Source organism: Armigeres subalbatus, unplaced genomic scaffold (genome assembly GCF_024139115.2).
Source record: "Armigeres subalbatus isolate Guangzhou_Male unplaced genomic scaffold, GZ_Asu_2 Contig1343, whole genome shotgun sequence".
Classification (NCBI taxonomy): Eukaryota; Metazoa; Arthropoda; class Insecta; order Diptera; family Culicidae; genus Armigeres; species Armigeres subalbatus.
The window spans coordinates 256,212-317,872 of record NW_026942114.1 but is presented as its reverse complement, the minus strand read 5'-3'; the positions used below and the strand labels follow the sequence as shown (position 1 = coordinate 317,872).

At 39.3% G+C, this 61,661-nt stretch overlaps 1 protein-coding gene across 1 annotated transcript; it reads left to right on the top strand.

Annotated features, from left to right (window-relative positions):
- Positions 1-1,769: 1,769 nt before the first annotated feature.
- LOC134202673 (uncharacterized) lies at positions 1,770-26,507 on the top strand. Its single transcript, XM_062677695.1, has 2 exons — positions 1,770-4,476; positions 26,383-26,507. The coding sequence occupies exons 1-2, from the start codon at positions 1,770-1,772 to the stop codon at positions 26,505-26,507; spliced, it is 2,832 nt and encodes a 943-aa protein (XP_062533679.1).
- Positions 26,508-61,661: the final 35,154 nt, after the last annotated feature.

The window sequence follows — 61,661 nt, the reverse complement described above, 5'->3', positions numbered from 1 at the left end:
AATTCTGCACAAGTTTTACATTTCGTCAGATAACCTTTGTTGTGCGTTTTAAACGTTTTAAATAAGAGTTTCCATTATTTGCTATGTTTATTATTGACAGACTGACAGGGAAACGACAATGAAAAAGGGAAAAGGGAAATCTATATGTTCAGTCCGCATGGCGGACTGAAAGATGAAATTCTTAACCACTAACAGCACGCGCCTTCAAATCATCGTTGGATGCGATCGACGCTTAGAACGACGATGGGAACATAAACAACAACAGCAGCACCGACACGACGTCTATCCACCTAGCGAAGCAGCACCCGTCGCCGACGACGCGAGAGAGTGAGTGTCAGCATATCATCGACGCGACGCCGCGGTGAGTACCACTGAAAGCGAGAGATGTGTCACCGTGCAGTGGCGCGCAAGGGCAATCGTCATCATCAATCATCATTGTCATCATCGATAACGTACGCGGTATGCCTGGAATACTCCACGTGCTGCGTGATGTTTCTGGAATGCGCGTCAAAGGGATATAAATATGCGCGCTCGTCGCGCAATTGTCAGTATAATTATGAAATGAAGCCTGGCGAAAGGCAAGTGAAGTATAAGTATTGAATTTGAATTTGACCTGGCTAAAGGTAGTGATAAGTAGTATAAGTATAATAATGAAATGAAGCCTGGCGAAAGGCAAGTGAAGTATTAGTATGAATTTGAATTTGGTAGTGATAAGTAGTGATAGTGAAGTATAATTATAAGTTTGAAGTTTAGCCTGACAAAACGCAAGTGAGTTTAAGTATTATAAGACCCGGCAAACGGACTAATGAAGTGTAATTAGTAAAAGAGAAAATGCCAATAAAACAAGTGTAAAGTGAATTCTATCCGTGGTTTCCGTGGAAGTCCGCCCATATAGCACCGTGGTGCTCTAGGATGAGCACTTCCCTTCCGTAAAGTGTTTAGTGTTTTGAGTGTTATTGAGGTGCTGCCAGTCGAGCGAGACTGGTCCAGTCCACCACCATCGAGGTGAAGTCACAGGGACTTCACAGCCTGAGGGCCATCCAGGGAAGGAGTCATCTAGCACTCCTGCTCCCACCCGGCTCCGTCACTGCGGGACGCGAGCAACAATCCCTATCCACAGATCTGCTTCCACACCATCCATGAATCACCTATACAGTCCACTTTTGAAAGATCCAACATTTTTTTGGTCCTTCGAACCGGATGAGGATTTAATGCTCCGAGAGCTGCATCCGCAGCAGAGGGTCGTCAATCGACTGATTAAGACAATCCGTTCCCACTGCTATTACCGATAGCAGTCAGCAACCCCGTCTCGCCCAGACGGTTGCTGTCGTTTTGAGAGTTGCACCCGCAACTAAGTGTGTTAACAATCAGCCGTTTGAGACGATTTCCATTCCACTGCTATTCCCGGTAGCAGTCAGCAATCCCGTTACATTCGGACTATTGCTGTTGTTCCTGTCTCGGTAGCATAAAATCCAGATACTTGGTGGAAGTAAATCTATAGTAAACCGGTCATCAGTCCAGTACTGTCCGGTATCCAGTAGTGTGCGGAATGCGAGCGAGCATTACCGATCCGATTGAGTGATTCGTCAACCGACGAACGAATACATCGAGTTGTGGCCAGCGGACACGGACAGAGAAGCGGAACCCGGAGAAGTGAATCGTGTGAATTGAAACAAAGTGAAACAAGTGAACCTAAGTTGAAAATCGAACATTAACCAAAGTAAACAATCTATCGAACTCAAGTGATAGTGATTGATAAATATTTCAAAATGCCTCCCAAAAGAACACCAGTGAAGAAAAATCCTGAGGCAACTAAAAGTGATAGTGCTGCTGACCAGGACTTTGAGCTGTTGGTCTACAATCGTGGATTGACGAAGCGTAATGTGATTCGGATTCAAACCATCCTGGAAAAGGCAAACGAGGACAACGCTGAGCTTACTACCGCTCAAGTGAAAGTGTATCAACGAAGTGTCGAGAATTCCAACGCAGAGTTTACCAAACTTCATCAGGAAATCGTCGCCCAGGTTCTTCCTGTCGAACGTGAGGAGCAAGACGATATCTATTTCGGATTCGTTGAGCTGTACGAAGAAGTATCCATGCTGCTTGAGAGCTGGTTAGAGAAAATCGATACACCACCAGCTCTTGAGCCACAGCCTGTCGGAATCCAGCAACCGCTGATCCTCCAACCATCCCTACCACGTGCCATACCGACATTCGACGGGAAGTATGAGCATTGGGAAAAATTCAAAGTTATGTTCAGAGACGTGGTAGACAGGAGTAATGAGCCCGACCGTATAAAGCTCTATCATCTGGAAAAAGCTTTAGTTGGCGACGCCGCCGGTCTGATTGACGCCAAAACAATCACAGATGGCAATTATGTGCGTGCTTGGCAATTACTCGACGAACGTTTTTCCGACAAACGACGGATGATCGACAGGCACCTAGCAAGCATGCTAAGCGTGAGAAGACTCACCAATGAATCCTACAGTGAACTGCGAGCATTGGTGGAAACTTTCGATGGTCACGTGGAGAACCTCAAATTTCTGGGTCAGGACTTCGCCGAGATATCAGAGTACATAGTGGTATTTCTGATTGCTCAAGCCTTGGACGATGAAACCAAGAAGCTATGGGAATCAACCGTCAAGAAAGGAGAGTTACCTGAATATGCAGACACCATACATTTCTTGAAGGAGCGTGTTTCTGTCCTGGAAAGATGTCAAACAGCTAATGACAGCCAGTACAAGCGACGACAGCAAATCAAGACACACCCATCAAAGCATCTCCCAGTGAAGATCAATACCGCTCTATCGTCACCCTCGGCATTACAACATTGTAGCTATTGTACCGAGAGCCATTACACGTTCAAGTGCCCGGCATTCAACGACTTATCAGTCAGCCAAAGAATCGCCATCGTAAAGGAGAAGCGTATCTGCTACAACTGTCTCCGGCGAGGGCATCGGGTCAAAGATTGTTCATCGAAGAAGTCCTGTATCAAGTGCCATCGAAGACACCACTCTTTGCTGCACATGGAAGAGTCAATACAGCCAACGAAGATTAGCAACGAAGCGAAAGAAGCAACGCAGCAACCTGGTCCAGTTGTTCCAGCAGAAGCAGAAGTTCCAGTTCCATTGTGCAAGCCCTCGACTAGCGGCGCTTTTACGAATGCAGTTCATTCATCAGTTCCAGTGCGACAAACGAGTCAAGTGTTCCTGCTCACCGCTGTAGTCGACGTTTTAAATCAGCATTCGAAGCCTCATCAATGCAGAGCCCTGCTGGATAGTGGTTCTCAGGTCAGTTTCATCACGCAAACATTGGCCAACGCAATAGGCATTCCAACAAGAGAGGTGAGTGTTCCCATAACAGGTATTGGTAGTGCTAAATCTACAATCAAGCAAATTTGTAAGGTCCAAATCCGATCCAGATGCAATGACTTTAAGATATCCCTGTCCTGCCTTGTGTCACCTAAAATCACCGGTCTTCTCCCTTCCTTCACAATTGACATTGAGTCTTGGAATATCCCTCTTGGTATTCAACTTGCGGACTCAAGCTTCCATAAAGCAAATCAGATTGATATGCTTATTGGAATGGATCATTTCTATGACATTATTAAACCAGGCTACATGAAGCTATCGGATGATCTTCCCGGACTTCATGATTCCCAATTAGGCTGGCTAGTAGGAGGTAACTATCTTCAGAGTCAGAGTTCAGGTTTAGTTTTGAGATCATTGACTGCTTGTGCAGAGCCCGTCCACTACCCCTCAGCGTTGTTTTGGGAAATTGAGAGTGTGAACACGGAGCTAGTGCCAACAACCAAGGAGAAAGTGCGTGAGGACCGATTTTTTGCAACTCATCGTCGTGACGAAACCGATCATTACGTGTTTCAATTTCCATTGAACGACCGCATAGCGCAATTGTCAGATTCACGTCATATGACATTGCGTCGTTTGTATCTTCTAAGAGCCAAATTAGTACGAAACCTTGATCTGAAAACTCAATACGAAGCGTTAATTGAAAATTATGAATCGAGAGAGGTCAAGGCATCCAAAGATCCACCCGATCTAAAGAAATGGTATCTTCTTCATCATGCCAATCTTCGCCCATCGTCAGATAACCCTATTACAGTTTCTCGAGAGCAAACTGTCACTGAGTTGGTTAAGAAGGACATGTGGTGGAATAGACCCAGTGCTCTACGTAGTACAGTTTATGAAGTCGATGTTGTCGACCTTCCGGGTGACAACGAGATACCAGAGTTGAAGCCAACTGTATCTGTTTACACAGTAACGAGAGTTGACGAGTTTCCAATATTTTATAAGTTTGAATCTTTCCGGAAAACGCAGCGAAGTGTAACTTACACATTGCATTTCCTGTACAACTCTCGAGAGAAAATAGAAAAACGAGTTCTTTCATCCTATCTAACCGTTCCTGAACCTAGAGAATCAAGACTGCTTTTGAATGAGTTGGTAAAAGTGAAGACAGGTGACAAAAATCGTCGACTTAGAAATTTGAATCTCTTTCTCTACATCGATTTGCAACGAGTTGCAAAACAAATTCAACACTCTCAGCTCCCCAAAAAACAAAAGGCCAGCACATCCAACCTGATATAAATCGATGTTACTCGAAACTTGATTGCCGCAGTCCGTAGCGAGATCTATAGAATTCTCAGCCATTTGCGAGAGTATTCTTGGAGCAGATAGTCCAGAGAATATTTAACGGAACTTCATGTTAGCGGTCAATGGACTCAAAAGCAAATAAGTGTAAGACCTGGTTTAGTTGTCATGTTGAAGGAAGATAATATTCCACCTCAAAACTGGAGACTAGGCCACGTAGACAAGGTATATCCAGGAGCGGATGGTTTAGTTAGAGTTGTGGATGTGAAAACCAAGTCGGCAGTATACAAGCGATCCATTTACAAGTTAGCACTACTACCAATACTTGACAACCTCTCATCGTCTGAACCAAACGTTGCGGCTACCACTCTTGCGGGGGGAGAATGTTCAGTCCGCATGGCGGACTGAAAGATGAAATTCTTAACCACTAACAGCACGCGCCTTCAAATCATCGTTGGATGCGATCGACGCTTAGAACGACGATGGGAACATAAACAACAACAGCAGCACCGACACGACGTCTATCCACCTAGCGAAGCAGCACCCGTCGCCGACGACGCGAGAGAGTGAGTGTCAGCATATCATCGACGCGACGCCGCGGTGAGTACCACTGAAAGCGAGAGATGTGTCACCGTGCAGTGGCGCGCAAGGGCAATCGTCATCATCAATCATCATTGTCATCATCGATAACGTACGCGGTATGCCTGGAATACTCCACGTGCTGCGTGATGTTTCTGGAATGCGCGTCAAAGGGATATAAATATGCGCGCTCGTCGCGCAATTGTCAGTATTATTATGAAATGAAGCCAGGCAAAAGGCAAGTGAAGTATGAATTTGAATTTGACCTAGCTAAAGGTAGTGATAAGTAGTGATAGTATAATTAATTGAAGCCTGGCGAAAGGCAAGTGAAGTATTAGTATGAATTTGAATTTGGTAGTGATAAGTAGTGATAGTGAAGTATAATTATAAGTTTGAAGTTTAGCCTGACAAAAGGCAAGTGAGTTTAAGTATTATAAGACCCGGCAAACGGTCTAATGAAGTGTAATTAGTGAAAGAGAAAATGCAAATAAAACAAGTGTAAAGTGAATTCTATCCGTGGTTTCGTTTCGAAGTCCTGAAGTCCGCCCACATAGTACCGTGCTGCTCTAGGATGAGCACTTCCCTTCCGTAAAGTGCTTAGTGTTTTGAGTGTTATTGAGGTGCTGCCAGTCGAGCGAGACTGGTCCAGTCATCCACCATCGAGGTGAAGTCACAGGGACTTCACAGCCTGAGGGCCATCCAGGGAAGGAGTCATCTAGCACTCCTGCTCCCACCCGGCTCCGTCACTGCGGGACGCGAGCAACAATCCCTATCCACAGATCTGCTTCCACACCATCCATGAACCACCTATACAGTCCATTTTTGAAAGATCCAACACTATACAAAAACAGAAATTTTGAGATTCTGCTAGCTATCACAATACTGAAACAAATAGTGTTCAAGTGGTCAACATAGACTAGTCCTTCTAAGTATTGGTCCTAGTAGAAGCAAAACTTATGTTCGGGTCCAGTTTTGACAATTTAAGCTACCAGGTAGCTCCAGCTGGATACCCAAAAAAATAAAAATTTTCTCATGGACAATACACTAGTCGTTTGATAACTGCAACATGTTTTCGTTTCAGTTAGCACAGGCCGTTTGATAACTGCGACGCATTCCAGACGTCAAATAATTGTCAGACGACGTCAGATGCAATAGAAGTGCACCTGATTGTGCAGTGCAATGCAGCTATCATCGACTTTGAATCGTTTTGAAATTCAGCTGTCCGATAACTGCAAAACTATCGAATTGCAGTTAAATGCATTATAAATAAATGAATTTCCTGCAGAATTAAAAAAAAAATGCAAACTATTTTCCGTTGAAATCCAAAGATTTTTTTAATTGAAATTTACATTTTGAACAATCCCTCGCACACAATTCTAAAGAAGTTTTCCTTTAACGCTCCGGAGAATTCGTCGTGAATATTCCAGAGAATTTTCCCTTAAAAACTTCTTAGAGTCTTCTTAAGAATTTATTGTTTTATCGTTGGCAATGCCAAACTAACCGTCTTAATTATGCTAGACCGAGAAAGCCAATATTAAAACACACATTCTACCTGCCGCGCGCTCCTACACAATTATGAAGAATTGTCTGTGTAAATTTCGAAGAATGGTCAACAGAAACTCAACAGGAACTTTCCGCGAATTTCCGAAGATTTTCCTGTAGAAGTTAAAAACAGTTTCTCGTGGAAATTCTGAAGCTTCTCATGTAAATTGCGACGAACTTTTTGTTGAAATTTCCAACAATTTTATTTAGGAATTCCAAATTCAGGAAAAACTCATAGAATTTTATAGAGAAGTTCATAAGATTTATGCCAAATTCAAAAGATTCTTTCTTTGAAAATAAAGCCTTGAAAGTATCCCGAAAAAATGCATTTTTTTTAAAGGAGCTTTTGAAAAAATTGCCACGCTGATTCACGCCACCGGCTAAAAAGGCTTTCAGCGTGACGCCAAAATTCTGACAAACGCCACCGCCGATGAATATCTGACCGGCGCACACCTCTAGTCCTACGTGTTTGTCATTGTGGACAAAGAGAACCAACAGTATTTTTAGATAATTTGCTACCTTATTATTCAACCCTTACATTATCGTTCTAATTAAGAAGAAGAATTAATTTGTCATCGTTTTAAAAAAATAACGTGCATGTTTATATACTACAAGGGACGGTTTATATACTACAAGGGAGAAAGAATTGATTGGAATTAAGATTTTCTTCAAAGCACCTTTAGATTTATCTGAGCGTTGTTATTCTAAGTTTTTCTCCCTCCAAAAGTTGGCTAGACATTTATTTAGAAGTTCCGTTGAGCTATCGATTTTCTGAACTAGAACATAAACATCTCCCAGGAATCATTTCTGAAAATCTAGCGACGTGATCTAAAATAATTATATTTGCATATGCATAATGTTTTTTTTATGTTTTTATTAAATTTGATTTTATTTTTCAAGCAGTTGTTTAGTTTTACAAGAAATTTACATTTCAAATGTTTTGCATCATGTGCTTATATTTGGAGTATTTTTTTATAACTTGTTTTTTTTTTTTTGCAAATTTTCAAACTGTCCTCAGCGAGTTCGGTTTAGTTAATAAAAAAAATTCCTAATCAATACTTTTTTATTTCTTTGAACGTATGTGCCGAAGATTTTCTATAACATTTACTCAAAATACTTTAATTGCTAATATTACTGTTAGTTTCTATGCCTTTCAATTTCCACTTCACAAAATGAGGCATATAAAGATACATTATTCACTAATAATGTTATCAGATGCACTCTAACTACTTCGACATTAAGGGAAATTAATTGACACTTTAACAAGTCTTTGGGTTCAACAAATGTCATTAAAAACTATGCAAACCGAAAGCTCTAGTCCAGCCTGCGCCTATTCCACACTGCCGGAGATCATCAAAACATAAAATCTCCCCTCTACTCTCTCCAAAAAGTGACAAAAAGACAAGAGTAAGTGAAATTGTCGGCCGGGTGTCAAACTGAAAATAAAAACTACTCTCCACTGACTGCCAGGAGCGCACCCAACTGAAGGTATTTTGTGCGGCCAGTTCACTCACCGCACCTTCAATTGCCGAGTGCACGTACCTATCCATTTCTCACACGGAATGCGGTGCTATTTGGAGAAAGGGGGTATTTGTACTTGCCTGCACGTTCGAATCCCAGTACCAGCGACGTCTCCGGTCGTCGTGGCCGTCGACGTCTTCAAGTGAGGTATGATTTGGTATGTTGCACTCAGCCAAAGTTTGTCCAGCGCAGTCCTTCCCAGCGGCATAAACAGCATAGCAGTTTAGCAGCCAGTGCAATGCCAGGTTTCTGTGTTTGGCGGTGCTCGTTAAGAAGTGGATTAAATGTCCCACATGGGTCGTTAAAACGATGCCGCTTTCTGTGCCCCCCTCCCCCCGGACCGGTCCGGCGCGGCGCGGCTGGTCCATTGCTTTCTATGGCCCCGGCGAGCGAGCCACAGTCAGTGTGCAGCACGTTTGAGTCATTTCTTTAGAAGAGAGGTGTTTAGGAGCTTTGTGGTTTTGTGGAATTGTTGCGCTGGTATGCCGAGGCACTTGCATTTGTTGTTATGGCTCTTATTAACTGCTTTGGGTTGTAACTTTTTAGTCACATTTCGAACACGTAAACATAATTAAGTTCCAAAAGTTTTCTGTAATAAGTAACAAGTGGGGCAACAAGCTAAAAACTCCTATGCTGAGAACAGTTTACGTAATGGAACTTGTTCGAATTGAAACACTTCAAATTGAATGCGCAGCGGGCACAAATGTGAGGTCACTCATGCGTCAGTTAAACAAGCGGGATATACTTTCACTTTGCCCCTATTAGATTGAGATCTGGTTAAAGCGACTGACTGTCGCAGCAATTGAGCCTACGCTAGACTCCTTCGCAATCAAATCCGGCTTACGAAAACGAAAAGCTCCAATAATAACCACTCAGTCGACCGATACTTCCCTGGACCCGTATCGAAAAAACTGTCGTCGACGGCAATAGTGCAGTGCGCGCGAAATCCACTTTCAGAAAATCGTTCCAACCAAACGAATCGACCCGTTCCTGCCTGTTTCGCAATGAACGAGCTTGTTTCTGACCTGCATCAAGACGCTGTTGCCGTCACCGCCATCGCCTCCGCCAGCAGCGTGTTGATCTCTGAGGGCAGCAACGAGCAACGCCTCCATGTGCAATCCAATCCGAGCTCTCACTCTGACCCAGATCAGTTCGCTCGGTTTGGATCGTTGTAACAATTTATCCCCGTCACTCTCTCGGCCTGGCTCCTCCTCCGGCCTAGTGGATGGACATTACACCAGTTGGCATCATCAGCAATTCGATTGATCGGGTTCGGTGCCTGGCTCGGCGTGGGGGCATTGAAAGAGAGACAGAGCGTTCCAGAAATTGAATCCATAAGTCAACCACTCACCACCGCACTCCATTGCCGGACCGGCTGTGGTCTTCTGAAAGTTTAATTGAAAGCCATATTTTCCCTTCTAATGCATTTTATCGAGGACGAGCGCGAGGGGGTAAAAGTTTTTCTTTCCGGACTTGATTCAAAGCTTTTCTGAGAGTGTTTCTTGCTGACTGAGCTGAGTAATGAAACGTTTCCCTTGTTGTAGCACTTCTGGTTTCCTTCACTGCTCTTTGAACATTTGGCAAAGTACTACATATCTAGGCCGGTAGTCTTTCGTGGGCTAGCATGGAAGGGCTGGACTTCAGGAGTTAGTAAGTACATAGCTCAAAAAACAAAAAAAACTTTCTGCTTGTGTAAACATATTGCCCACATCCTGCGCTTATCAGCAATATACTTATGCAATGTGGCGTAACGCTTTTGAATGTTAGGGAAGTAATTGGATTTTCTCTAGATCTTGAGCTTGTTTGAAAAAGATGTTTACTCGTCGGTTCTTGTAGCGTAAAAGGTTTAATTAAGAGCACTTACTCTAGATAAATACATTAGAAGATTTTGTTCCTAGACCGACGAGGGAATTATATAGCTCACAGACGATAATTCGTTTAATAACTCTTCAGTTTTGAACAGGGCAAATATTATAATCGGGGGCCAAGTATGATGATTTGCGGAGACGTTGCAATCCGAGTGCTTTGTAATTGTTTTTGAACATCCTAATTTAATACAATGATTTGAATTCGCTTTTCAGAGTCTCTTATTCCACCTTATGTTTTTGAGAGCACTGACATCAAAAAGTTATCAGACACGAATTGAAATAATAGAAAACTGGATTCAAAGAATCCGAGAATAAAGTATCAGTTGATCAATTTGGAGTTGCAGGATATGGAATTAAAACGCAGCAATTTCCAGAGGAAAATCATTCGAATTTCCAGAGGAAATTCATTTGAGTTTCCAGAGGAAATTCATTCGAATTTCCAGAGGAAATTCATTCGAATTTCCAGAGGAAATTCATTCGAATTTCCAGAGGAAATTCATTCGAATTTCCAGAGGAAATTCATTCAATTTCAGAGGAAATTCATTCAATTTCCAGAGGAAATTCATTCGAATTCAGAGGAAATTCATTCCAATTTCAGAGGAAATTCATTCAATTTCCAGAGGAAATTCATTCCAATTTCAGAGAAATTCATTCAATTTCCAGAGGAAATTCATTCGAATTTCCAGAGGAAATTCATTCGAATTCAGAGGAAATTCATTCGAATTTCCAAGAGGAAATTCATTCGAATTTCCAGAGGAAATTCATTCGAATTTCCAGAGGAAATTCATTCGAACTTCCAGAGGAAATTCATTCGAATTTCAGAGGAAATTCATTCAATTTCCAGAGGAAATTCATTCAAATTTCCAGAGGAAATTCATTCGAATTTCAGAGGAAATTCATTCAATTTCCAGAGGAAATTCATTCAATTTCAGAGGAAATTCATTCAATTTCAGAGGAAATTCATTCAATTTCAGAGGAAATTCATTCAATTTCAGAGGAAATTCATTCAATTTCCAGAGGAAATTCATTCGATTTCAGAGGAAATTCATTCGATTTCAGAGGAAATTCATTCCAATTCAGAGGAAATTCATTCAATTTCAGAGGAAATTCATTCCAATTTCAGAGGAAATTCATTCGAATTCAGAGGAAATTCATTCCAATTTCAGAGGAAATTCATTCGAATTCCAGAGGAAATTCATTCAATTTCAGAGGAAATTCATTCGAATTTCAGAGGAAATTCATTCAATTTCAGAGGAAATTCATTCAATTCAGAGGAAATTCATTCAATTCAGAGAAATTCATTCCAATTCAGAGGAAATTCATTCCAATTCAGAGGAAATTCATTCCAATTCAGAGGAAATTCATTCAATTTCAGAGGAAATTCATTCAATTTCAGAGGAAATTCATTCAATTCAGAGGAAATTCATTCCAATTCAGAGGAAATTCATTCAATTCAGAGAAATTCATTCCAATTTCAGAGGAAATTCATTCAATTTCCAGAGGAAATTCATTCAATTTCAGAGGAAATTCATTCAATTTCAGAGGAAATTCATTCAATTCAGAGGAAATTCATTCCAATTTCAGAGGAAATTCATTCAATTTCCAGAGGAAATTCATTCGAATTCAGAGGAAATTCATTCAATTCAGAGGAAATTCATCTCAATTCAGAGGAAATTCATTCAATTTCAGAGAAATTCATTCAATTTCAGAGGAAATTCATTCAATTTCAGAGGAAATTCATTCCAATTTCAGAGAAATTCATTCAATTTCCAGAGGAAATTCATTCGAATTTCAGAGAAATTCATTCAATTTCAGAGGAAATTCATTCAATTTCAGAGGAAATTCATTCCAATTCAGAGGAAATTCATTCAATTTCAGAGGAAATTCATTCGAATTCAGAGGAAATTCATTCAATTTCAGAGGAAATTCATTCAATTTCCAGAGGAAATTCATTCAATTTCAGAGGAAATTCATTCAATTTCAGAGGAAATTCATTCGAATTTCCAGAGGAAATTCATTCAATTCAGAGGAAATTCATTCGAATTTCAGAGGAAATTCATTCGAATTTCCAGAGGAAATTCATTCAGAGGAATTTTCCAGAGGAAATTCATTCGAATTTCCAGAGGAAATTCATTCGAATTTCCAGAGGAAATTCATTCAATTTCCAGAGGAAATTCATTCAATTTCAGAGAAATTCATTCAATTTCCAGAGGAAATTCATTCAATTTCAGAGGAAATTCATTCGAATTTCAGAGGAAATTCATTCAATTTCCAGAGGAAATTCATTCCAATTTCAGAGGAAATTCATTCAATTTCCAGAGGAAATTCATTCGAATTTCCAGAGGAAATTCATTCCAATTTCAGAGGAAATTCATTCGAATTTCCAGAGAAATTCATTCAATTTCCAGAGGAAATTCATTCAATTTCCAGAGAAATTCATTCAATTTCCAGAAATTCATTCAATTTCCAGAGGAAATTCATCTCAATTTCAGAGGAAATTCATTCAATTTCCAGAGGAAATTCATTCAATTTCAGAGAAATTCATTCGAATTTCAGAGGAAATTCATTCGAATTCAGAGGAAATTCATTCGAATTTCAGAGGAAATTCATTCGAATTTCCAGAGGAAATTCATTCAATTTCCAGAGGAAATTCATTCAATTTCAGAGGAAATTCATTCAATTTCCAGAGGAAATTCATTCAATTTCAGAGGAAATTCATTCGAATTTCCAGAGAAATTCATTCAATTTCCAGAGGAAATTCATTCAATTTCCAGAGGAAATTCATTCGAATTTCCAGAGGAAATTCATTCGAATTTCCAGAGGAAATTCATTCAATTCAGAGGAAATTCATTCAATTTCAGAGGAAATTCATTCGAATTTCCAGAGGAAATTCATTCAATTCCAGAGGAAATTCATTCAATTTCCAGAGGAAATTCATTCGAATTCCAGAGGAAATTCATTCAATTCCAGAGGAAATTCATTCGAATTCAGAGGAAATTCATTCAATTTCAGAGGAAATTCATTCGAATTTCAGAGGAAATTCATTCAATTCAGAGGAAATTCATTCAATTTCCAGAGGAAATTCATTCGAATTTCCAGAGAAATTCATTTCAATTTCAGAGGAAATTCATTCAATTTCAGAGGAAATTCATTCAATTCAGAGGAAATTCATTCAATTCAGAGGAAATTCATTCAATTCAGAGGAAATTCATTCAATTTCCAGAGGAAATTCATTCAATTTCCAGAGGAAATTCATTCCAATTTCAGAGGAAATTCATTCAATTTCCAGAGGAAATTCATTCGAATTTCCAGAGGAAATTCATTCAATTTCAGAGGAAATTCATTCAATTCAGAGAAATTCATTCGATTTCAGAGGAAATTCATTCGAATTCCAGAGGAAATTCATTCAATTCCAGAGGAAATTCATTCGAATTTCCAGAGGAAATTCATTCAATTTCCAGAGGAAATTCATTCGAATTTCCAGAGGAAATTCATTCAATTTCCAGAGGAAATTCATTCGAATTTCCAGAGGAAATTCATTCAATTTCCAGAGGAAATTCATTCAATTTCAGAGGAAATTCATTCAATTTCCAGAGGAAATTCATTCAATTTCAGAGGAAATTCATTCAATTTCCAGAGGAAATTCATTCGAATTTCAGAGGAAATTCATTCATTCGATTTCAGAGGAAATTCATTCAATTTCCAGAGGAAATTCATTCAATTTCCAGAGGAAATTCATTCGAATTTCCAGAGGAAATTCATTCGAATTTCCAGAGGAAATTATTCAATTTCAGAGGAAAATTCATTTCGAATTTTCCAGAGGAAATTCATTCGAATTTCCAGAGGAAATTCATTCAATTTCCAGAGATTCAATTCCAGAGAAATTCATTCAATTTCAGAGGAAATTCATTCAATTCCAGAGGAAATTCATTCAATTTCAGAGGAAATTCATTCCAATTTCAGGAAATTCATTCAATTTCAGAGGAAATTCATTCGAATTTCCAGAGGAAATTCATTTCAATTTCCAGAGAAATTCATTCGATTTCCAGAGGAAATTCATTCGATTTCCAGAGAAATTCATTCAATTTCAGAGGAAATTCATTCGAATTCAGAGGAAATTCATTTCCAATTCAGAGGAAATTCATTCCAATTCAGAGGAAATTCATTCGAATTTCCAGAGGAAATTCATTCAATTTCCAGAGGAAATTCATCTCAATTTCCAGAGGAAATTCATTCAATTTCCAGAGGAAATTCATTCCAATTTCAGAGGAAATTCATTTCAATTTCAGAGGAAATTCATTCAATTTCCAGAGGAAATTCATTCAATTTCAGAGGAAATTCATTCAATTTCAGAGGAAATTCATTCGAATTTCAGAGGAAATTCATTTCAATTTCCAGAGGAAATTCATTCGAATTCCAGAGGAAATTCATTCAATTCAGAGAAATTCATTCCAATTCAGAGGAAATTCATTCAATTCAGAGGAAATTCATTCAAATTTCAGAGGAAATTCATTCCAATTTCAGAGGAAATTCATTCGAATTTCAGAGGAAATTCATTCAATTTCCAGAGGAAATTCATTCGAATTTCAGAGGAAATTCATTCAATTTCAGAGGAAATTCATTCGATTTCCAGAGGAAATTCATTCGAATTTCAGAGGAAATTCATTCAATTTCAGAGGAAATTCATTCAATTTCAGAGGAAATTCATTCCAATTTCAGAGGAAATTCATTCAATTTCAGAGGAAATTCATTCGAATTCAGAGGAAATTCATTCCAATTTCCAGAGAAATTCATTCCAATTCAGAGGAAATTCATTCGAATTCAGAGGAAATTCATTCGAATTTCCAGAGGAAATTCATTCGATTTCAGAGGAAATTCATTCAATTTCAGAGGAAATTCATTCCAATTCAGAGGAAATTCATTCGAATTCAGAGGAAATTCATTTCGAATTCAGAGGAAATTCATCTGAATTCAGAGGAAATTCATTCCAATTCCAGAGGAAATTCATTCCAATTTCAGAGGAAATTCATTCAATTCAGAGGAAATTCATTCAATTCAGAAATTCATTCAATTCAGAGGAAATTCATTTCCAATTCAGAGGAAATTCATTCCAATTTCAGAGGAAATTCATTCAATTTCAGGGAAATTCATTCGAATTCAGAGGAAATTCATTCCAATTTCAGAGGAAATTCATTTCCAATTTCAGGAAATTCATTCAATTCAGAAATTCATTCCAATTTCAGAGGAAATTCATTCGAATTCAGGGAAATTCATTCCAATTTCAGAAATTCATTCAATTTCAGAAATTCATTCAATTTCAGAGGAAATTCATTCAATTCAGGGAAATTCATTCAATTTCAGGAAATTCATTTCAATTCAGGAAATTCATTCGAATTCAGGGAAATTCATTCCAATTTCAGGGAAATTCATTTCCAATTTCAGGAAATTCATCTCAATTTCAGGGAAATTCATTCGAATTCCAGGAAATTCATTCAATTTCCAGGAAATTCATTTCAATTTCAGGGAAATTCATTCCAATTCAGGAAATTCATTCAATTCAGAAATTCATTCCAATTCAGAAATTCATTCAATTTCAGAAATTCATTCAATTCAGGGAAATTCATTCCAATTTCAGGGAAATTCATTCAATTTCAGGGAAATTCATTCAATTTCAGGGAAATTCATTCGAATTCAGGAAATTCATTCAATTTCAGGAAATTCATCTCAATTTCAGAAATTCATTCAATTTCAGGAAATTCATTCCAATTCAGGGAAATTCATTTCCAATTTCAGGAAATTCATTCGAATTTCAGGAAATTCATTCAATTTCAGGAAATTCATTCAATTTCAGGGAAATTCATTCATTCTTCAATTTCAGGAAATTCATTCAATTCAGGAAATTCATTCAATTTCAGGAAATTCATTTCCAATTTCAGGAAATTCATTCAATTTCAGGGAAATTCATTCAATTTCAGGGGAAATTCATTTCCAATTCAGGAAATTCATTCGAATTCAGGGAAATTCATTCAATTCAGAAATTCATTCAATTCAGGAAATTCATTCAATTCAGGAAATTCATTTCAATTCAGGAAATTCATTCGAATTTCAGGAAATTCATTTCGAATTTCAGGAAATTCATTTCGAATTCAGGGAAATTCATTTCAATTTCCAGGGAAATTCATTCAATTTCAGGGGAAATTCATTCGAATTTCAGGAAATTCATTCGAATTTCCAGGAAATTCATCTGAATTTCAGAAATTCATTCGAATTTCAGGAAATTCATTCGAATATCCAGGGAAATTCATTCGAACTTCCAGAGGAAATTTATTCGAATGTCCAGAGGAAATTCATTCGAATTTCCAGAAAAATTCATTCGAATATCCAGGGGAAATTCATTCGAATATCCAGGGGAAATTCATTCGAATATCCAGGGGAAATTCATTCGAATATCCAGGGGAAATTCATTCGAATATCCAGGGGAAATTCATTCGAATATCCAGGGGAAATTCATTCGAATATCCAGGGGAAATTCATTCGAATTTCCAGGGGAAATTCATTCGAATAGCTTCGAAAAGCTCAGTACAGCGCCTTGACGTACACACGGTGTACAGAATCTGTTTCTATATGCCGTACTCAGACAAATATGAAAGATGTGCTGCGAAAATCTTGTTGCGAGTTCTGTAGCTTATGTAAATGTAGCTTATGCATTCCAACTATCGTTCCAAATTTTTGTACTACCACAAGGAGTTTAGCTTTCAAGTCAAGTTTGCCGAGAATTTTGACAATTTACTAACTTCTAAAAAAACGCACTTTACAACCGCGCTCAAAATTACACTCCGCGAATTCGTTTTCCAACATTTTGAAGCCAATTCGGTCATCCAATCCCAATCATCGGCAGTAAAGAGAGATAAAAAAAGAAAATCCCATCCAGTGCAGATTTGTGCAAGTTTCGAAGTGAAAACTTTTCCAATTTCGTGCTCCGCATTGTTTATTGAATCAAACATCACCTGCCCATCCGCGTATCAGCTCGGCGGTGTCTGACCATCAAGCTTTGAACATTTTTCCCCAAAACCAAAACTCGCAAAAAGCTACTCACTCACTGCAGATAAGCCGCAGCCAGCTACCGATATTTGTAACAAATAAACTTCCAACCACCATCGGCACTAGTCGCTGCTCCGCTTCTCATCCATCGGGAGCGTGACCATCGCCGTCGAGCAATCGGAATCACGTCACAAATGGCGTACCTTCCTAAAACATAGTTGAAGTGCTGGTGTAGACAGTGGTGAAGGGAGGTGAGCGATTGATGATGTTCACGATGATGATGATGATGGTGATGGTGACTCTGTCCCGCGTTATGATTTCAACATGAATGGGCTTCTGCTGCTGTAGAGCTCGGATTGCATTATACAGAGCATATTTTTTTTATTCTATTTCGATTGGCGGCGCACTTTCCGGAGGTCGTGTGTGGCCACCCGACCGATATCACAGATCATCGCATTTGGCTCACAACCACGGTGCATACTGGGGCTGAATCGGGTTCTCTTTGGGCTTTATGTTATCCAGTTTTCGAAAAGATGGCGTTTTCATCACCTCATGGTGGTCCGAATTTTGCTGATCATGCACAAACGGTAGCATGGATTAATCAAACCACACAATATTTTACTGGAGTTTGTAATGCCAACCAAATTAATAGAAGTTCATATGGCAAATCGAGCGAGTATCTCACTGATTAGTTCCAGATTTTGTCCAACAAACTTAGGTTCTCGCCCCATCATGCGACGCCGACATCGGTGATGACCGAAGTAGCGATTGGGCGAACGGGTGCAAATTTTATTAGCTGCAATCAAATCTGCTGACCTTAGGCTAGTTATGCTGCTGTGGCAATCTTGCTGGCCGATTTCTGTAGACTGTGATGGTGACGAACGGTTGCGCGACTGTATTGCGAGCAAATTGAATCTAATGGTCACGTGCGTTGCTGGAAACGTTGTTGTCGCCGCGTCGGTTCGGTGGAGGCGGACTCCACGGTGCGGTCGGTGGTTCATGAGTACGTGCACTCGACTCACCCTCTCTGAATTCGTGACGGTGCAATTTTTTTTTCTACTTGTTCAAATTCTACTGGTAACAAGAACTGAAGGTTGAGCAATCGGGAGCACGCGGAGATTTATTGCTGTAGAATAGATTGTGCGCTGATTTCGTGAGCAACCAACAAAGTCCTAAAACGGACAAGGCTTTCTGGTATTCACGTTGCGGCAGCGATACCAGCCAGTCAGCAGCATTCAACGGTCGAGTTGAATCGAAAGTTGTTCGGTTATCGAACCGAAATGAATCTGTTTAATTTTTCCCCACCGGCAGCGTTGGCATCGCAAACCTGCCTGCCAGCAGCCGGATCCGATAAGGTTCGAATACTTACACCATACAAATCCAGAAAATGTCACCAACTTTCCGTCAATGCGAGATGAAGCCACTTTCCATTCACTGAACTGGGGACGGTTGACTATCTAACTGTGGCTCTGTGACTGTCTTTCTCGTTGCAGCTGGCAGAGCGGACAAGCTTCACGATATCGACCGGATCCAACTAGACGACGGTGATCTGTGCCACATTCCACCAATTCGAAGCTGGGAAGTTGATCTGCTGCACTGGGGGGGAGATGCACAAGCTAGTCATGAGCCTAGACAGCCAGTTGGTGCAACTTTGCGCCACATCATTAAACTATTTTCTTTCACTTATCTTAGTGTTTCGGCGGCGTTTTGTACTGCATTTTGATTTCTGGGAGTTTTTTTTTGTGGAATCGAATTAGACGACAAATTACAAATTACGGCTACTATTTAAGGAACTAATTCCGATGTTTTGGTTTAGAAAAGAGCATCAATTTAGATTTTCGTTTCAAAGCCCGTTAGATTTCACAACATCATAAAGAACTAAAAACGAGGGGAAATTTTGCTTTCGGATCCTAAAATAAGACAACAAACTTAACATTGATAAGCTTTTGAAGGATTACAAAAAAATGTCTTTCATTCACTTCCTCTATATAAAAATGTTTTTTTTTTGTATCAATATTTTTTGGACACGATTTTTTTTTATTTGAACACTTATAAGAGATGAGATCTATGCGCTCAGAGCTGGAATCTATCCTTCTCGAAAACTCAACTCTAAGGATCGAAAACGACCTCGGCAACAGGCAATGGAAGAGCAGAGTTGTTATCCCCTGAGCCACGATTCGCCCAAATCGATTATTTTCCCTCTACCATTCAACCGTCTCTGAGTCACTATCTGGCGTTTCTACATCTGTCGCAGTCACCAGCGACGCAACGTTATACGAATTAGCCGTATCAGTTTCGCCGGAAAACCATGTTCGAGCATAATTTGCCATAATTCGTTCCGTTTCACTGAATCGTACGCCACCTTGAAATCAATAAACAGATGATGTGTCTGCAAGTTGTACTCCCAGATCTTATTAAGGATTTGTCTCAGGGTAAGCATCTGATCCGTCGTTGATTGGCCCTCACGAAAACCCGCTCGGTATTTGCCGACGAAGGACTCTTCAAGCGGTCTCAATCTGTTGAACAGTATACTGGACATAATTTTGTACGTCAAATTAATGAGGTCTGTGCCATTTCTTAAAGAGAGGGTAAATGAGGCCGTCCAACCAGGCAGACATTTTCTCATCTTCCCATATTTTCGAAATAATATAGTGTAGAACTTCATAAAGCTGCTCACTGCCATGTTTGAAAAGTTCTGCCGAGAACTGGTCCTTCCCCGCAGACTTTGTTTTTCAGCTCTTTAATAGCTTTTTTAACCTCATCTAGTATAGGTGACTCCACAGCTTGTCCATCGTCGCTGATATTTATTCGGTTCACCGATGCACCGTCACTTCCACTATTTAACCAAGTATCGAAGTGTTGCTTCCACCTGGCAGCCATTTCGGTTTAATCTGTCAGGAAATTTCCGTAATTTGGCCGCAGGGGTCATTCGGCAGAAAAGGTCATTTGGCCGAAAGGTTCGTTTGGCCGAAAGAGTCGTTTGGCTGAAAGGGTCGTTTGGCCGAAAGGGTCGTTTGGCAGGAAGGGTCATTTGGCCGAAAAGAGTCATTTGGCCGAAAGGATCATTTGGTCGGAAGGGTCATTTGGCAGAAAAGGTCATTTGGCTGAAAGGGTCATTTGGCCGAATGAGTTGTATGGCGGAAGGGTTGTTTGGCCGATAGTGTCGTTTGGCCGAAAGGGTCGTTTGGCCGAAAGGGTAATTCGGTCGAAAGGACCATTCAGCCGAAAGGGTCGTTTGGCCGAAAGAGTCATTTGGCTGAAAGGATCATTTGGTCGGAAGGGTCATTTGGCAATAAAGTAAGCATATGCGGTATTTCGAAAAATTTCGTTTCAGGTGGGTCCAAACGAAATTCCACGGAATTTCGCGGAATTTGAGCATGGCGAAATCCGATTTCTTGATTTCGTTTCGTTTCGTAATATTAAAAATATAAAAATTTCGCTAGAAAAAACTAGCTTTTAACGAAATTTAACGGAATTCAGCGGAATTTCGAAACAAATTCAAACTTAAACCATACTGCCTCGTACGGTCGTGTACTATAAAATTTTTTTGGCTGCGCCGCTGAACTAAATCATAAAGCTGTTTTCAAAACTTAATGTTATACAAATTTTTCTATTAACGCTTACTACATAATCCCATTCTGAGTCGACAAATACGTATTTAGTTATCTTCTATAAAACGTCTTCCACGGCAAACCCGTGGCGCGGATTCCTAGGGCCCTTGTGAAGTCTTTTTAGAGCGCCTCTTTCTTATCAAAGGCCGATTTCTTCACTTCCGCTTAGGCCTCCGAGCCTTTTGGTACAACTGTTTGTATGAGAAAAGAAAAACTATTTCTTCATACCTGGCAAACTTCTGCCGTAAAAACTTTGCGACTACATTTTTGAAATACATATCTTTGTGCATTTTAGAGAGGTGCAGAGGATTCTTCTAGTGAGCAAATGTATGCTATTAACAATATCTGCGTATACGCCTGGCAGATGTAAATGAGTATCGCACTAGATAAAAAATAAAATCTATGCATTCATTTCCTGGTTTTGAGTTAGCTCAATACCATAAAATCAAGCTGATAAGACAATATGAAGTATGCTTCAGCATAATTACTTAATTCTAAGTGAAATAAGGTTTTTAACAGAATTTGAATCCGAGCACAAAAAAAAAATCCCACAGTTTCTATATTTTTATATACTTAGTGATATGAAACTGAACTGATATAAAATTGATCGGATTCGGGAGCACACACTTCAAGATTAATTCCTTTGAAAGCGGCATTAATGCGGGAGAATAACCTTATAGCCAACGGGAACGCGGCAATTTATCATAGACTGCTTTTTCTGTTACTATAACTCTATTGGTCGCGAAGCAGTTATTTTACTTTAATAAAATGGAATCAGAATTGCGCTCATAATGTAAAATCAATTCAATAAAATTTCCGCGAAAAAAAAATTTCGTTTCGTTTCGTAAAATTTCGAATTATATGAATCTCGATTTGGTATCATTCCGAAGTCTCGAAAGTAAATTTATATTTCGTTTCGATTCGTTTCGAATCAACATAGACGTTTTAAATTTCGTTCCGTTTCGTTTCGTTAGGAAAAAGTGTAGAAAAGGTCCTTCGGACGAAAGGGTCATTTGGCCGAAAAGGTCATTTGGCCGAAAGAGTCATTTGGCCGAGAGGGTCATTTGACCGAAAGGGTAATTTGGCCGAAATAGTAATTTGGTCGGAAGGGTCATTTGGCCGCAGGGGTCATTTGGCAGAAAAGGTCATTTGGCCGAAAGAGTTATTTGGCCGAAAGGGTCGTTTGGCCGAAAGGGTCATTTGGCCGAAAGAGTTATTTGGCCGAAAGGGTCGTTTGGCCGAAAGAGTCGTTTGGCCGAAAGGGTAATTCGGCCGAGAGGGTCATTCAGCTGAAAGGGTCATTTGGCCGAAAGAGTCATTTGGCCGAAAGAGTAATTTGGTCGAAAGAGTAATTTGGCCGGACGGGTCATTTGGCCGCAGGGGTCATTTGGCAGAAAAGGTCATTTGACCGAAAGGGTCATTTGGCTGAAAGAGTTATTTGGCCGAAAGGGTCGTTTGGCCGAAAGGGTAATTTGGCCGAAAGAGTCATTTTGCCGGAAGGATCATTTGGCTGAAAGACTCATTTGGCTGAAAGGATCAATTGATCGGAAGGGTCATTTGTCAGAAAAGGTCATTTGGATGAAAGGGTCATTTGGCCGAAAGAGTCATTTGGCCGAAAGGGTCCCTCGGCCGAGAGGGTAATTTGGCCAAGAAGGTCATTTAGCCGAAAGGGTCATTTGGCCGAAAGAGTCATTTGGCCGAGAGGGTCATTTGACCGAAAGGGTAATTTGGCCGAAAGAGTAATTTGGCCACAGGGGTCATTTGGCAGAAAAGTTCATTTGGCCGAAAGGGTTATTTGGCCGAAAGGGTCGTTTGGCCGAAAGGGTAATTTGGCCGAAAGAGTCATTTTGCCGGAAGGATCATTTGGCCGAAAGGGTCATTCAGCCGAAAGGGTCATTTGGCCGAAAGAGTCATTTGGCTGAAAGGATCATTTGGTCGGAAGGGTCATTTGGCAGAAAAGGTCATTTGGACGAAAGGGTCATTTGGCCGAAAAGGTAATTTGGCCGAAAGAGTCATTTGGCCGAAAGGGTAATTTGGCCGAAAGGGTAATTTGGCCGGAAGGGTCATTTGGCCGCAGGGGTCATTTGGCAGAAAAGATCATTTGGCCGAAAGGGTCATTTGGCCGAAAGAGTTATTTGGCCTAAAGGGTCGTTTGGCCGAAAAGGTCATTTGGCCGAAAGAGTCATTTGGCCATGAGGGTCATTTGACAGAAAGGGTAATTTGGTCAAAAGAGTAATTTGGCCGGACGGGTCATTTGGCCGCAGGGGTCATTTGGCCGAAAGAGTTATTTGGCCGAAAGGGTCGTTTGGCCGAAATGGTAATTTGGCCGAAAGAGTCATTTTGCGGGAAGGATCATTTGGCCGAAAGTTTCATTTGGCCGAAATGGTCAATCTGGGTTATTTCCATACGTATTTTTGGACGAGGATTTAGAATACATAAAATTCTCATTTTGGCCAAAAATGTCACATATGCAGTTTTCAAACAAATGGTTCAAATGTTGATATCAACGAATAACGTGGTGTATTGAAGATGTTGAGATGCGTACGGAAAGTAGGCTGACCAGATCATTTCGGTGAAAAAACGGGACAAACGCGCTTGCAAACGGGTCATGTCAAAAACCTTGGGATAAAATTCATGAGTTGTGGAAATTTCAAAATGTTTGAGCCTAATTTTCATTTTCCTTATAAGAAATTAGAAATATTTTAGAGTGAAACATTCATCACCCTAACTTTCTATTGTATTAAGTTAGTTGTGGAAAAATACTTAACTACAAATATTTCACTCTTCAATGGGAAGCAGACAATAACACGAAGGAATAAAAAATTACGCATCTTTCAATATAAAAAAATGAGGAATTTTGAAATTTTATTTTAATCTACTCTTAGACATGCATTATGGTATTGTTATTGACCAATATCAAAATATGTCCAAACGTAGCCTCACACTTCGGGAATCTTGTCAATTGATTTTGTTCCCATGTGCTCCCAAAAAAGCGGGACTCATGCAATTTCGTCTCAGAAAGGAAAAAAAATCCTGGCCAATTTATAGCCTGGTTTATAGCTCGGACTCTCGGAGATTTCCGCCGGATTGTATTTTAAATCGGGCCGAATTTCTAATTTTTCATAACGGAATCCCATAAATATCGTCCACACATATGGGAGCGAAATTTGCAGACAAGTTCCTGATGTGTGAACTAGCCTTGAAGCACGTGGGGACCTTAGATCTAGCCTTTAAGCCGACCAAATTTTCCCTTGGTTTGAAACTGCCTTAAACTCGATTTTGTTCAGTTGATTTATTATAAATTATTTTCTTCATGCCGTCGTTTTTCACAGCGGATGATTTAATCAGAATTATTCAGAAAGACTTTGAATGATTCGAAAAAAATCAAATGATTGAACAACGAAGATTCAAAACAGAATAATGTAAAATAAACTAAATTCAAAAATAAGAATGTCTGTCCCAGCGCTTCATTTTACTGACGTTGAGGCGTGACCTGATTTTAAGGAAATACCTGTTAACCAAGTTACTAATTCCGTTAAATCCACTGATGACATTGGCTAAATTTTAATGCCTCCGGAATAAGCAGAAAAAAATCATTGATTGTGTTAAAAATCTCCCGGAAAAGCACCTGCTGTCATTAACTGTTAAAAACCTTAAGAAAAATCGATCTATGAAAAATACAAAACGGCACAGATAGCATTCTTTTAATAGTAACACTAATAACATAACATCTAACATTTTTTTTTAAGAGTTTTGTAGTTTTGTCCACTTTTTTTGTTAAAAGATGAGCCAGCCGAGAGCTGTATATCTCTCTAATAAAGACGAAAAAAAACTTTCTATGTATGATCAATGTAGAATCAATGAAAAAACGGGACAAATTGAGGATTTTTCAGATTACGACGGGACATCACAAAAAGGTCTGAAAAACGGGACTGTCCCGTTAAATACGGTACATATGGTCAGCCTAACGGAAAGCCAAAATTGAGTAAAAGGGGTACCGGGCTTAAGTTTTATTCATTCAACTGAAGGTTTAATTCACTCATTTTTGACTTCAAACAATAAACTCAAGGTTGGCTTCCCGTACTGAATTGACTTCGTTGAATTGTTTCCCTTTTTTGTTTTTGACAACAGAAGAAAGGGTGAATGATAGAAAAGCGGAAAAAATATTCAAAAGTAAATTTAAGAATACTCAACGCTGGATACTTTTTTCTTCCGTGTACGTAATGACTTACAATAGCATTTATGGGTACCGAAGACCGTTCACGTCTTACAAAACACGCACCACAAAAAACCGCCAGGTTCATATTGATTGTTGGTACAAGGTCAAACTCCGTGGCGTTCTTCTTCTTCTTCTTATTGGCATTACATCCCCACACTGGGACAGAGCCGCCTCGCAGCTTAGTGTTCATTAAGCATTACCACAGTTATTAACTGCGAGGTTTCTGAGCCAGGTTACCATTTTTGCATTCGTATATCATGAGGCTAACACGATGATACTTTTAGGCCCAGGGAAGTCGAGACAATTTCCAATCCGAAAATTGCCTAGACCGGCACCGGGAATCGAATCCAGCCACCCTCAGCATGGTCTTGCTTTGTAGCCGCGCGTCTTACCGCACGGCTAAGGAGGGCCCCGTGGTGTTACCCTACTCGATTTTTCAAAGCTTTAGAGCACATCCCGTTAACGCCTTCCGATTTCTCCAAGATCGTCCTCGACGCAGCCGCTGGTTCAGCGATGCATCAGACCAGTTTTCGGCCAGAACGTCAAGCTCTTCGTTGATGGACGAACGAAACGCGTTGGACAAATTTGCTTTGTTGGACAATAATAATGCGGATAAAATTTATTTATTTATACGAAGAAAAAAATTGTGTTCAGGAATGTATGATTTTTTTTCGTTTGTTTGAACAACTACATATGTCCACGCACTTTAAAGAACAATTATAGAGTACTGCTTACAGTTTTTGCACTGGAAGTTGAGTTTTGCCAAAAACTATTGATCTACATCGACGAAATCGCAAGATTCGGTGCCAATTTGTTCAAAAACAGTTTTTTCTTGTTTTCTCGGAATTGTGTAAAATGGATATACAGTTTCTCAAACAAATGATTCTAATTATATCGTCACATTTTATAATTTTGTTTCTCCCTCTCAGCCTGTTTTTTTCAGACCTGTAGATGACGAGGGGATCCGATCCGATCCACATAACAATCTGGCAAATCACTTTCATCTAGCTAGTAATGAGATTCAAAGGCAGTTGTTAACGAAAAGAACCAGTGCCCTGAAATTTTCTCAAATAATCCATAACTTTTGGGTCCCTTTTTCAATGGATCAGGTTTTCCATCTACTCTTGATTGCACGCTAGTACTCCATTTACCCGATATTCCAAAATTAATTATCATTCCGGAACTATTGTTGTTGATATAGACACACATCTGTTCGAAATCTGAATTCTAAGTGGAGATTAAAGTCAAAATCCAAACATTATATTAGCTTGTTGGTCAGTAAATCTCAAACTGAAGCTTCTTCAACTTTACCATTCTGCTCAACACCGAAAATCATGATCACCTCCGTTTGCAACCGACTCTTTTCTTGCTTATTTCACGTTGTCTTAACCCAGATTCACCTCGACCGTACTTAACATTACTGCTGCACGTGTCGGCCTATTTGGAATGGATCTCCGCTAATACAACATCTTGCAACAACAACCCCAATTCAACACCAACCCAACTCGGCAGTCAGTAACTGAGTAACTGACTGAGACTAACCGCACAAGCCTACCTACCCATCTCGTCTTACAGCAACAATAACATCGACAACAGACGAAGGGACCCCTTTTCGAGTGCATGGTTTTTCGGAGTACGGAAGATGCCTCCAACTTATATCATACACGTTCATCGTCTGCACCGCAACCACCGCCACCATCGTCATCGTCATCATCATCATCATCATCAACGTCGGCAACGTCATTCTCCGGTGATATCTGAAGCGATTGCTGAATCGAATGTGCGTTGCATAAATTTATGAGGTACCTTAGATTTTACGAGCATGCACGTTGTTGATGCTGCGGCGTTGCCGTACTTTTTCGGGGGGCATTCGTCGGGCATCGTACAAACTTCCTCCTTCTCGCTGAACCAACCGACGTATACATAAATCAGTTTGATTTTATGACGACAAAATGCATCCCGGCGAAGAAGACGTGTGTTCCTGATTCTGGAACATTTTAGATTCGGGAACAGTTTTGGAAGTGAAGTTGAGTCAAGCCCACATGTGCCGCAACCTACAATCGGGCGGCGGCAGCGGCGGCGGTGTGTATCGATTTACAAGGAATTCTACCGAAAATTTGTTTGTGTCAACTGGAGGGGAAGCGGCTTCATTTGAGACACGTGAGCTTTTATGTTTACATGCGAAACGTGTCAAAATAGCGGTAGATTACGGCTAGTTGTGGAATGTTTTGGTTTACGCTTTTTACGATTGCCGGGTGAGAGCTGTTATGTTTGATAATCGACGTTGAATGGCTAAGAAAAGTGTGTTGAAGAATATTACTTGTTTGATGCATGCCATTTTTCTTACTAACTGAAGTGTCAACATAATAATTTTTTAGTCATCTTTTACAGTATGCCTATTGTCTATATTAGACTATTTGAGTGATCCATCAAACTGTTATAGAATAATTGATTGAAATTTTTTTACATTACATTTTTTATTCTGTACCTTTCGAAGCTCATTGGCGATACAACTACAAAGCAGACTACATAGCATGAAGATGACTGGGATTAAAGTCTGGTCCAATCTGGAAAATTATATAGGGCCATATTTTCTTGACATCTTTCCAACTTTGAAATAAGTAATTCATTTAGGAAAATAAAAACAACTTATAATCAATACTGTTTTGACACACATTGAACCTACGCCTGTGCTCGACAGTGAAAACAACTTTTACCGAACCAACAGCAGCGCAACTGAATCGATTCACTTTTTGCTCCAATCCAGAGCTGTTTTGTTTGCTTATTTTTCTCGATTTGTTTCAACAAGTAATCCCACTCTAACCAGCAACGCTGGTTCGTTGATGTCCACCATACAGAAACCTTCTGAATAAGCTACTATCACCTTCTTACCGATAGACTCAATCAAGCCCTGGTTGTTGGCGAGCTCTGTGTGTCGTCTTTCGACGACTATTGGTGGTGCGCTGCAAAGCATGTTTTTCTTTTCCACGCGACAACAAACAGAAGAAAAAAATGGCAAAGGAGGCAAAACTGCCAGCAATAAAGAAATCTTCGTCTCCTCGCCGTTTTCATCACCATACCATGTCGTTGTCGTCGTCGTTCATCCCCATTGACGGGAAAAGAAGTCATAAATAAATGAAAGGAAAGCTCGCCTTCCTTCGTTAGATGCCGAGAAGGGGGTCCACCACAAAGTGAACCTCTAATGATGGTGCACCGCGAAAGAAGTGATCCTGTTAGTTCGATACCATTGCAGTAAGGTTCGTATTTTTTTTCTCGATTTCACTACAGCATTAATGTGCACTCTTTCATCTTTGAGGTGACTTCGACTTCTGAAGAAGATAGGCTTATGTATCTATAGCATGCATTGTTAAGAGATACGGTTTAGGAACAAACTACTCACAAAGTGAGTGAACATCAAAACTTCGATTCTCCATAATATGGAAGATTTCTTACTTTAAGATGAAGAAGGTGAATATCAATAAATTTAATAATAATAATTTCTCTAAATATTGAACTGAAATTCAGCTTTCTGAACTTAAAATTAATTGGGTTTCTGAAACAGTAATATCACGATTTTAGGATGATAAAATAGGGGATGTGACAAAATCGGATTTTTTTAATTTTCGATTTTTCAATTCATTTTACTAATGGCCAAACCACACCAAGTGTCAACAAAAAAATCTCATTTTTCTGCCAAAACTTCCGTCTGGCGGATTTAATTTATCACAAATCGTATCGGTAATCCCTCAACCCCACAACTGAGGAAATCCTACAACAGATGTTTGGTAGAGTTTGGAAAGCCTTTTAAAGGCAAGTTCAATACTTTATGCATGTATTCAAGTTTTCATCGGGTGCATCGCAGTTTTGTTCAAAGCCGTATAATAAACTTCAATAATGCTCTTACAGCGATATACTTCGAATACTTCATAAACTTATTACCCCATCAAATATTTCTTGGTAGATCGACAGATTTAGTAGAAAACTAATCGGCCGTATGTTACCCCGACGCTTATGGGAGATTTAAACCAATGAAGGCCGATTTTCCACCCAACAATTTAGCACCGATTTCAACGTCATAAAAATCCACCTATTTTATCGATTAGGATCGCTGATTTACACACAGCACAATCTACAAAATCTAGTGGACAGTTGATGGACAATTAGGGGGTCTCGTAGTACACGTAGCTACACGTAGCCTTATAAACGTATGATTTTAGGTTCGATTCCCAGCCTCCAAGCCCACGTCAGTCGCCAAATGCGCAGCCCATACGGTGGTGTTTTGGAGAACAAGCCTTACTGTTACGACTGCCTGATGCCGACTGACAACGTGTTCTTCTCAGAGGCATTTTTCCAACATAACCGGATAAATGGCAACCAATCAATGCAACGACCATTGGATTCACACTACATGGACAAATAGACACAATGGACTCAAGAGAGTAAAGGAAGCCTAAAAATAGATTCTGTGAGGATTCTTTAAGGCTGAATACCACAGTGGATCTCGGTACTGTAGCGGTTAAGTAACACAGAGTGCCTACTAAATAAAAAAAGGAATTAAAAAAAAATTATGCCTTTTTTGAACTTTCATAAGCGTCTTTGTAACAAACGGCTGATTAATTTTCGACGAAATAAGCTGATCTGTTATGATCGAACTTGCTAATAACTATTCATATACTAGTCGACCCGGCAGACGTTGTCCTGCATAGTAGGCGAAAATGCGCGTTGTGAACTGCCTATGCGGAATTTTCATACGAATCTTTATTTCAGTTTTTCACGATTTACTCAGCCCTACCCGTGATTTTCGCATGAGGAAATATCATATAAACCCATCGGAAACGATAACAAACATATTTGCTGAATAAATGAATAAAATCCATCCATCCGTTTTCGAGTTATGCGGATACGAACACAGACCATTTCATTTTTATTATATAGATAGATTTATTCATTAGCATGCCAGTCTAGTGTACAATAATGCATCTAATTTTTTTTTAAAAGTTGTTCATTGGATAGATATACACTTTATAATTATTTCCGACCTCAGCCAAATTTACTCCTAGAAGACAACATTCGGAAATCGATCAATCGATCATCGATTCAGATGAAGTTCCGTCAATATTTTCCGAAATCCAGCGAAAATGACTAAGACCTTGGTTTCGAGCATCGAAACGTTCCCATGCACAATGCAGAGAGCTGGAGGTATTTGCGGTCAAGGTCAGCATGGCTACAAGGGCAACATGGCTAAAGTTCTTTCTTGGTTGCTGTAGTGAAAGCAACGGATTATGAATGAAGCGTGGTCTTGGAATCGACGATTGGGTTAGTGGGTGAGTAAGAGTGAGCGAGTAAGAGTTAATGAGTGAGTGAGAGTGAGTAAAAGTGAGTAAATGAGTAATAGAGAATGCATAAGTGAGTAAAAGTAAGTGAGTGAGTAAGACAGCATGGTCAAGTTTACCAACCCTCACCTTAGGGTTTGAATTGAATCACTTGATCAGTTGTGGGTTGAATTTGCACGGGTGCAGGATGAAATTGAGGAAATCTAAGGTACCGTTGATATGGAAGGCGACGAAACAGACGATGTAGTTGAGCCAGTCTTGTCTGCTCAGCGCATTCAGCGCTAAACTTATATTACGAACTCAAGGCTTCTCTTGCGACCAAAATTACTGCCGAGCCTCTTCCCAATGTGGTGGAGAATTGCCCTCCGGTACAGGAGAGTGGTCTAACCGGTAGTACCGAAACCGGTAATACCGGTATTACCAGCAAATTTTTGGTCCTAAAAATACCGGTATTAGAGACGGAAAATACCGGTATTTTCGGTATTCTTAATTTTGCTGTCAGTATGATAAATCTCGAATAGTTTTCACCTACATATATCAGCTAAACTGCATGTAATTGCATATCTGTCCCATATAAATAGGAAATCCAGCATAGATGTGACAAATATTCGGTTACAAGCATTAAAGCATCGTGCAAAAAAAAACAACAACAAGCGCGCATTTAGCATGAGTAATTTTGCCCATCATTGACGACGTTCATGATACAAAAATCGATCATCATCGTCATTAATCATACGTGTTGCTGCATTCTCTTAGCAATCTGTTCAACTGCGAATGACTTCTTTCTCATTGTTGACTTCGTCGAAAATTTTCCCACAATAGCTGAAATGCCGGCTTTGGCAGGATTTGTTCTATTATTGGCAGGGGAGTTTTTGTTGACCAAATTTTATGAAATTGCCACAATATTCTTTGATGTGCAAATAATGGCCAAATTTGAGCATAATTAGTTATAGAAAACCCCCCTGACAGTAATAGAACAAAACCTGTCAAAGCCGCCATTTCCCCTATATGAAATTGTGAATACGGTACGTGCCGTAGTAGTTATTTTCCGTAGATCATTTGTGAAAAACAATTAATTGCAAAAATATGTCCGGTCTGAATTTGAGAAAAAATTAAATTAGTGGCTGATGCCAAGGCACGTTGGAATAGGATGTTATCTATGCTCAAACGGATCTATGAGTTGCAGCTTTAATCCAAATTCAACTTCAGTGATGATTGTTTGGCGGTTGGTGAAATAACTCAAGCCCTCGAACCTGTTCAAGCTGCTGTGGAACTACTCTGCTGTGAGTTCTGCACTTTATATGAAGTCGACGTGGCGCTCCAATTTGTGTTGAAAAATTATCATATAATCAAAAGAAATTTCCGCCACTTATTCCATGCTTTGAAGGAATAAATCCAAGAGCGTCGATTAGAATACGCCGATCTTTTTGCTTTTTTTAATAATTCTGCCGTGAAGCAATTGATCAGAAATGATTTTGTATTTTCTTCAAGACATCCAGTGCTTCTTTGATTAACATCCAGAGCTACTTTGATCTTAAAGCGTCTAATCATTTCTGATGCGATCGTTGAAACTGAGACATCGGTACGAAGAAGATGCCTACATGCACTCTAACTTTCACCTACTCAGTGACTGAGTAAAATTGTATTGCCATCTCTTTTCTTCCCACGGAAATTTTACTCAGTTTCCGTCAAAAGCAGGATTACTCATAGTTTTGAGCTGTCCTGCTTTTGACGGAAATTGAGTAAAATTTCCGTGGGATAGAAAGAGAGAGCAATACAAGTTTACTCAGTCACTGAGTAGGTGAAAGTTAGCGTGTGGATAATTTTTCTGGTTCATCGGTTAAAGAACAACTTGTGAAGAGACTGTAGCAGAGCGAAACACTTGCGTTGCTGGTGGCAAATACGTTGACGCCAGTTATCTTGAATGCAATCTATAAGGAATTTGTAAGCTTCGTGGCCGTGCGGTTAGCAACGTCAATCGTCTAGACGCATGTGCTGTGAAGTGTGGGTTCGATTCCCGCCGGTAAGGAGAAAACGTTTCGTAAAGCGAAAAGTTCCCTACAGGTCTATTGGTTGTGTAAATGTCCCGTCCGTTGTCTCATGCTAGATGTTAAGCGTTCAGTCTGTGCGACCTCTGGTCGAAGACGGTGATTCTGACTTTAATAAGGAATTCTCCTACTATGCAACTGAAGGGATTAATGGCAAGTACTTGACACTGATTTTCGACGGTCTTGGAACCATTCGTCCAACTTCGGTACAACCAGAGAGGGAATTTTCGGTAGTTAGGAACAAACAGAATTGATTTGGGAGATGAGTCGCTCAGTACGTTATGTCTACTTAAGTTTCGCTTTACCTAGCTCAACAAGCAATGATTTTAACATTTGAAGATTGTCAACAAATGTTGTTTTTCATCCAAAAGTCCAAATCAAAAGTATCTCTTTCAATACCTGAAATTTTCACAAAAAACGGTTTTCTACCGGTATCACCAGTATTGACTCCACCAAATACCGAATACCGGTATTTGTTAAAAATGGCCAATACCGACCATCCTAGGTACAGCCAATGCGCTATGTGCGGTTACCAGAAAACAACATTCCAGAGTTTTGTAGAAATCCGTCAAACTGGATTGTTTTCCTGGACATTTTTCGATCTATGATTGACGCAAGCAACCAACTCTCGTAAGTGCAAAAAATACATTATTTAAAGGCGGCTCACGAGGGCGAAGTCGCGCGCATTATCGCCAGTTTGGAGGTCAATACTGACAATTATCCAAATATGTAACTTCCATGCGGTTTGTGATCGTTACGACAATCCGTCGCCGGTTAGTTCGACCGTTCCGCGATCGACCGGTTCTACTATAAAAATCGCTTTGTTTTTGACGCTACCTTTAAGGGTAGTTCCCAGTTGTCGCTAAAAAACGTGCTTCTTTTCGGGCCCGTAGTCACTCATTTCCACACTAGCTGGCGTAATCAACATCATCAAGGTCGATTGTACACTGGTTAAACAAATTTCTGCTACGCGAGGTAGATTTTTTTCACTTCGCGTTCTCCCGGAATAGCTGCCGTCCCATGACCAGCAGCAACACGATCGATTCCGCATTCATATTGTACAAATAGTAAAAAATATCTCAAAATATAAATGAAACCAACTAATTGAAAACAACTTAACGATTTTGTTCAGCGGCGCAGCCAAATTTTTTGATAATATGAAGTATGGTTTAAGTTTAAATTTGTTCCGAAATTCCGCGGAATTCCGTTAAATTTCGTTAGAAGCTAGTTTTTTGTAGCGAATTTTTTGTAATTTTACGAAACGAAACGAAATCAAAAAAAAATCTAAATGACACCCAGTATAGTAAAGAAAGACGTAAGTCCTACGTCAAAATCAGATTTCGCCATGCTCAAATTCCGCGAAATTCCGCGGAATTTCGTTTCGAACCACCTGAAACGAAATTTTTCGAAATACCGCATATGCTTACTCAATTGGCGGATTCCTCGTTATGTCTTCAAAGCGGATGTGGAGAAGATGTTCCGTCAAGTCTGGGTCCATCCTCTGGAAGACAGTATCTCCAAGCGATCAAGTCCATTCTACAATTACTTACGGGACTTCTTGTGCACCGTACCTTACAAACCGTATGCTCAACCAACTGGCGGAGGACGAGGGGCACAAATATCCACTTGGGGCACATAAGGTTCAGAAATAAGGGGGTCCCGTAGCGTAGTTGGCTACAAGTTCGCCTTGCAAGTGAATGGTCATGGGTTCGATTGCGCCGGATGCGCAGCCTGTGCGGTGGCATATTGGGTAGCCCCCTTAACGTTACGCCTGATGACGACTGACAAATTGTTCTTCTCGGAGGCATTCCTCCGACGTACTCGGATAAATAGCAACCGAACAGTGCAACGATCATTGGATTCACGACACGGACAAATGGAGATTATGGACTCATGGTTAGATGGACAAGCAACGACAACAACAATGAATAAAGGAAAAATCTAAAAATAGATTCTGTGTGGATTCTGGCTGCAGAATACCACAGTGGATCTAGACTTCGAAACAGCAGTCGAATTATGTAAACAAGTAACGAAACTTCTAAAGCTGGCGGGGTTTCCATTGCGAAAATGGAGTTCTAATGATTCAAGGATTCTGGCTCATTTGCCAAATGAAATAAAGGAGTTCACGCGGGAAACTGTAATCGATGTAGCTGGAACGGTGAAAACCTTGGGGCTGCTGTGGTCACACGGTACCGATATGATCCCACCTCTTCCTATACTGGTGAGGGTCACAAAGCAGGTGGTTGCTTCCGAGATGGCGCAGTTATTCGACCCGCTCGGACTTGTTGGATCGGTGGTAATGAGTGCTAAAATATTTATCCAGAAGCTGTGGGCAATACACATTCCTTGGGATGTAGATCTCCCCGAGGAGCTAGGAGCCTGGTGGCTTCGTTTTCGGAACGAAATTCCAGAGTTGGCTAGGTTGAAAGTACCATGGCGCGTCCTCGCGAATGATTTTAGAAGTTACACACTGCATTGCTTCTGAGCACGGTTACGGCGCATGTGTGTACGTGGTCTCGTCGGATGAGAAGGGATTATACCAGAGCGTTAATGAAAAAGGCTTCCAATGAATGAGTAAATTTATTATGATTAAATCATTCAACTCTATGATTAATGATTTATTTATTTTTGACAATGATTGATGATTATGATTATAGATTAATTTTTGACAATGATTAACGATTATGATTAATGAATACAAAGTTTGGAGTATGATTAACGATTACCGATCGTGATTAAATGTTGACACAATATGTGTAAGATTAATGATTAACGATTGATATGATTAATGAATAATGATTATGAATAATTAATAGGGTGGCTCAAAAAACACTTTTTCAAATTTTTTGATAGGCCGCCCTCTCATTCGGTTCTATTTGATGCCCTGATGCTCTGGACAAAATTTCAGCCAAATCGGTCAACGTTTGGGCGGTGCTAAACTCGTTAGAAGTTTATATGGAAAAATGTATGCAGAAACATCCAAAAACAGTGATTTGCAGTTGGACGGCACAATTTACGGTGAAGAACCATGATACTCATTCAGTTCTTGTAAAATAAAATACAGAATGTTATGCTGAAAAGCGCGAGAAGATTAGAGTTTATTACGCAAAGATATTAGCATTTTACTGGAGTGTTGTAGGGGTGAATTTATTTCTTTCAAGGGTAAAAGAAACGAAATTTGCTCAAACCCCACCGCAGAGAAATGCTAATAACTTAGCCGGGCAAACTCGAATCTTCTCGCGGTTTGCTGCATAACATTCTGTACTAAATTCTCCAAGATCTGAATGAGTATCATAGTTCTTCATCGTAAGTTGTGTGGTCCAGCTGCAATTTACTGTTTTTGGATGTTTCTGCATACATTTTTCCATATAAACTTCCAACGAGTTTAGCACTGGCCAAACGTTGACCGATTTGGCTGAAATTTTGTCCAGAGCATCAGGGCATCAAATAGAACTGAATAAGAAGGCGGCCCATCACAAAAGTTGAACAAAGTTTTTCCCATACTAATTTGAGCCACCCTAATAATCAAATTGAATTCTTTGCATATTGATCAATAATCAAGTAACCTTTCTACCAAATTGGGTTATTGAAAAGGTATAAAAGTTGTATGATTATGATTAAAGATTATTGAATAAAAACGATGTATTCAATGAATAAAATTCAGGATTATTGAATAAACTCAAAACAATTATGAATATGATTACCGATTTCATCAAATATAAAATTCTATGATTAACCATTAGTGATAAATGATTTAATCATATTTTTTGTATGATTATGATTAATGAATAATGATTAAATCACCCATTATTCATTAATCATGATTAAATCTATGATTAATCACTAATGCTCTGGATTGTACAACAGCCAGTTACTTGTGGAAAAGTCTAGAGTCGCTCCACTACGTGGACTCACTATCCCAAGACTAGAACTCTGTGCGGCTTTATTGGGATGTCAGGTGATGGAACAAACTCGAACTGCAACGGAGTTCAGCGCACAGTGGTTCGCTCCAGAACAAAGGTTGGCCAAAACCTCAAATAAGCCCCTAAAAATAGATTTTATGTTTGTATTGTGTTTTTTTTATGGTCTTTATCACATACAGACTTAAAGATGGGTGTTGGAGCTCAACTTTGGCAATATATAGCCGTGTTTTTGGCATCCCTGGGGTAGTAATACTTTCATTTTACTGCTAAATTCGCCTTTTGAAAACAGATCGTTTCGCAACAAAGACTATCTCACTTGCTATTAAACTAGTTAGTACTATTCCATTTAATTCCACCACTTGATTGTTACTTTACAGAACCGTATTTCGACTTGAACAGTAAGGCCGTCTTCAGTGTCTCTCGCTTGACTCAAGTGGTGGAATTAAATGGGAAAGTACTAAGCGGTACTAACTCGTTTCATGACAAGTTCCACAAAAAAGCTATTAATAATTTTCTTATCAAAAGACTTATTTGCTGAATACTGTGCTAAGACAAGACAAAACAGATAATTTTATGCTGTGGTAAGACAAAACAAATAACTTTATGCGGAACATCCTCAATTATGGAATATTTTTTACAAAATGTTGTATTTGAATTGAATCAGTTAATTTGAATGACAAACGTACAACTTTTATTGCAACTGTATACTTACATTTGTATTCTTTATAATCTTGATTCGAAACAGGCTTTCTTTTTTGCTCATTTCAAGGTATCTGTATTTTTTATAATTATGAGAACTAGCAGAATAACTATTTTCACAAATATGAGACAGTTCAGCTTTTCAGTTCAAATCTCAGTTCCAACATTCTCTATTGCTCAGTGCAAACATTCTCTATTGCTGCCAAGAAGAGTGTGTTACAGCTCATACATTTAAACTTGAAACTCTTGATATGTAGAATCACTTTAATGGCAAAGTATTGAACAATGCCAATTTGCTAAAAAAAAAATAAGAATTTTCATTTCATTTTCTGCTTTAGAAAAGTTTCCAGCATGATTATGTAATTCGGATTATTGGACATAAACAAAATCCAGACAATAAAATTCATTTGAAAGAAATCTAAAATTCGTAGATTCGTGGATGTCAGGAGAAAGTTTTGGAAGTAAGAAATTTTGTCTGTTGTATCTTCTAGCCGTTTGGGAAGAAAACTACTCAATAATTTCATTTACAGCAATAAAAATATTCAAATAGAAGTATACAAATGATTGCGTCATTGAATTATCGTTTTCATTACACATGTTTTAAATGTTATATAATTATATCAAACGTTTCAACTTCAATCAAACAATTAAAAAAGGCATTTTTAAGGTTCTTGTGAACAAAAAATGCGCATTTGTAAGGTTTTAGTTAGAAATAGACCAAAAATACTATGTACATTTCGAACTAAACCGTTAAAAAAACAGCTTATCGCAACTTTTCGCAAAACAAAATAGTGATTAATAGAAAACTATTGCTTTAAGCTTTGTAATGAGCATAGAATCATTGCGGGCACTCATCGGCGCCTATACTTTTGGAGAACTTCAATCTGAAAAATGTGAGTATTTTAATTAATTTTGTAATTAAAGTTAACTTGAGTTGAGTTCTGTCACCTTTATTTGACATAGACATAATATTTAAGATACTGACAATGCAGTCTTGAAATAATATTGGGGTTAGCGATGTAAATGAAGCCGTACGATGCTGGTCTAAACGATTTGTCAAACAGCTTTTTTTTATCGAAAATCAACATTCATGTGGAATTGAAAATGATGTAACAAAGTCAAAACTCAACAAAACTACTTAAAATTTTGAATTTGAACCACGTAAGTATTCTATAAAATGAGAAAAATATAATTCCGACGGAAACACGAATTTTAATTTTTGAGGTTTTGGCTGCTCTCGAACCATTGTGCAGCGGTGCAAAAACATTCTGGTCGGATTCCAGTATAGAACAACTATCGAACAAAGACAACTGGCGCCACGTTCCATCAAGGCTTAATCCAACAGACCGCATTTCTCGTGGTGTACTACCAACACAGATACTGGAAAATTTGTTGTGGTGGCATGGCCCTAATTATCTTGTACAGGATGTCGTACTATTGGTTCTTAACACCCATCCGAAGTAGACTGGCCGCTGAAATCACTCATCCATTCTGTTCAAGCAACGGAACTCTAGGAGGAAATCAGTTATCTCTCCTCAACCCCTTAGCGACGGGTAACCAGTAAGGACAGAAGGTTTCAATCATCGTTCAAGGCATTCAATCCTTTTTGGATGATTCTGACATACTACGGCTTGATGGACGCCCGCTGAAAATGTCAGTCTCTTTAGATGCTCGGGCACTTATACTGCTTCCAGCAAACAATCACCTATCGCGGCTTATCGCTCGCACGCTTCATCTGAAAACGCTGTATGGCAGACCAACCCTGTTGCTGGCAACCATACGACATAGATTTTGGCCGTTGTGCGGAAGCCAATTGGCTCAAAAGATTATTCGTCTATGTGTGACTTGTTTCCGCTGTGCCCCGAAAACAGCTGAGCAGCCTCTACCGTCGATGCGAATCACGCCGGCGCGAGTGTTTGCGAATAGTGGCATGGACTACTCTGGGCCCTTCGGTGTTCGTCCTTTAGTTGGGAGAGGTGCAAAAGTGAAGATTTACGTCGCCGTTTTTGTATGTGTGGTGGTGATGGCGGTACATCTAGAAGTCGTAACCGACCTGACAAAGTATGCCGAGCTCTCGCCCCATTTCACCGCTTTCACCCACCCACAAGATCTGGATAGTCTAACTCCCGGTCGGGGAGCCCCTATACTCAATTCCTGAGCCCAACTGTACCGAGTATCCCGTTGGGCGGCTCACCCGTTACCAAGAAATGAAGCGCGTGTCCAGAATTTCTGGATACGTTGGTCACGGGAGTACGTCAGTGAGCTGCACCAACGCTCTAAGTGGCAGCGAGTGGAGGTGGGATCCATGGTGCTACTCAAGCAAGAAGGTCATCCACCATTAGCTATTAATTTCGACTGTAGTTTAATGCTTCGGAGATGGCTTTTCAGTCTTGACAAAATCAAAACACTGTTATATAATCTTGTCCAACGTTTCGGTCCGTTTGGAACCTTTTCTCAGGGACTCAATTCTTACAGGTTTATCATCAACTGTGGTTCTGGCTGAATCATTGATTGTCACGAGGTCAGGATTTTCCCACATAAACGAGAACGGTTCAAGCACCGCGTTTATGGTAAAATCTTTTCCGTTTATCGTTCGTTGGAATTCAGTGCCTGGCACAAGATCGATGCAATGGTGATAGATCTTGACCGATCTAGTTTATGTGGGAAAATCCTGACCTCGTGACAATTAGATTGAAACTCTAATGGGTCGTATCGAAGCGGTGTAGCCAGGATCTGGGTCATGGAAGTTCGTACGGCAAAGGGCTATGACCGTAGTAGTTCTGCTAACAACAAACTTAATTCTTTTACCGGGATCTCAGCAAAATTGGAAACTTATACCGTGATTCGCAGGGCCGTGCCCCAGCAAACATGTTTTTCGCCGAGATTTCTGTCAAAGTTGCTGAAAATCAGCAAATAATTGGTTTTATACTGGTTTTATAACACATTTGAAGAGTAAATTATGGTCTTCAAGAGTGTTATAAAACTTAAAATGTTACTTGGGTGCCTTCAGGAGAAATTCTTAGAGAATTCTCATAGAAAATCCTGGAAGAATGTTCAAAGATATTTCTAGAAGAATTACCAAAGGAATGCAAGGAAAGTGTGCAACAAGTTTCCTCTGAATTTTCTACTAAGGGGTCGTACACATATTACGTAAGCACTTTTGGGGGGAGAGGGGGTCCGTCGATTTCTTACGCACTATAAATAAATGTAAATAATATAAATAAAAATTCATTTGTATGAAAAAAATCCTACATGGGGGGTGGAGGGGTTCAGAAGTCCCAGAAAAATTGCTTACGTAATAAGTGTACGAACCCTAAGTCTTTAAACAAAATTTCACCGCATTTTTTGTGCTTCTCTGAATTTCTATTAAGAAGATTTTCCTATAGAAATTTTATATTAAAATTCTGAGAAATATGGAAATATCCTTCAAACACCAGAACAATTAAAATTTTCGACATTCGTAAAAATTTTCTATGGAAATTAGTTGAAACAAATTTCTTGTGCAAACTGAAGAGGATTTATTGTGGGAGTCTAGAACTTGTGTAAATTAAGAAGCATTTCCCGGTAAAATGTTGGAGGATTTATTTCTTTATTTCTTCATACTTTCTTCATAATTTATTTTATTATTTCAAATGATTTTTTTTATTTTCACTGAAAACCAAAATCAACGGGAATTTTATTCCCGACGGGTATTCACATGGAAATGCCAAATAAAAAATGAAATGATTTCAGAAAGAATATAGAAACAAATCTAGTTCTTGCTCAACAATAGATTAAATCAAGTCTATTTTTGCCATTTCAAATAAATTAGATGGGTCATTGCGTTCCGATGTAATGATCGATATACCTTTTTACAGACACGCTGAAAACGTCGCCGCCGCCAAGGAAAATTTTAACGAATGCCACCATCGGGAATTTTTTAACCAGCGCACAACTCAAAGTTAATTGCGTTTAATGTCTAAAATGTGTTGCAGTTAAAAACCGGCTAATGTGAATTAACCTTTATGTTTGAGATCCTAAGCCCGGGACAAAGACAATTATAAATTTTGTCATATTCATATACTTTAAGTAAGTAATAAAATTATATTTGCTCTTCGCTTCGCTTCGCTTCGCTTCTTCAAGTATCTTCAAATAAGTTGATAAGACTACAAATATTTTGAAAAGTTTTCAAAATGTCTTCACGAAATAAATGTCTCCACAGAGATTCCAATGTCTTCTAATCTGGCATCGCTGCTCTTACTCCTTTTCATTGAATAGTACTTTTCCAGATTATGATGGGGTAGAATGACAGTTTAAGTTAATTAGACGGAAAACCAAAATTGTAGGGTTCAACAGAATCTTCATTGCTATTCTCTCAGAAACTCTATTTTTTATTCTCTGTAAAGATTGTCATTTTGCGATTCATTATATCTGTTGGTGTCAAACATAATAATGGATTACATACACGCAGAAGAATCTTGTGCGATTGAAACAACTATTTCGATTGTTGCATCCAACAACGTGGACATTGTTGTTTCAATCTCCAAAGTTGCTGTTTCAAAACTGATATACTGCTTTATTCAATTCAATATTATTGTTGTTTCAATCCTGCATTGTATGATTGAAACAACATTAGTATCGTTCTTTCGACAACAATTTCATAATATGGAAAAAACTGCATAAACTGATCAACATAAATCATCCGACCCACATGAAGTAAGCATGGAGCAGTGGTAAGGTGGATGACTCTCACTCCCTGTGTCACTAATTCGATTCTGTTTCTGTCACTTTTTAATCTTTTGTTGATGTCATCGTATAGTCGATAAAGTAGTTTCGCAGCATTTTCGAAAGTAAAAACAACCATGAATATTGTTGTTTTCTGATGCATTATTTGACAGTGACAGCTGGAAAGCATAGTTGAAACAAATTATATTGCTCTTTTCACAATTGTTTAGCTTTCTGTGATAACCCTACTCACCCCGTATTCGAACTTCGCACTGTCAAACGCTTTGAGACGATGATGAAAACAAACTATTTTTATTGTTGACTATCGAATTTGCTGACTGTCAGATGCAAGGCCAATCAAAAAAAGGTTTTTCAAAATAGATATTGTATGGAAAAATTAGATAACCTTTATGTGCATTAACCTTAACGCACTGCGAAATCGTATGCGAGATTCGACTGTGATAATCATTTATTCAGGGTAAGTCTAAATAGGAGTAATTGTCGCAATACGAGAGTTGAAACAACTATCGCGTATGGTTGATTCAACCCAACTGGTGGTTGTATCAACAATAAATATTGTTATTCATAAATCAATGCAAAAATATTGTTGATTTGAAGCAGAATCTGGTTGATGCTACCACACTTTTTTCTCCGTGTACTACAGATTCAAAATGTTTTCGGGGTAAAAGATCTCGGGGTAGTGTCCCATTCAGGTTCTGGTTTTCGAGGTACTGTCCCATTCGGGGTAGTGGCCTTCGAGGTAATGCTATTCGATTCGGGGTACTGGCATTCGGGGTAGTGGGATAAGGCCGCTCCGAATATTTATGTACGTGTAGAAGGTGCAGATTTACTTAAAGCTTTTGACTGAAATTATTTAAAAAAAATGAGTCCAGTTCTCAGTATTGGGATGATTGGCTGATTATACATCGACAATAAATCGGACTTCTTTTCACTTTCATCAATTGCAAGAAGTAATCGTTTCAGAATGGGACATACCTCATGCGTCCTATTAAAATATGTAGAGCATTGATTCCGTGTTCTCATAGTCTTATAACAAAGCCGCACCGTATGAACACCAAGGTCAAGCTTATCCATGATTCGAGATATTTGTCTAATTTAATCGGACCTCGGAAAACTTTGAAGATTGCTTCATTGTCTTGTTTTGAAACAAATCCACTTTTATCCAGCCTAATTAAATGATAGCAATTTCAAGAAGTAGCACGCTTCTAGGATAACGCTTGATTCATTCAGCAAGTGGTCGTAAAAAGTATAATCCAGTTGATAACTTTGTTGCAACATGATGGTGTTGAAGTAGAAAAAAGATATCCATGCCTTTCGACAAAGCGGTGGTGTCGGTCGTCGACGACGGCTGCTGATGGAGTTTCGCAGTCAATCATTTCCTTTCACATCGGGTAGCGGATTTGCAATTTAGCATAGTCCATACCAAAACGGTACGTTTGCAACAGATCGTACCGACACAACATTTTTGCAACAAAGCGACTGATTTCGCGGCAAAAATTCGTGTCAGCCCCTTGGCATTGTTGGCGGTAGGGTAATTGCATCCGCCGTTCAATCTTCATTCCAAAAGGCGTATATTTCAAAGTCGGTCGAAACGCTTGACACAACTACCCTACCGCACAGATGTGAAATCGAACCAAACGCCGTAGGCAACAGTAACGCGGGGAATTCCCTGCAATGCAATGGTCTACCTTTATCCCAAAATACGCCCCCACAACCGACCACAGCCATCATCGGATCGAGACCGGCTCAGTCCGACAAACAAACAATCAAACGAACAGAACTTCTCGTGTTTGGCAACGGTTCCGAATTTGGTTACTTGGCTGGTTGGGCACAAAAACGTGACCGAAAGCATCGAGCATCATTCATACGTATAACAGATGGGTCAGACCGAACCGAAAGAGCGCCAAAAGAGGTGCCACTCGACTCCAGCACTACTGTTTGGGCATCATCATCAAGTCAACGTTTGAATCGACTACACGGCCGGGCCCAGACCAGAATGGTGACGGCTGCAAAAGTGTGTCACCAATGAAAGTTAGGGGTATGTGGTATTTGATTGTTGTAAAAGTTACCTACATATCTCTCTCAATTAGACAGAAATTATATTGCTCAACATAATTTTAAAAGATTGAAAAAATAAATATAGCAATGAAACTTATTGGTGTTCCGTATTGCACTACGATTCGAAGCCGAACATTCCTTTGACGTATACTCTTAATAAGATTTGTTCGTTCAGCTGAATGGCTCTAAAACGCACAATCGTGTCAGGAATATGAGGTGTGCGATATCCAGTTTTTTTTCCTGAGTTGGTCTGACCACTAGAAACGAAAAATAAATATTTGAGAAAAGCGTGTTTGAGTGTGTTGTTTTGCAGTTTGGTGCATTGGTCAACTGTTAAGTTCGAAGTCTGTTCATATTTTTCAACGCCCCATTGAAACAGTCTTAGCAAATCGTTGTGTCTCATAAATCTTATTTTCCGATAGTTGAGCACGTGACCAACAACCGAAAATGTGCATCCAATGCCATACGCAATGCACACACAACCGACAACCCGTTATTAGTTCGCACCATCATTCATCCGTTCGCTTAGTTTAGTCGATCGATTGTCAAAGGCAAACGACAGGCGCTAAGAATCGATAGAGGACGAAAAGAGGGAATATTCATTTCAGATTGCGCCATAGTTTGGCAAATTTCCACACAGCACCATTCGCGGCGTCGTCGATGCCGTCGTCATTGACGGCTCAGGTTGACTGGTTTTAAAGAAACCCGGTCCCAACGATATGAGGATCCTATCGTCTACGGTTCCATACAGCGCCGAAATGCAAATCGATCTCGAAGGCAGACATTCATCATGCATCGAAACCGCGATGTGGCTTCTAATACCCAGTGCAATGGCAACGAGTTGGGAAATGTATTCAAAACCAGATTTGCCGTCACTGGTTTTATGAGATTTTTTATTGATTGCACAAACATCGAGCAACTTAATTTTAGAAGAAAGTTCAATTGGTTATAAAATGCTTAAAAAAAGCAAGTTTACGAAATCTTTAGAAAAATAATCATAATATTCAAAGAATCTTCATATTAGACTAGAAATTACAAAGAGAAAGATACTTAAAATTTGTTTCAATTGTGTAAAGTTTCATAAGAACATCGGTCGTTGTAACTTTCCTTTGCGTATCAGTACGAAAGTGGTTCGGTTAATATTTTTGATTTGAAAAGTTGACACCGCCAGTTTTTGGAATCACATCGTCGCGTTGTTAACACTATTGCATAAGTCAAGTCATGTTAAGCCGGTAATCAATTATTTTTCATGTCGGTAAAATGTAAAGGGGTCTACATTATCCGGAAGAAAGTAGTTTGACCAAAAAAAAAGCTTGACCGGATTTTTCTCGTGTTTTATAATAATGGTTTTTCAAAATTGACATAGAGTTCATCACCACGCTTGGCTGAAGAAGCCATTGAGCCGAACAAATCATTTCGTCGGAATTATAGCCGCAAAATAATACGGCCGGAAATATCGTCAGGCTGAACAAGTCATTCAGGGGGGTTCCGTAGCGTAGTTGGCTACACGTTCGCCTTATAAGCGGACGATCATGGGTTCGATTCCCAGCACCTCCACCAAGCCCTTGTTAGTCGCCTGAGATGCAGCTCAAACGGTGGCGTTTTGGGGTGCGCGTTTTACCGACACGGCTACCCGATGGCGACTGACAAATTGTTCTTCTCTGAGGCATTCCTTCAACGTACCGGATAAATGGCAACCGAACAATGCAACGAGCAATTGGATAAACGATACGGATAAAAGAACACTACGGACTCACGATGAGATGGACCCGACAATGATAACAACAACGAATGTCTAAAAATAGTTTCTGCGTGTACAGCAGAATGCCACAGTAGATCACGGCACAGTAGCGACTAAGAAACACAGAGTGCCTACCAAATAAAGAAATAAATAAAAAAAAAACAAGTCATTCAATTGAAAATATCGTTTGGCTGAAATAGTCGTATGGTCGAACATGCCGTTTGGTAAAACAGAACATTTGGTTGAACATTTTTGATTAGCAGAAGGTCCTTTGACAGGAAGAATAATTTGACCGAAATGTCGAGTGACCGAATTGTCGTTCATATGGCCGAAATGGACGTTGACAGGAAGAGTCATTTGGCCGAATAAGTCATATGGCGGAAAATGTCATCTGATCGAACGGGGTATAAAGCCGAAAATTACTTTTGGCTGAACAAAAGATATGACCGTGGAAAACAATTGGTAATTGACCTAGTATATCATTTGGAAAAATAGGACATTTGGCTGAAAACTTCGTTTGATCGAACAGGTCATATGGCAAAAAATGTCGTTTAGTCAAACAGGTCATTTGGTCGAAAATGTCTTTTGACAAAAGGGTTATTTGACCGAGAATGTCGTTTGGCCAAATTGGTCATTTGGTCGTAAATGCCGTTTGGCAGAATTGTCGTTTAGCCAACCTGCTCATTTGAGCATGAGCATGAGCATGATTGACCGCCCACGGTTGCTACTCCGTTATTGCCAGGTCAGCTGTAATTACACAGAGAACCAACAGATGAAGTTTGGGACTAACATCATCTTCAATGTGTAAGAACTGGTGACCCAAAATTAAGCAATACCAGCGCCGGCCGTGTCCGAATGCAGGTCAATTAGGGAATAGGTAGGAAATTGTTGACGTGATACTCGCTTTGATAGAAGCCGACGAGTCATCTGCACTTCCACGAGAAATCACTGGGATGTTGGATATATGGGGTAGGGAGTGTGGCAGGGTTCGTTTTGGTAAACGGTATGCCGTGTATAGCGTGTAGTTTGATCGATGAAAACAAATAAAAAACAATAAAAAAAATTATGAAAGGCCGCACAAAGCAGAACAAAATTTCGGTGATCGGCTGATCGTTCTGCTTACCGCACAAAGCAGAACAAAACTTTGATGACCGGCCGATCGTTCTGCTTACTGAAGAAAACATGTCTAGACGCGATTTAAACTTTCACTTTCTAATTAATTCACTCACACGCACGACGCAGAACAAAATTTCGATTACGGCCGATCGTTCTGCTTACCGCACAAAGCAGAACAAACTTTCGATGACCGGCCGATCGTTCTGCTTACTAAAAAAACACGTCTGGACGCGATCTTCGATCGTTCTACGTCCAATACAAAACATCAACAAATCTGCACTGAACTGATTATTTCACTATCCAATTTACTCGCCCACTTAGCAGAATCAGATATGTTGATAACCGCACTGCGTCTAACACAAAACACGAACAAACTTGCACTCCTTATTGCTAAAATGAATATTAATACATACAATATACAATGTAGGCTATATAGTACACCTAAAATGAAATAGATATATGCTTGAAAAATACAAATAATAAACACATCGAGTAACAGAGGATGTCGAGATAGAAATGTTCACTTTTTAAATTTGCAGTATGCGTATCAGCATTGTGTATCAAAGTAAAATCAGTGATGATTCAGTTTCATTGTAATTTTTCGAACCTTATTCTAGATTGATTGTTTTCCCCAACAGCGCTCTATTCATTTTTGAGAAATTTCCAATAAAATAAAATAATTACGTTGCTTCGAAAAAAGGCGCCTGTTCCAGAATTATCTTCAAAATTAAGGCGTTTTTTCTATTCTAATGACCAAATGTGCATTGTTCTGGAGATGATCAAGTATTATTTACTATTATTTACGCAAGAACAATTTTCTAACTCTCGCCTTTTTTAGCCGCTTTTGGTGTTGAAACTTTTGGTGTTGAGAAATTTGTGTACTTTATGTCTTCGAAAAAAAAAACAATTTAAGTAGATTGTTTATCTTCAGTATAGACTGATTACATATGAAATCAAAAATAAAATTAATGTTGAAACCATATCAAGAGAATTAGAGACACTTTCCAAATGATCAGTTGCGCATAATGCTTATATGTATATGTTTGCAGTATATCGTTTCTATTTTTTTCTCAGAATTATTAGTTTAAAAGAAAAAACTTCCATATAAATCATTGAAAAGTACAACGAATGTAAATACCACTTTGAGGGGCTCACTTAAAAAAATGCTAACATGAGCTAACAAAATTGAATAAAAAAAATTAAATAATGTAAAAAAAGGGATACTTAAGTGATACGCATTGCCCGACTTGGACTCCTGCATTATTTGCGGAATAAGATTCAGTTGATGCAGCATTTTGTTTCTAGCCAGTAAACTCGGGAAAGGGGATTGAGCTTTTGCTTGATTCGATCCTGTTGCGAAGGGAGCTGGAGTCGCCATCATGTACCGCTGGGATTTTTTGAGCACCACATATTGAAATTTTGAAAAGCTTCAAATACGGCTTGCAGGTGAACTTCATGAATTTAAAACTTCTTTATTTTACACGGTAATGGGAACCTAACTTTCAAGCACATAATCAGCAAATTGAATTATTTCCGGAAGGTTAGAAATCGCGTAAAATGACGCAGCGAAAAAAAAATTTGCTTCCTATTTCAATCATGGCACACTACTACTACTCCGTTTAGCTAACCTGGTCATTTGGTCGAAGATGTCGATAAGGTAAAATGATTGTTAGGCAAAAAAGAGTCGTTTGGTCGAAAGTGTCGTTTGGTTCCAACAGGTCGTATTGCCTAAAATGTTGTTTGGTTGAACAGGTCATAAGGCTGGAAATATCGTTCGGTCAACCTGGTCGTTTGGTTGAAATGGTAGTTTGGCAGAAAAGACCATTTGGCAGAGAATGTCGTTTGATCGAACAGGCCGCATAAGTCATAATGCCTAAAATAATGTTTGGGCGAAAAATTTGTATGATCAAGAAAGAACATTCGATTGAACTGGTTGTTTTACCGAGTATGCCGTTTGGCCAAACAGTAATTTGGCCGAAAATTTCAGTTTGCCAAAAAGTCATTTAGTACGAAATACTGTTTAGTCATTTGGCATAAAGGGCTTTTGTTTAGCTTGATTGATTGAACACATCCAGTCATGATTGGCCGAAAAACAACAAACAAGCACAGCTCGTCATTTGAATAGTCTTCTTGGGACCAGAAAATTAGTCTCACTGTACATGATTTGGAGTTCCATTAATTCAAGACCAATAGTGGTGCCAGCCTCGTCTTTACAGTCAATTGAGGGTTAGGAGAAGAAAATTAGTCCGTCACTCATTGCTACTAGAGACCAAGGAATCCTCTGCATCTCCAAGAGCACTACGGGAAAGGAATAGCTGGTTAGTTGAGAAGGTAATTCATAGGAAGTCACCTTTGTAAGCGACCAAATATTTATTTTGTAAGAAGTTATTTATAAAATATGGACAAACAGGTAATTTGACTGGAAGTTCGTTTGGTCGAAAATGTCGTTTGCTCAGGCAGGTTATTTAGTCTAAAATACCGTATGGCCGGAATAATATTCTTTTGGCAGAAGGGCTATCTACTATACAATGTCGTTTGGCCCAACAGGTCATGTGACTGAAAATGGCGTTTTACCGAATAGTTCACTATCCAAAAATATCCATATGGCCGTGAATATCGTTTGGCTCAATGATAAGGACAAGAAAAACTATCGATCAAGCTGGTTGTTTGACAAAATAGGCCATTTCATATTCTCAATCCAGCTGAAAACCGGAATTGGGGGCTAGCGAAGTTGGATTTTTCTCACAATCCTTATGTTGAACCTAACTTTGGAAGTGGTGCGCTGCTTTCATACGCGAAGCGCTATTTAGCGCACCACTTCCGAAGTTAGTACGAAGTAACATACGGATTGTGAGAAAAATCCAACTTCGCTAGCCCCCAATTCCGGGTTTCAACTGGATTGAGTATATAAAGCTGAACAACAAGCCGAATCCAGCTTTCCACGCTCGCCATAATGGCGGATGCTATAAAAAGTTTGACATTAACTGCTTCCCGACACTGAACTGGAATTATCGTCTAAGCATTCGTTAATATTCTTCGTCGTCAACGACAGCCCAACATTTGTTATTTTTTCGACAACAGTCTACACGAGTATCCAAATTCAACATTTTTACATTTATCATATGAGTACATTTTAATTTTCAATTCTTTATTTAAGAAATCTTAGTTCGAGGTTATTCTTAAAAATATTTACGGATTCCCTTGCCCGTTAAGCCCGTCTTTAAGTGATGATCAGAAAAGACGCATCCCGCAAAGGCTTCGTGCCGCGAGCCGAAATGTGCCGGGATAAGGATGGGAGCATCTTGACGGACGAACGTGTGGTGATCGAAAGGTGGAAGCAGCACTACGAGGAACATCTGAATGGTGCTGAGAGTACAGGCAGTGAAAGTCAAGGCAGCGGAGGAGATGACTACGTCAGTTCAGCGGACGATGGAAGCCAACCAGCCCCCACCTTGAGGGAAGTTAAGGATGCCATTCAACAGCTAAAGACCAATAAAGCAGCTGGTAAGGATGGTATCGGAGCTGAGCTCATCAAGATGGACTCGGAAAAGCTAGCCACTTGCCTGCACAAACTGATAGTCAGAATCTGGGAAACCGAACAGCTACCGGAGGAGTGGAAGGAAGGGGTTATATGCCCCATCTACAAGAAAGGCGACAAACTGGAGTGTGAGAACTTTCGAGCGATCACCATCCTTAATGCCGCCTACAAAGTGATATCCCAGATCATCTTCCGTCGTCTGTCACCATTAGTGAACGAGTTCGTGGGAAGTTATCAAGCCGGCTTCGTTGACGGCCGCTCGACAACGGACCAGATCTTTACTGTACGGCAAATCCTTCAAAAATGCCGTGAATACCAGGTCCCAACGCACCATCTGTTCGTTGATTTCAAGGCGGCATACGACAGTATAGACCGCGTAGAGCTACGGAAAATAATGGACGAGAACAGCTTCCCTGGGAAGCTTACCAGACTGATCAAAGCAACGGTGGATGGTGTGCAAAACTGTGTGAAGATTTCGGGCGAACACTCCAGTTTGTTCGAATCGCGCCGGGGACTAAGACAAGGTGATGGACTTTCGTGCCTGTTGTTCAACATTGCGCTAGAAGGTGTCATGCGGAGAGCCGGGTGTAACAGCCGAGGTACGATTTTCAACAGATCCAGTCAATTTATTTGTTTCGCGGATGACATGGACATTGTCGGCCGAACATTTGCAAAGGTGGCAGACCTGTACACCCGCCTGAAACGTGAAGCAACAAAAGTTGGACTGGTGGTGAATGCGTCAAAGACAAAGTACATTGATATGGAAATGCTAATATCATCTTCCAAACTTGGACGTACATGTTCATGATAACATTAGAGGCGAAAGTATAGAATTGATAGTTCCGTTAGGATACGGCAGGCATGAAGAATGTTTTTATAGAAGTCGATCTGAAAGCGAGCGGAGGGCAATATTTGTGATGGCACATATCACACGACCTTCCTTCTGCCAAGCTCCCGTATGAAGGGGGAGGGAAGAATATCAGTGTGGAAGCTGATATATCTCCACTGGCAAAAGGAAGGTGGTTTGACTTGCTCATATGCCATCGCGTGCGGAAGGATTTGCTATCGACGAGTACTGTCTCCAAATTTCTAATATGACATCAGCATTTAGTCGAATAGGATTTTTATTGCACAGTTCTGTTTTCCCATTGCGTCCGTGCATTGTGGCGTCAAATTGTTGATTCAGTGTTATCTGTTTAGATGTTAACTAAATAAATGAATGAATGCTATTGCTGCCATGTCTAAACTAAGATTACTGAAATAGAGAATTAAAAATTAAAATGTACTAATATGATAAATGTAAAAATATTGAAATTGGATACTCGGGTAGATTGTTGTCGGAAAAATGACAAAGCATCAATGCCTGCTTGGAAGATTATTTCAGTTCAGTGTCTGTGAGCAGTTAATGTCAAACTTTTTATAGCATCCGCCATTATGGCGAGCGTGGAAAGCTGGATAGGTCCAAATTAGATAAAAGCAAACGATTTATAAAGCACATGATTCAAAAACTGTAAAGCGTAGATCTTCGGTCAAAGTGGCGTGTTTTTTAATTAATTATTTGTGCTCAGACATTTTCTTTGAACTTTACGGAGCCGGAAATGATTAAAATAACACAATATGATAATTTCGTGCAATTCATAAATCGAATTATTTAGTCTTATTGTGGGAACTTTTTCTTGACGGGACGCGTTCGGTGCAGCCTGATGAAGGGATGCCCGCTCACCTCTAGCTTTCGAATCTTTTCCTTCATTACTGCCTTGAAGTCGATGACTACCTTTGAATAATATGAATCTTAAAGAGTTTTTAATGTATTCGTCCTCGATCTCCAGCCTCTGCTTGTCTGTTATTCCGTTTGGTTTCCACATCTGATTTTATTCCTCTTCTTGATGCTCTCCAACCATTTCTTCATCAAACTCCACTATTTCGTCTTCTGATAAATATGCTTCCGTAGTTTTCTGATTTTTCCTCTGGTGCAATGTTTATTTCGTATGCCGTAGCCAGATTTTTCCAAGAAGGGCCGATGGAGGGATCTGCTTTTTAATTTCCATATAAATACCCCTTACAACAATGGTATAATCCCAATTTCTCGCGATTCGCAAGTCGAACTTTTTTATACCGTTTTAAAACCAAATTTTGTTTTTTCACATCGTAAGTTTCTAAGATTTTACACTCATTAGTTTTAGGATCAAAATATATTAGGCATCTCTGCTGTTGACTCACGTATTTGCTTTGATACAATAATGTAACGTATGGCGATTTTGCTGACCCTAACTTATTGAGAAATACACAGCACAAAGTAATCAATATTTCACAAAATTTCGTTTGAGGATCACCAACAAAAAGAGAGAATTTCATAAGAAACTGGCTTTCTTATATAGAAAGCGTTTGTATTTACTCATCTCTACGGTACCAATTTGTAAACGTAACGTAACGTGACGTAAACGTAAAAATAATGCGACGTGATTTTTTTTCTTAAATGATTAGTTTTTCACTCAATTCTTTGGACATGATACATAATCGTAGAAATCCAAAGAGCCAAATTAGATATGTTACCATCACATATCTTTCAACCTCATAACTGTGGATATCCTTTATCAAATGTACGAAAGGATTGATATGAAATGATGTCCGATTTCTTTTGAGAACAAAATACTGAAAGTCAGTCAAACAGCCGCTTGGTGCGGTTTGGCTGAACCCCGACATTTGGCCTAATATGACATTAGGCCGAATAGGACATTTGGCCGAACATGACATTTAGCCGTGCAGGACATTTGGCCTAAGTAGTGAGATGCCTCACCACCCACTTCGCACTACTCCCTTTCTACAGTAAAAGTGAGAAATTAAGAGTGAGAAGAAAGTCGTCTCACATGTTACTCCTTTTTTCTCACTTCTCATTGTAAAAAACGCGAAGTGAGTAGTGAGGCTTCTCACTCCTCACTTTTCCCTTCTTACTGTGAAAATTGATTTTTTTTCATTGTTGGGCATTTTAATCACTGCGACCATTTGTTAGATCTATTGTGATAAAAAAATTGAAAATTGAATAGTGCGAAGTGAGAAGTGAGACACCACACTACTCACTTCTCACTTTTTACAGTGAGTAGTGAGAAATGAGGAGTGAGAACATTTTGCCGAATGGGTTCTTTAAAAAGTGAGAAAAGAGGGGTGAAAAATGAGACGTCTCATTCCTCACTCCTCATTTCTCACTTCTCACTGTAAAAAATGAGAACTTCTTAGTTCGCACTACTAACTTTTCACAGTGAGAAGTGGAAAATAAGTAGAGCGAAGTGAGACTCTTTTTTCACTTTTTAAATGTCATGTTCGGCCAAATGTCTTGCTCGACCAAATGGCATGTTCGGTCAAATGATGTATTCGGCCAAAGTCCTATTCGACCAATGATCTATTTGGCCAAATGACCTATTCGGCTACATGATCCATAACTTTTAGCCTAATGGTCTGTTCGGCCAAATGGTATAGTAGGACAAACAACTTTCGGCCTAGAGGCTTTCGGCCAAATGGCATTCGGCCATACGGCCCATCCCCGTATACATGACACATGTTCCTGGCGGTCCATACATCAATTTTCCTTGCGATTGTTGAATCAAATTGAACGTGCCTTCAACATTTGTTTTATTCCAAGTGCTACAAGCGGGGCTGACAATAGTCGTTCTCGTCGTATGAAGAAAGATTTCGTCACAACATTGCACAACGCAACACACGAGGATAGTCGCGCAGCCAAAAGTAATGAAGATTTCTGTCGTCACTTGTTCACATAAATTGATTGCTCGTCATTATAGACGGACTGGTTAAAAACATTAAGGCGTCCCAAATAAACAAATAGTAGGGACTTTGATCACATAAATGTATTGATAACATTTATAAAGCCTTCGTACGTTACTTCAAATTCATTATTACAAAGAATTAATACAAATCTTCGCATGGCAGCTGCCGCTTGAAGAATGATGGTATGAATTCTTCGTTCTTCGATGTCGTCATGATGATTTGGTTTCGCGACGAACGCTAGCGTCGTGAGCGTCATCGACGATGTATCCAGTAGCAATGAAGACACTACAACTCGTCGCTACTGTGGCATTTCGTGCTGCGACGATAACTTTTGTCAGTCCTGGCTACAAGAATTCCAAGAACTGGAGTACAGGCCTGAATATACGCGTAGTCTGTTCCTTTCAGAAATGAAACATGCTCTTAATGATCATAAGAACCTAATTGGACATTGATGTAATGCACGTTCCATTCCTGGTCATTCAAGAATTTCAAGAATTGGAGTACAGGCCTTAAGGTAATTACGCGTGACGGAAGATTTGTTTGTTCCTTTTAGAAATTTAAAAATGATATTGATAAATAAATGACCAAATTTGATATGAATGGATTGCATGTTCCATTTAAGGATATCCAAGAATGCCAAAAATCGAAATACAGGCCTTAGGGCCAATATGCGTGACGGAAGATCTATTCGCTCCTTTCCGAAAACCAACATGAATTAAATGCATGTTCCATTCAAGGCCATCCAGGAATTTCAAAAATAAAAGTACAGCACTTAAAGTCAGAATGCGTAAAAAAAGATTTTGGTGCCTTTGGTGGTACCCTTTGGTGGTGCGTATAGACTAGGGTGGCTCAAATTAGTATGGGAAAAACTTTTTTAATTTTTTTTTGATGGGCCGCCCTTTTATTCGGTTCTGATGCTCTGGACAAATTTTCAGTCAAATCGGTTAACGTTTTGGCGGTGCTAAACTCATTGGAAGTTTATATGCAAAAATGTATGCAGAAACATCCAAAAACAGTAAATTACAGCTGGACTACACAACTTACGATGAAGAACTATGATACTCATTCAGATCTTAGGGAATTTAATACAGAATGTTATGCAAAAAACCGCGAGAAGATTATAGTTTGCCCGGCTAAGTTATTAGCATTTTTCTGAAGTGGGGTTTGAGCAAATTTCGTTTCTTTTACCTTTCAAAAGAAATAAATTCACCCCTACAACACTCCAGTAAAATGCCAATATCTTTGCGTAATAATCTCTAATCTTCTCGCAGTTTTCAGCAAAACATTCTGTATTTAATTCTACAAGAACTGAATGAGTATCATAGTTCTTGATCGTAAATTGTGCCGTCCAACTAGAACGGAACAGTTACTGAAGACGAATCCAATTTTTTTTCTATGGTTTTAAAAGGGCATGGACCATTTTCAAATAGAGAGAATAACCCTTTGGTTACGCGTGTAGACCTCAAATTCTATACTCCAGAGAACTCTTGGGTTAACAGGAAAGGACTTTGGTTCACTAGAACGATTCGGACATGAACCATTGAAAAAAGAGATAACAGCCCTCTGGTTACGCGTGTAGACCTTATCGTCTTTACTTCCAGAAATACTTGGATGACCTGAAACCAAACAGTTATGGAAGGCGAATCCAATTTGGTTTTCTGGATCATAAAAGATATCAGCCCCTGCGTTACGCGTGTAGACCTCAAGTCCTAAACTACGGGGGAATCTTGGATGAACTGTGAAGGAACAGCTATTGAAGGCATTTCAATTTGGTTCACTAGATCGAATAGGATATGAACTATTTGTAAAAGAGATAACAGCCCTTTGGTTACGCATGTAGACCTTAAGGCCTATACTCCCAAAAATTCTTGTATGACCTGAAACTGAACAGTTATTGAAGACATATCCAATTTTGTTTTTTGGATCAAATAGGACATGAACCAATTTTTAAAACAGATATCAGCCTTTTGGTTATGTGTGTAGATCTTAAGGTCTAAGGTTACGCGTGTAGACTTCAGGGAATTATTGGATGACCTGGAATGGAAGACTTATTGAAGAGAAATGTTGAAGATGCAAAACAGCTCTTGAGTTCTTTGGGTTCTTAAGACTTAGACTGTGATCACAATGTTAGAATGTCTGAATTTTACACGCTATGATTACATGATTTTCTATTGAATAGACTTTAATTTCACATCCATTCTTCTCTTGTATGTATTCTTGAATACAAGCTTTTTAATAAGGATAACCTGTTATTTTAAACAGTAATGCAAAATAATTTGAATCAAATGGAGCCAAATATAAAAGATATTTCTTCGAAATACTACAGATAAAATTCTGTGTATTGAAATACTCAAACAAATCTTACAGATCTGTATACAATCTGGGTAAATACACTATACAGAATTGTGATATAATGATTTATATTTAAATCCAAAATCCAAATTTGTATATGCTAAATTTTATTCAAATTTAGCAAGGTTTTTATGCAAAATTGTGTTAAAATCTGCCATCAACTGGTTGGGTGAAAGAAATAACTTGCAAATGTGAGATAAGAATTGATTAGGGATCAATTTATTTTTCTACTCAGTCAGAAACAAGTCTTTGCCGCCATCAACGCTATCACCCCACTCATTTGCGATTCCCATGCATGCAATTCGTGCCAGTTTTTGCTATTGCACTGCAACTTGTAACTGACAGGTCTTTCTCCAATGGCAAGATCTGCTCTGCTACTGCTGCTGTCCGTCAGCCGGAATCATGACCATCATCAAGGAGGAGGCGAATATTCAATCCATGCAAGCGCGCCGGTCGGGACTCGGGAGAGACGGTTTCAGCATTCGAACACTTTCGGTCTCGGACTTGCATCTCCGATATGCATAATGTGTGTCAGTGGAGTGCAAATGAGCAGCAGCAGTTCTTAGTTAGACTTGGAGATGTGCCTATCCGATTCGGGCCGACATAAATATTCAAACCTTCGAGAGATCGAGAGCGCTGTGCGAAAGGAGCTCTCACTACGAAAGATACCAAGTCACGGCGCGCTGCCTGCACCGACTGCTGGGAAAGGAGTCGAATCGTTTTGAATAAATTATCGAATTTCGTAGTGGATATTCTGATGGTTGGATCAGCCAGTCGGTTGGTTGGCTGTCTGCTGGTTGCTGCAGCTGTCTGTGGATGGAAAGTGATGATTAGAGCGAAATCTAACTGTGCTTCGCGTTGTTTTTTTGCTCCTTCCCTACCCAAGCCACAGGTTAGCCTTTTTCCAACCACATCACGTTATCGATTGGGGTGCTCTTGGCCCCGATGATGGTGGCGATATTCAATATCTTAAGAAAAGGTCTCTCCGCTTTAGCAGACGGTATCAAGCTTGAACGTGTTTAACTGCGGGATGGTGATATTCTCGGATCTTCGCAACAATTTTCGAGTCTGAAAATTATTAATTTGCGAAAAAATAAACTCAAGCTGTCTGAGTTGATTCTACGCTGTGTGAGTAGAAAAAAATCTGAACCGCTAAGTTACCCGTAAAAGCAACAAGCAGCTGGTTGTGTTTTCATCTCAACGGGGAGGTTGGGGTCTGAACGAGTGCGAGGGGCATTGCAGCACCAAGGAGATCCAGGCGATTGGGAATCAAAATATGTGTACGTGGGTATCCATTTGCAGTCGAAACTTCATATGGTGATGATAGTGGTGGGGAAACTTGATTGCTGCAGTCTAGACTTGCAGCAAAAGGAGGTTAACCAGGAGTGCTGATTGCAGCAACAGTGATGGGAGCTGTTGATTGGTCGTGGCGCTTGAAAGCTTTGCACCATCGTTATTTGGGTAATGGAGTCAAAGATAAAAACTCTGATTAATCCGCTTAGTAGTATACTCGTTTTCGTGTATAACATAGACTCGAACAAAATAGACATTTACTGAATTCGCTGAATTAAACGAATAGACTGTATGGCTCGAGCTTCCTTTCGAATAACAGTTTTTAAACGTTTTGAACAAATGCAAAAGCAAATAAACTAAACTGTATCGAGATGAGATAAATGTACAAAACTTTAAGTCGGCATGAACCATATCGAGATAGTTGTTTTTCTCTAAACCGCACACGGGGCTCAACATATTCGGGAGGTGATTGATCCATCGATTATAAAGCTATTAGAGAAATATTTTTACTTACAAATGAAAACAAACATTGGAGCTAAGCCATAATGTGCAACGGTTTGGAATTTGAGCTGGGTTCGTTGTCGGAAAATCGGTCATCCTCTCTTACTACCATGCCCACCAGTCCTGCAATCATTCCGTACGTCTGGAAATAAGATAAATAATGATATGTTTCTATTTTTCTATTTCGATGCAACTTCACACCATCGCATTACGGCAGCGTGCATCAGTAGCTGGTAAGCTTCACAACTTGGTACTCACTATCCAGCATTGGAAAGCATGAAAAATGAGGCATCCTCGGTTTTTATTTTTCCTTTCACGTCCATCCAGTTGTAGATATCCAGTGGCTTTAATTTCACACTGAATCGGATTTCTGAAGAATCGAGTTCGTTTCAGTTCAACGAATCTTTTCAACGCCAACAACGGTCTGGCTCAGTGGGCACCTGTGTATGTTTGTACGTGTACGCACTTGCCAATCTCACTATCAATTTTAAAACTCTAGATTTTGGATCAGACTGATTGGGACGGCTCTCATTCATTTTGCAAATTCAAAACATTGTTTTGATTTCCGGGATTTAAGTAGCAGGAAATAATTTGAATAAAAATAGAATTTGACCACCATTAACTCAAAATTTGAAAGGTATTAGGACTGCTTGAATGTTTTCGATCAATCATTTGAAAAATTTCAAGGTGCGATCTGCATCTAGGCAATCGCTCTCACGAACAGGAAAGGGTCGTTTGGCCGAATTCCACTTGATTGAAAAGCACATTGGATCGGAAGTCCCACAGTATACTGCCATTTAACCAAATTTATCGTTCGTCATTCGGCTGAAGTGGAAATGTTGAAAAATGGTATGGCAAAAAGCGTAATTTGGCCGAAGAGGTCTATTGACCAAAAAACGTTTGGCTGAATGGCTCACTAGGCCGAAAATTCCGTTTAGTAGAAAAGGTCCATTTGGCCTAAAAAATTCATTTGGCCGAACGGCTCTGCTCTGACAGCCGGAAATGACGCTAGGTCGAATGGGTCATACTGTAAATGTCGTTTTCATAACGGATAATATAGCCGAAGATGTCATTTGGGCGAACAATATTGAGTGTGAAATGTGTAAAACGATGAATGATAATTGAGAAGTGAGTAGAAAGAAATGAAATATGAGAAATGAAATTAAAGAAGTAAAGAATAAGTAATGAAAAAAATAACTTTATTCACTTCTCACTTTTTGCAGTAAGATGTAAAATGTAAGAAGTTAAACGTGAAAAGTAATACGTCTCATTTATTTTTCTTATATCACATTTCTCACTTTACATTCGTTACTACTTACTTCTTACTGTAAACATTGAGAAGCAAAAAGTGAGAAGTGAGAAGCGAGACGTTTCACTATTCATTTCTCAGAGAAGTCATACTTCTCATTTATCACTCTTCACTTCTCATTCCTCACTTTTTACTTTCGCTTCTCACTTTTTACAGTGGGAAATTAGCAGCGCGAAATGAAGCGTAAGAACATTTTTTGTCATATGATCCATTCAGCAAACGACCTTTTTAGGCCATATGGCTTTTTCGGCTAGGCGACCCTTTCTGCCAAACGCCCATTGTGGTCAAATGGCATTTTTAGCCAAACGTTTCTTCCGGCTAAATGACCTGCAAGGTTAAACAACATTTTCAGCCAAATGAGAGCTGACAATCGGCATTTTTGACCAAATAGCTTTCGAACACATAGGTTTCGGTCTAATGGTTTGTTTGGTCAAATGCCATATTCAGCCGAACAACTTCTAGCCTTGTGGCATATAGCCAAATTAGCTAAGTGGTTTTCGATCGTATAACTTTTGCCCTTTATCTAGAAGGCTCATTCGCGATAGGCATTACGGAGCCGGACGACTCGAAAAACGACTAATGGAAAAGCAAGTGAAAGAACACGATGGATAGGAGCTCTGGCTTTCAACTGTTATGAGTCACGATATGTAAATCATTGTGAAACTAAGTGTACTTTTCAGTGCTAAGAAGGAGTGAAACTGTTGAAAATCGATTGCCAATCGTGACGAAGAGAAGAATAAGAATGGAAACAAGAAAAAAAAACGCCAGTTCAAGTCTGGTGGGAAATTGGCAGCGCCCGCCTTCAACTGATTCTTCCACTTCGTTTTGGTGGGACGCCCGCATAATGAATGGTGTTTTTGTGGATCGGATGGACGCCCACATTGCGTTAGTGGGACGCACGCAACAATAATGGTATTATTGAGAGTATGCTGTGATAGCTGACGGGCGTGAAAATACTTTTCTCACGTCAAAAATTTATTGATGTCATCCAATTTGAGAAATTGAAGATTTTTCCGGCCCCATATCTCAAGCGTTTTGATCAAACTTGAAAGCTACTAAGTCAAGTCAGACGGTCAACATCCCAAGAAGCGTTTCAGGCCAAGGATTATACTTATGTTGTGATGGTGTTGTCCCCCATATCCCTGGAAACCTTTATATGAGCTTAAAGAACTACAAGACAAGAACTGACGGAAGTAACGATTTTTGTTCGTTTTGATCAATCAAGCAACGACGCCAGCACTATCAAAATGAAGTTATTCCCTGTATTGGCCACTGGTCTTGGACTGGTTTCTGAAGGTTCCTTTTGTCAATGATGATTCAAGGATAAGAGGAAATGCAGGCATGGCATATACCTCCGTGCAAGGACGAATTTCTTGACAGCGAAAATAGTAAGTCCGTTCCAATTATTTATATTCTTTTTTTTTGTGTTACACTGCATTCAGTTTCAAACATAAAGTAGATAAATAGTTACGTGGAGATTTATATTTAATTTTCTAAAGTTTTTATGTTTTGCTGCCGACCTTTTGTTGTTTAACTAAGACTTTATTTTCATAATAACTCTTTGCATATCAAAAGTAAGGTCTAGGCTTACGCGACTAAAATTCTGCATATACATATAATTATTATTAGTTCGTTTAATTTTGTTTTGATTTCTTGGTGACTCCATTATATTCATTACAAAGAGCCAGAAAATCCATTATATCTATTGAACGGAATCCCAAAGGCAGTCTATCCTAGATGGTTTCACAAAGATTTTTCTCAACATTTAACTTTAATTTAAAAAAATGAAAGTTGAACAAACTCTTACTGACCATTGTATATAATTATGAGAATTATGATTTTTATAAACAATCTATAAATATTTAAATCACTTGGATATGGTTGAATAATTCTACACACTTAGATTATTTTACAGTATATATTTTTTAACGATCCTTCAACGTTCGGCAAACAAAAGGTTATATATCGTTTTGTTACTTTCATTTTGCGATAATCCATCAAAAATGTTCGTAAAAACAATATAACTGAACATTTGCTTTCAATAAAAAGCGGTATGTTTTTACAGTACCTATAATAGTTGTCAAATGAAATGCATTTGAAGTTTCGAAACATGATTTTAGTTTCATAGTGAAATCCAATGAAAAATATATTCATCAAATAACATTTTACTTTACATTTAATACATTATATTATATACACGTATGATACTTATTATTGTTATCAAGTTAGCCATCAACCATTTTCAGAGTATAAAGGG

Coding starts and splice junctions, on each gene's coding strand:
- LOC134202673 (XM_062677695.1), top strand. CDS start 1,770: ATGCCTCCCAAAAGAACACCAGTGAAGAAAAATCCTGAGGCAACTAAA. Junction 4,477..26,382: donor GTTGGTAAAAGTGAAGACAG/GTGACAAAAATC, acceptor GTCTTAACCCAG/ATTCACCTCGACCGTACTTA.